At 32.5% G+C, this 72,089-nt stretch overlaps 5 protein-coding genes and 1 pseudogene across 9 annotated transcripts; 4 read left to right on the top strand and 2 right to left on the bottom strand.

The window, feature by feature from the left end:
- Positions 5,745 to 6,960, top strand: LOC18600676. The gene has a single exon (XM_007031270.2). The coding sequence runs from the start codon at positions 6,026 to 6,028 to the stop codon at positions 6,647 to 6,649; it is 624 nt and encodes a 207-aa protein (XP_007031332.2). The 5' UTR covers positions 5,745 to 6,025; the 3' UTR covers positions 6,650 to 6,960.
- Positions 8,814 to 10,662, bottom strand: LOC18600675. 2 transcript variants are annotated; one of them, XM_007031269.2, is made up of 2 exons: positions 10,439 to 10,662; positions 8,814 to 9,938 (listed from the first exon to the last, which is right to left on the bottom strand). In XM_007031269.2, exon 2 carries the CDS (start codon positions 9,906 to 9,908, stop codon positions 9,183 to 9,185), a length of 726 nt encoding a protein of 241 aa, XP_007031331.2. In that variant the 5' UTR covers positions 9,909 to 9,938; positions 10,439 to 10,662; the 3' UTR covers positions 8,814 to 9,182. The 2 variants fall into 2 exon arrangements, with proteins under 2 accessions (XP_007031331.2, XP_007031329.2); XM_007031267.2 differs by having other exon boundaries at positions 8,814 to 10,077; positions 10,439 to 10,556.
- LOC18600674 lies at positions 19,041 to 23,269 on the top strand (annotated as a pseudogene).
- LOC18600672 (uncharacterized aarF domain-containing protein kinase 1) lies at positions 23,690 to 38,004 on the top strand. 3 transcript variants are annotated; one of them, XM_007031262.2, is made up of 16 exons: positions 23,834 to 24,038; positions 24,151 to 24,234; positions 25,255 to 25,395; positions 25,493 to 25,563; positions 27,221 to 27,314; positions 28,062 to 28,139; positions 30,519 to 30,585; positions 31,091 to 31,176; positions 31,313 to 31,363; positions 34,820 to 34,867; positions 35,179 to 35,299; positions 35,396 to 35,576; positions 36,772 to 36,909; positions 36,983 to 37,095; positions 37,355 to 37,426; positions 37,532 to 38,004. In XM_007031262.2, exons 1-16 carry the CDS (start codon positions 23,868 to 23,870, stop codon positions 37,648 to 37,650), a joined length of 1,635 nt encoding a protein of 544 aa, XP_007031324.2. In that variant the 5' UTR covers positions 23,834 to 23,867; the 3' UTR covers positions 37,651 to 38,004. The 3 variants fall into 3 exon arrangements, with proteins under 3 accessions (XP_017975943.1, XP_017975944.1, XP_007031324.2); XM_018120454.1 differs by having other exon boundaries at positions 23,690 to 24,234; positions 31,262 to 31,363; XM_018120455.1 differs by lacking the exon at positions 28,062 to 28,139 and having other exon boundaries at positions 23,692 to 24,234; positions 31,262 to 31,363.
- LOC18600670 (isocitrate dehydrogenase [NADP]) lies at positions 41,636 to 48,628 on the top strand. Its single transcript, XM_018120076.1, has 16 exons — positions 41,636 to 41,797; positions 43,099 to 43,142; positions 43,240 to 43,349; positions 43,525 to 43,562; positions 43,715 to 43,792; positions 43,888 to 43,941; positions 44,037 to 44,138; positions 44,260 to 44,351; positions 44,451 to 44,554; positions 44,635 to 44,703; positions 44,787 to 44,902; positions 45,063 to 45,097; positions 45,568 to 45,710; positions 45,816 to 45,938; positions 46,134 to 46,232; positions 48,350 to 48,628. The coding sequence occupies exons 1-15, from the start codon at positions 41,749 to 41,751 to the stop codon at positions 46,219 to 46,221; spliced, it is 1,245 nt and encodes a 414-aa protein (XP_017975565.1). The 5' UTR covers positions 41,636 to 41,748; the 3' UTR covers positions 46,222 to 46,232; positions 48,350 to 48,628.
- On the bottom strand, positions 61,786 to 69,719 carry LOC18600669 (UTP--glucose-1-phosphate uridylyltransferase). Of its 2 annotated transcripts, XM_007031258.2 has the most exons (22): positions 69,608 to 69,719; positions 69,340 to 69,445; positions 69,196 to 69,243; positions 68,989 to 69,080; positions 68,794 to 68,884; positions 68,604 to 68,664; positions 68,428 to 68,505; positions 68,291 to 68,341; positions 68,112 to 68,185; positions 67,120 to 67,192; positions 66,956 to 67,013; positions 66,798 to 66,844; positions 66,637 to 66,702; positions 65,932 to 65,964; positions 63,783 to 63,835; positions 63,641 to 63,716; positions 63,513 to 63,569; positions 63,340 to 63,423; positions 63,159 to 63,257; positions 62,970 to 63,074; positions 62,189 to 62,260; positions 61,786 to 62,104 (listed from the first exon to the last, which is right to left on the bottom strand). In XM_007031258.2, exons 2-22 carry the CDS (start codon positions 69,390 to 69,392, stop codon positions 62,078 to 62,080), a joined length of 1,398 nt encoding a protein of 465 aa, XP_007031320.2. In that variant the 5' UTR covers positions 69,393 to 69,445; positions 69,608 to 69,719; the 3' UTR covers positions 61,786 to 62,077. The 2 variants fall into 2 exon arrangements, with proteins under 2 accessions (XP_007031320.2, XP_017975453.1); XM_018119964.1 differs by lacking the exon at positions 69,608 to 69,719 and having other exon boundaries at positions 69,340 to 69,600.

The raw sequence follows: 72,089 nt of genomic DNA, 5'->3' as shown, positions 1-72,089 counted from the left end.
TAAAATTTATAAATTTAATTAATTTATGACTTTAAAATAATATAAATTAATTAAAATAATAATGAAGAAAAAATATTTAATTGATTATTAAATATTTCAAAGTAAAATAAAAAGAATTTTAATCAACACACAAAATATTATCCAAATATGAAGATTCAGAAAAGAAAAAGAAATTAGATCTAATATTTACTTAGTATTATATATTGGCTTTTTGTGCTACATGGTGAGTGTTATAATTTTTATTTTAGTTTTGAAAATTATAAATTGTTTGATCAAATGTATGATTTTATCAATTTAATGTATATTACAAACTTTTATAAATGTATTTAAAACGCAAGAAAGAAAGAAAAAACAGAAAAGTACATCAATTAATAACTTTGGTTAAAAATGTATGTCATAGAGGATAAAGATATTTTATAAAAATGTATCTTTCCTTTCCAATTAATAACATTTATTTTTAGATTCATACTTATGATTATGTTTTTGTATCATGATAATTACGATTTTATCTGTTTTACTGTCTACTCCATATATATTATTTTCGAGATAACAATAACATTCACAGCTTTAAGTCTAACTTGTGTATTCAAGTGTTAATTAGAAAATGATTTTTATTGGTGGGAGCATACGGCTCGAATCCATAGTTAGTTTTGTCTTAAACCAATTAGGGTCACATATATTCTCGTTACTAAGTCTATCTATTGGCAGGTTCGTGAAAACGGCAAAGTAATTGCGGAAAGATTGATCTCAGCTGGGTACAACTCCGGCCAATCTAACCCCATAAGTAATGCACCCATATTTGGTAGAGGATAAGGTGATGGAAATATACAAGGAAAGTAAGAATACAGCCACAGTTGGAGGATCCGAAGCGTGCACCATGCACATGACTGGGAGAAAAGCTAACTCGTGATATCAAAGTAAGGTCGATAAAGGCAGGGTAAAACAAACAAATCTAAGGCCATTCTTAAGTTCTGCCAGTTCTGATTATATTTTAGTTACTGATGAGGGGAGCCTGAGGTCTTTTTAGAAATACAATCTTATAAAGACAATAAATGTTAGTTGGAATCAATGCAAGAAGAAATGAATTCTTTGCGGAAAAATTGCACCTATGTCCTATGAGTTGGTTAAGCTTTCAAAAGGTAAGAAACCGTTAAAGAACAAATGGGGCATCAGGCTGAAAAAAGATGATGAAAATACAAAGCTCTTTCATTGGTGAAAGGCTTGGGTCACGAAAAGGGCATTGATTTTGATAAGATCTTTTTTCCAGTTGTGAAGATAAGTTTCACCCGAGTTGTAGCTAGTTTGAACTTTGAGATTAATCAACATGACATAAAGATTGCATTTTTTGCATGATAACTTGCATGTGGAGATTTATATGAAGCAATTAGAGGGTTTTGAAGTGAAAGAGAAAAAACACTTGGTGTGCAAATTGAAAAAGAGCCTGCATGATTTGAAGCAGACCCGAGACAGTGGAACAAGAAGTTTGATTTGTTTCATGATGACTCAAGAGTGCACGATGACATCTTTAGATCCTTGTGTTTACATTAAAATATTCTCTAATGATAAATTCATTATCTTCTTGTTATATGTCAATAATAAGTTAATTGTTGGACAAGATGTGATAATGATTAGTAAGTCGAAAGAGTTTTCGAAGTCATTTGATATGCAAAACTTGAGATTGACTAGACAAATTCTTGAAACGAAGAGCTACGAAGCTGTGGCTATTACGGGTGCTTGAAAAGTTAAACATGAATAATGCTAAATTAGTTAGCAGTCTTTTGCCAACTACTTCAGGTTAAGCAAGAAGTCTTGTCCAAAAGAGATGAAAAAAATTCCTTACTTTTCTGAAGATGGTTGATTAATGAATCTTATGATTTGTACACAACGTGACATTGCTCACGCAATTAGCGTATAGAATAGATTTTTTTCTAATTCGGGAAAGGTTCACTAGAATACTATTAAGTGGATGTGCAACAAGCTTTATAGATGCAGAAATGACATGTGATAATTTTATTTTATAGAATTATTTTAGTCTTGTTTTGTTTTTAAATTTTTACTAGAATTTGGTTATTTTTAATTATTTTTCTAATTAGTTTGTTTTTATTGAGTTATTTTAATTTTATATTTATTAACTTTAATTTGACTATCATTTATTATTTTTTATGCTTTTGTAGGATTTAAAAAAGTAAAGTTTAATTTTGACAAGAAAAGTGTTTGAAAAACTCAGAATTCTACTAATACATGCTTTAGTGTTTTGACCATAACTCTTACTCTAGATATCCAAATAATGTGATTCTTAAATCATAAGAAAACTAAGAAACAGAGATAGGATTACAACCTTCATAAGGATCACTTTTTCCCATTCTATCTCGAAGACAAAGAAAATCTCGTCAGAAGATTGACTTAGTGTTATGCTGTAGAAGTGGCAATTTGAAGAATGATATTTGATGTTTTGGCTTTTGAACACCTCTTAACCTACAAGTTGAGTCATTAGGTTAAATTATGTTTAATTTAAAGAATTTTAGGTCAAAATTATCTATAACATAAGTAAAAAGAAGCCCCAAAAGGGCTTCCACACTTGGCTATGTTTGTGGCTTCTTCTATTGACATGTGGTTAATTTAAAATAGTTGATTTAAAAAGATTTTAGAGATGGTTTTTGTGGAGCCGGTTGCATTAGGATTGTCAACAGGGAATTTTTTCTCTTTAGCTTTAGAAAAGGTTTTTCCACATTGAGTGATGGTGTTTTGGTTCACAGGGAATTGAAGCTAACAATGCTTTCATGTATTAAGAAATATTTTTTAAAAAAATATAATATAAAAATAAAAATTTTTGGTGGATATTTGTGGATTTCATCCAAGTTTGATGTGAAATAAATTTTTAATTTTTAATGAGACATGATAAGAATCACAAGGTGGAGTATTTCTAAATAATTTTAAAGGCATGAGATAAAAAAGAATTAATTAAAATTGAAAATCATTTAGAAAATTTCATCATTAAAACTAAAAAAAATTATAAGTATAATTAATATTCATTTTATTTTGACTTTCAAAAAATATTCATTTGATTTTAATAATTTTATAGTATCAATTATGTAGCTTATCAATAATTACTTTTAAAATATTATATTTTCTCAATATGAATTTGATTTCACTATTAGAATCATGTAATTAACAAAATATGATTATATGAACATTAGCATATATTAAGATCTAAAAATCAAACATTTTCCAAAAAAAATATTTAAATAAAAAATTTTGCTTAATAAGAGAAAAGAAAATATTTTAAAAAAATTAAAATAATTATCTTTAAATTATCATTATAACTATTATTTATAGTATTTTTAAATTTCAAATTATTTCTCTTTAATTATTATTATTTTTATTTATAATATTATGTAATTTTAAATTATTTTTAATAAAAAATTCAACACCCATGCGAAGCGGGGACCACTCTAGTTAGTATTTAAAGAATGTTTTGGGAGAAGTTAAAGACAATCTTGAGATTCAAGAAGGTAGAAGTTGAGGTTGAAACTTGAAAAGTAAAGTTGTAAATATTTGTTTTGTCTTCTTCTTTGGTTTTTATTTTTCTTGTTACTCTTAATGGTTAAACTTCACATGCTTTTATTTATCTTTACAATTATGAGCAACTAATTTTTAAGTTTCTAAGATAGCAATTGAACTTACATTTAATTTGAGTTTTTAATCTTTTTCTTACTTTATTTTCAATGAAATTGAATTGTTTATTTCAATTTATTCTTAATACTTTTAATTGCTTCGCTACCAATTAAATTGATGAAAAAATCTAAATATAAATCGGGAGAAGGAGTTTAATGTAGGTTAAGATTGAAATAGCATATGATCTTATTAATTTATTTGTGTATAGGATAGAGATACACCTATATGTCATGTGTAGCCAAATTTTGAATCTGAATTTAATGAGTTTATTTTAATTTCAATTCACATAACAATATAGTGTTTTAATTAAAATAAATATTTTTGTAAGATTAGTCGGGACACTTTTACAAATAATTAAGGACTTTAGGTAGGTTAGCAATTCCGCTCATTAAAATAAGCTAACAAAGAAAGGTAAAATTTAGATGAAATATGAGAGATATTATAATCCTTTTATCAAATTTTATTTCTGCTTTGATTTTTATTGTTATTAATTAGTTTTATTAATTTTTAGTTTAAATAATTATTTACTTTTTAACTATTTGGATAAAATTAAATTGTGTTAATTTTAATACTTGGTAAAATTTTTAAAACAATTCTCTTTGAGATGGATACTCTATTTGTCATTACATTATCTTCTATTTGCCATTATATTGTTTTTGTGATACATATACGAGCATGAGTAGAATTTTAAACAACAACATATGACAACCTGAATATATTTCTGCAAATGAAGTTGGAAAGAAAATGCTTTGGATGAAAATTTTTTATTAAGAATTGGGATTGAAGCAAGATGCGTATTTGTTGTCTTACGGTGACAGCCAGAATGCTATTGGTTTGAGCAAATAGAGTATGTACCACAGTCGTACAAAGAATATTTGGTATTTGATATTAGTTAGGTTGGTGATTAAGGAACAAATGATACTGTTGAAGGAGATTCACACAGAGAAGAACATTATTACTATATTTCTAGGAATAATCTTGAGTTATGCACCGAGTAAGTTGAGATGGACTTGCAGCGAGGAGTGGAGCAATTATTAGGATTGAAAGGGGAAGTTTGTTATATTTATGAGTCCCAATGGCCAACGATGAGGTATACGCCATTTTGTGTATCTATCAGTCATTAAGATCGATTGATTGATATAGTTTTAAATAGATTTAACAATTCGTGTTTTTGTATCGTAAATGTGTCAGATACGATTAAATACGAAATACGTTAAGGTTAAACACAAACATAACACGTTTAATATTCGTGTCTTAAATTTAAAAAACGTACACATATACGTTTAATAAATGTGTAATATGACATGACACGATTAACACGTTTATTAAATGTGTCAATATACGATACGACACGATTAATAACACGATTAAATAAAAATATTTACAATTAAATATAATTTTATTATTTAAATTTAAAATCAATAATTATAAAAATAATTATAATAAAATAATAATAATAACATCAAATATAATAAAATTTAATATAAATAACATATGTAAAATTCATTATCATATAATATAATAAAATACATCATTAACATCTAACCTTCAAATACAAATAATATCAAAAATCATTGATAATTTTCAATCGTAATATTTATATTATTACCTTTAAAAAATTAAAAAACTTATTAAAATAATTATTTAAAATTATTTATATAAAGTTAAAATAATCTTTAACTATTAATTTTTAATAGGTTAATAAAAGTGTCACGTATACATGTTTAAACACGACAACACGATAACACGTTTAAACATGACAACACGATTAAGTAAACGTGTTTTAAACATGTTTGTCGTGTCTGATACGTTAAGACACGAAACGTGTCATACACGATTAGACAAAAAACACGTTAAGACTAAACTCATAACTTGTTTGACCCATATTTTCTCGTATCGTGTTAACGTGTCGTGTCTAAAGTTACCAGGTGTAGTTTTAAGAAGAGAAAACTACAAACAAGTAGATAAAAGAAAACAAAAAAAAAAAAAAAACCTATGCTAGAAAAGAAAGAAAGAATAACAAGAATTCGTTACTGATTCCAACACGAAATTCTTGGTTGCTAAGATCAATATGCCTATTGGAGCGCATTAAAGCACTCCAACCCCCTGCCGCCTGCCTCCGAAGTCCAAATCCGATGCATTGCATAAGAGAGTCTCCGCTGTCGGTTTCAGGCATTTAAAGCCCCTGCTTCCCAACTGTTAGCTGTTACCCCTCCAACTGCTTGCATTTGCATTGGATCAAATATCAATATCAGCCCCGCTACTTCACCATAATACCCTTTCTTTTTTCGTTTTTTCCACCACAATCAATTAAAACTCCAAGGAGGCTTTTCTGATCAGAATCAGAACAATGACGGAAGATCACGAACAAATCTCCCAGAAAAAACACAGGCAAAATATATGCAAACGCCGGTGTCTCTCAGTCGGTTGTGTGCTCATCATCTGCCTTCTGCTGATATTCATCATATTTCTTGTCCTGGCATTAACCGTATTCAAAGCCAAGCAGCCTAGAATCAAACTCCTCTCAGCAACACTTGATGGGGTCTCTCCTCGTATCACATTCCCAGTTATTAATATTCAACTCAACATCACACTCGACCTCCAACTCCTTGTTGTAAATCGAAACCGTGCCAGCTTCAAGCACGGTTCTGGCAAGAGTTTCCTTTCATATCGAGGCAACCAGATTGGGGAGGCTGACATCCCACCAGGTTTTATACCTGCGATGGGGTCCACAACAATTTCCTCCCGTCTTACACTCGAGGTTGACGAGGTGGTGTCCAATATAACAGCTCTGGTCAGTGATGTATTGGATGGGCAACTTGTCGTGGATTCTCGGACAAGGATTCCAGGCAGGGTCACCTTCCTGAAGCTTTTCAAGAAGCATGCTGTTGCTACATCTGAATGCCACTTTACCATAGCTGTTCTAGCTCTCAAGATCCAAAGCCAGGAGTGCAAGACTAAGACAAAGCTGTGAGTTGGATGCGTTGCGTGTTAACTGCTTAATTTGTGACTGGGAGCATCTTTACTTATTAATCCTCCTCCCCTTTTACTTTGTATATAGAACGCGTACAGTATGCTCTTTCTGTTTGTTTGTGCTGGTCGTCATACTTAATTTAGGGATGATAAAGCACTGGATATAGATCATATTCTTTTTTTTTTTTGTTTTGCTTTTCTTAGACAGCTTCTAAATGCACACGGGTCTCTTTGCACTTCTCTTTGCTTCGACATCTCTTTTCTTTCTCTTCTAAAATGAAAGAAGTAGAATTATCAAAGAAGGTAAGGATATTTCTTGATCTCTTTCTTCAATATTTAACTTTTGTTATTATTGTGTTTTACAAAAGTTTTACCTTTTGTTCAGAAAAAAAGAAATTGAGTCTAACTTTATTTGTTTTTATTTTCATTTTTTTTTGTTAGAAAAGAGCAAAAGAAAAAATAAAATCTAACTTTTTTGTGGGTACTTGTTGTAAATTCATCTTTTTCTGTTTTTTTTCTTCAAATTTGTTACCATTTTTTTTTTTTGTTTTAGAGTCTACTGTTCTACTCTGGTAGAATTGTTAAGGAACTTGTTTTTATTTTTTAATTTTACTCTAACGCTTGGGCAATTTAAAATTTTTTTAGAAACTTGTTAGACATCTCAAACCCCTTCTTGGAGGCACCCTGTTAAGAGTTTTAAAATCTCCTCTTTAAAGCCTTACACGTGGCAAAATGAGCAGCTTCCTTTTAATAATGTTATAGAATATCCTGCAACATAAAATGATCTCAAGCAGTGGACCCTGAACCTCCTCGCCTGAGCCCCAAGTCTAAGATTGATAACTCAAATTGAGAAAATTATATTTATATCAAAGGGTTGTTCTGAAAAAGATTATTGTGATGATTTCTTCACATGAGCAAATATCACTTCCATTCAAATTTTTTAAAATGTCAACATAAATATCTATGGAGTAATTAATAAATGTTGATATATTCATTCAAGAGGGTAAACAAATGTTCTTAAAACGAAAAAGAGGGTAGCTAAATGATAGAGATAACTACTGGCGGTACTAATGTTATTCTTAAAATAGATTAATGTGTCAAAATGGGAATGGTAATAATATTTTCTGGCATTAAATAACCATTTCATATTATTCTCCCTTTATACCTCAAACTACGAATTTTATTTTGAAATGATATATACAATCACACTTAATCTTGTAAACATGCATAACTTGCTTAGCCAATTGAAAGAGTAGTTCTAACTCTCCAATAGAATTAGCCTTCTTGCTTTAAAAAAAATGCTAATATACGTTTCACCAAGCACCTGAAAAGCATCATCAATAAACTCTTCAGTGTAGAAACAAACACAAGGATACGCATCTGCCATCATAAGAGTAGAATTCATATTGATGGCAGCTTTTTTAGATACAAAAATGAACATTTGACATGAGTGTAGGAAGCAATTGTAGATTTTGATATAATTTAACAACCCAAGCTCGGCCTGATGATTGCCACCCCTTTTTAAGATGACCAAAGACTCAAAGCTTAAGATTTGAACCCCCTCTCTCTCTAGACTCTCGTATGTATAAAAGATTAAGATGATCGAAGACTCAAAGTCCAAGGTTTGAATCGTCTCTCTTTCTAGACTCTCATACGTATAAAAAATAAACAGTAGTTTATTGTCTCCATCTAAATATTTTGCAATGCATTAAACCCAACAATCCAGAAAGTATCAATAAACCATTTACTTGAGACAAGCAGAACCATCAGCATCTGCGGTCATAGCATTTCACAGGGAATACCACGCAAATAAGCGCACTAAACAAACAGCTAAGTCGAAAAGCACTTTGTTGACAATAACATCCATGACATAATGAGATGAGTAAAACTATCACCTCCAGCACAGACGGCATTAACATCTCTGACAAGTAAAACTCTATAAATATGAATCCCTGCATTCTAGGGCTCAAGACAAAACTGTATCTTTACATCCAGTATCTCTAAAAGCAAACCAAAGGGACATTGAGCGCCCATAATTTTGCAGTTCAACCGTTCAAACAAAGGCTATCCCTTAAACGTGTTAGGGGAACATAATGTTGACTATGAAGTGCAACCATTTCATTTTGAGGGTTAACAAAGAAAGGAAAAGAAACAGAAGCAGACACTGAAAGAAGAGGGGGGCCACAGATTTGAGTCACCAATGATACAAGAAGTTCCTGAAGCTTGACTACTACAGACGATCATCATCTGACAAATAAAACCAGTTACAAGATGGTTCAATGATGATATGCAGAGAGGATGCTACAAAGAAGGCATAATGCAAGCATTATCCCTTGTCAAAAAGAATAAATAGAGTTTTAAATAAAAAACAACTATACAATTTAATTCTACTCTGTGAACTTCAGTCAGATAGATATCTCTAAGAGCAAAAGCTATAATTAGAGGCATGGCAGTTAGGGTAGAGACACACAAAGCAAAACAGATCCCATTGCCATGTGATTGAGTGTATACAATGCTGAACTTCGTCATTACTGTTAGAATTCAAGCTTTCTGCAAAATCCCAAATCAATATTCCTTGATTTCCCAGAGGGCTTCATAGGAGCACCAGGGCAAGTTTCAGCAACTCCATTTAGGCAAGGAGCTGAAGGGGGCGTCTTACAACCATCAGAATCCCATCCTATATTTAAAAATTCATTAAGAAAACCCTCAGCTTGGTTTGAAACAATAGCTTCCAAGAGATTTTCATAAACAGACTCAAACATTTCTTCATCCGAAATAGATTCTGCACCAGTTCCATGAGTTCCAGAATCCACATTTCTGACAGAACAATCGAAATTTAGGCAGCGTGCAACACTAGTCCTCATTTCGTCAATATATTTCCTACAGAGGGGAGCCAACACCATGTCTTCTGGGCCAGGAGCAAATGGGTCGAAAACACCATCCTTTGGGGTTTTGGGACTACAGTGGTTAGCAGAAGCCAATGAGTCTTGGTTTGTGGTGGCATCAGGATCAAAGTGAGGAATTTTTTGTGGTTTCTTGACTGCCGTGGGCGGAGAGTTACAATTATAGGGGAACTCCCCAATTTCTCTGTTGGCATCAGGAGTGATAGGACCAAGGGAAGTTTCCTCATTACCTTCTCTGCTAGAGGTAGATGGATCAATAACTTCCCTATTAGCTTCCTCTATGCAAACATTATCTGATTTTTTAATTAACTTGGGAGAAAGGTCTTGGCATTTGCTTGCACAAACTCCCGTATCCATAGATCCGACAATGAAACTAAGCCAAGGAAGCTGCAGCAAAGAAAAGAAATGAAAGTAGCCCAAGGTTATAGTGGCTAATATTTATAATGGCAGTTGAGTACCAAACGCTAATATAGCATTTCAAAACTGAGCTTTTGTGTTCTAAAATTAATCCTTCCAAAGAGAAATCCTGAGATGTAAACAAGCTAGATTCAGAAGTAAACCTGGGACAATAGGAAATCTGAGGATAAAATAAGCAAATTGAGCACGGAAGGAGATTCCTTTTTTATTCGAAATCACAAACCCCAACACGAGGAATTTCTGCGCTCTCAAGGATGCTGAAAATTCTAACAACCCTTATACTATAGGATGAAAAGAGCAAAAAACGAAGAAAAGAAACATATTTCAATTAAAAAACAGTCACCGAAGAATGAAGATTCAAGGAAGATGAACAAATCCGTAATAAAAGAAAAAAATACAGGTCATAAATAAATCAACTATTGAATATTTAAAATAGTAAAAAAACACAAACGAAGGTTATAAGTGGTTACCTGAGGATTGAAAACGAGGCAAACACAAATGCGGGAGGCAATGCAGCGGCCGCAGCGCAGCAAGGGGAAGGGAAGGGAAATAAAGTGACTGGTTGCTTTGATTAGTGAAGCGATAAAGTTAAAAGGAGGTTCCCGTCCTTGGGGACCTTTTGACTGCGCTCAATCTCTTCCCTTTTAGATTAATATAAACCGTTCGATCATTTTCTTGTGATGATAATCATAACAGAGGAGTACTAGACTGGTCCGAGTGGAGTACACTTTAAGCTTTCATAGCCATAGCCTCAATCCTCCAGTTGAGACATATAGAGCCAATAAGCTGCTTGCACGTGGGTCGTCATGTGCGGCAGTCAAACGTGAAGCTCCAAGTCGGCTGCTCCACTTCTTGTCCTACTTACCTACACAACCGGCTCATGGTTCGCTATTATCCAAGTGACGTTCACGTGGAAAACTCAGCTTTTGTTCCTCATAAAACAAAACAAATAAAACATACATTTGGGTGTAATGGAATGAAAACAACTTAATGGTCAGTGGTTTATTGAAAAAAAATTATTGAACCTTGTAATCAGACAGATAAATGTAATCCAGTGATTGTTGAGTGTAAATAATTGAAGTGCCAAAAATGCCCTTCAAGAAAAATAGATACAAGAAGTTATAATGTTAGGTACACATTAATAAAATAAAATATACATACTATTACTAGAGAATATATGTGTCATTTGATGTATTTTTTAATATTAGCCATGTCAATCAAAATGGAGATTGACGCAGACGAGTGAAAACCAAAAATGTCAAAATGGTATCGATGCTCACAACTATCGGAGTAGTTCAAGAGCTTGCTTGACAAATGATCAATAACACCCATCTCAATGGAGTTCTTTATTAGAAAATTAAAGAAGAAGAAGAATATTTTGAGAAGAGGAAAAGAGTGTGACTTTGAGAGCTTGAATTGTTACTTTTCTTAAAGTATTTTTTCAATCTCCAGAATATAACAAAATTCTTAACACATTTATCAGAATTGTGAAATTGACAATGTAAAAACGTTATTTATATAATAAACCAACGTATACATCTTTTAATAAAAAGACTTGTTTCCTTTTATAATATAACTCTTCAAATAGTATGAAAAAACTTGTTTCTTTTCATAATATATTTCTTCAACTAATCGTTTCTTTTCATAATACAACTATTCAATAATTATATCTAATAACCTTTCAAAAGTTATATTTTAATAAGGTAATTATTTCTAATTCTTGAGTCACAACTTTTCACTAATAAGTCCAACATTAACAAACCATCTAACAATCCCCCACTAGTTTGAAATGTTAATTTTTTTTATCATATATATTTATTTATTTATTTTTACCTTTCATTCAAACAAATATTACGTAAAGAGATATCTCTCGATTTGAACCATCAATTAGCGAATGCATCTTAGAACCCTAACGAAGTAGATGGTGTCCGTAGATTGAACCTCGACTCTTAGTGTTAGAATTGAAGATACACCACACATAATATTCATTTATATTTCTGCAAATAGTCGTTCAGTTTTAGCACCATATGACCATGTGCTTATCTTGTTCATAATAAACATTTACAAGAGAAACTCCCAAATTCTTTTTCTTGAAGCGGCACCACTCCTTATGTTTATTTAGGTGGAGTTTTCATTAATATCTCCATTGCTCTAGACATTTTTCTTTTCATAATATAATATTCAAATTTTATTGAGAGTATAACTCAACCTCTATATGCAATAGACTACACTATTTTCAAATAAGATTTTAATGAATGGATTCTAATAGTGCATCACAAACACATAACAATAACTTGTTTTTACCCATTAAACTTTGTAATTAAAGGTTATTAATTAAAAATTGGGTTCTCGCTATTGGTGTCTAATAAAAGTCTTAAACCTATTCCTTTTGTAATACTACTTACCAAATCTCTTGGTAAACCTTTTGTCAAAAGATCTACCAAATTACTTACAAATTTAACATATGTTATGATAATTACCCCACTAGAGATTAAGTCTCTAATATAATCATGTCTTAAGCTAATATGTCTAGATTTTTCATTATAGACATCACTATATGCTTTAGACATTGTAATAGCACTATCACAATATAAGGAAATGGCTAGTATTGGTTATGGCCACAACTGTATATCTAATAACAAATTTTTCAACCATTTCGCTTCCTTTCCTGCAATAGCTAAAGCTATAAACTCAGACTCCATTGTTGAATATGAGATGCAAGTTTGTTTCTTAGATATCCAACTAATGGCACCACTTCTTAGGGTAAAAATCTAACCTGAAGTGGACTTATTATCATTTACACTAGTAATCCAATTTGCATTAGAGTATCTTTCTAATACTCTTGGATAGTTTGAATAATGTAAGTCAAAATTTTTAGTTCTTTTAAGATATCCAAGAACTCTCTCAATGGCTTTTCAATGAATTTTATTAAGTCTACTTGTATATCTTGATAATTGGCTGACTGCAAATGCAATATCTAGCATACTGCAATGCATAGCATTCATAATGCTTCCAATAACACTAGCATATTCAAGTTATGCAATTACTTATCACCATTCTCAGGCATTTTCATACCTGAGTTATATGTAATACTAAATTCTTTTATATTGTGATGTTTAAATTTATTGATCAATTTCTCAATATAGTGATTTTGATTGATAACATAACCATTATTATGTTTCCTAACTTCAATACCCAAAATGGTATCAACCTCATTCAAATCCTTCATTTTAAATACAGGGGTTAAGTATTTATTTGTTTCATTTATGCCGATCATGTTATTACTAAATATTAGCATATCATCAACATAAAGACATATAATTACTCCATAATCTTTGGTGAATTTTGAGTAAACACATTTTTCAGTTCCATTATGTTTAAAACCACAAGATAATATGGATGAGTCAAATTTTTCATGCCATTGTTTAGAAGCTTGCTTTAGACTATAAAGTGATTTAACCAATTTACAAACTTTTTTTCTCATTTTCAAGAAGTATAAAACCTTTTAGTTGTTCCATGTATACTTTTTTCTTTAAATCATCATTTAAAAAAGTTATTTTGACATTCATTTGATGTATATGTAACTTACAGATCGAAGCGAATGCTATAAGTGTTCTAATGGATGTTATTCTAGCTACTAGAGTATATGTATCAAATTAATCTATGCCTTCCTTTTGTTTGAAACCTTTAGCAACTAATCTTACTTTAAAGGTTTGTATGAAACCATCGGTATTATATTTTCTTCTAAACATCCATTTACATCCAATCAGTTTAGAACCTGAAAGTAAATCAACTGAGATCCATACATTATTAGACATTATTGAGTCCATTTCATTATTTACAATCTCTTTCCAAAAAGTTACATCTCTCGAAAACTTTACTTTTCTAAAAGTTTTTTAGTCTTCATCTACACTTAGTAGAAGTGGTATTTTATTTATTATTTTGGTTATATCTCCTTCAACTAAAAAAATAATTGAATTTGGAGAAACATAATCATAATCTAAATGTTTCTCTTTTCTCAATCTTTGACTTTTTCTTGGCTTAATAGAGTTATTAATTTTTTTTCACCAATTATTGGAGCCATTTCAACTTGCTTTTCTTTTTCAAAATTAATATAATTGTAAAAAAAATTATTTTCAAAGAAATCAACATGTATAGATTCAACTATAAGATTAGAATTTAAATCAAGTAATCTATATGCTTTTGAATTTTGTGCATAACTAACAAAAATACTTTTAATGCTTCTAGGTCTTAATTTTGTCTTATGAGGATCCGTGACTTTATAATAAGCTATACACCCCCACACTTTAAAATAATTCAAATTTGGTTTTCTGCCATTACTCCATAATTTATATGTTGTCATAAGTAATTTCTTTAAAGGAACTTTATTACTTACATGACATATTGTTAAAAGTGCTTCTCCTCAAAGATTAAAAAAAGTTTTTACATTTAACAACATGCTATTTACCATATCTACTAAGGTTTTATTTTTTCTTTCGACTAATCCATTATGTTGGGGTGCATAAAGAGTTGTTCATTGATGAATTATTCCATTCTCTTTCTAAAATAGAGAAAACGAGTCTGAAAAATATTCTTGTGTTCTATCACTTTGAAGAATTTTTATCTTCTTTTCTTTTTGATTTTCAACAACAGTTTTAAATTATTTAAATTCGTCAAATACTTCATCTTTTGTTTTAGGATTCTAAAATATGAGTGAAGCGAGAATAATCACTAATGAACATTATAAAATACCTTTTCTCTCCCCTTGTTAGTAAACCATTTAGTTCACAAATATCAGAATGTATAAGTTCTAATAATTCTAATTTTTTTTCAACTTTTGGAAAATGTTTCTTAATCATTTTTGCCTCAACACAAATTTCACATTTTCAAAACTATCTTTTTGACATGAAATATAACCATGTTTTGACATAAATTTTAAAAATTAAAAATTTAAATGACCTAGTATAGTATGCCATAAATCAGAAGAATGCTCAACAGTATACGTAAAAGAATTATTCATTTATTGATACTGAGTTTGAACATTTCGTCACAAGAATATCATTTTCCAACAAATACAACAATGTTCGATATTTCAACCTTATTAGATTCTAATACAATTTTAAAACCATTCTTACGCAATAAATGTGCAGATACAAGATTTTTTCTAATTTCAAGAACATAGAATACATTACGTAAAGTTAATTTCTACCCTGAGGTAAATTTTAACTCAACCATTCCTTTGCCAAGCACCTTAGCAAGATTATGGTTCTCCATTAGAATTTCTTCCGGTCTCTTGAGTTCATCATAACTCTTGAATTGTCTTTTGTCATTGCAAACATGAATAGTAGCATCAGAATTTAACCATCATTCTGAATGTTTTGTTACAATAGCCATATTTACTTTGGTAACCATTCCAATATGTATTTCAATCACCATTGCAACAAGCTTTTTAACATCATGATCAACAAGGTTTACCTTGTTTCCAGAATCAGAAGCAGTAATCTTGTTTTCAAGATTTTCAAAATTTTTGAACTTGCACTCATTGATAAAATGTCCTTTCTTTCCATAATGGTAACACATTTTATCACTTTTATGTTCCTTGGATTTCTTGAAGTTTATTTTCTGGAATCTATTTCTTTTTAATTTTCCAAAACCCTTTTCGTTTTCACTGACGAAATTTATATTTGACCCAAGAACGAGTGCATCTCTAGCATGATTTTTTGCCTCAATATGCAAACGAGTTTGAAACTTTTCAATAGTAAAACTTTCTAGAGAGTGCAAAATTTTCTTCCTATATCTATTTCAAGAAGGTGGAAGTTTGGATAGAATTGCTCCTACTTGAAATGAGCTAGGAATTTTGATTTTCAGTTTGCTTAATTTAAAAGCCAGAATTCGTAACTCATGTACTTGATCCATAATTAGTTTGATATCTGTCATGGTAAACTTAAAGTATCTTAATGCAAGAAATTTATCCGTACCTTTTTTCTTCTTTTTATACGTTTCCTCAAGTGCAGTATAGATTTTTGTTGTTGAAGTTTTACATCTGAAAATATCATACAATCGATTAGTGAGAGAATTGAGAATGTATCCACAACATATAAACTCATCATGTTTCCGTTACTCCATGTTAACATTAGTAATGGTTGTGACAGCAGTTGTTATTGCAACGTTATTTTCAGAAGATGTTGCTTCTATTGACATGATTTTCTTTTGAATTAGATGGTTAATTCGTCTCAAGAACATAATAAATATTCATTGTGGTTAATAGGAATACCATTTTATCCCTCCATCTAGTGAAATTCATTTTGTCGAATCTATTGAGTTTGATCACTTATTGATTTTGGAAGTGAACCTTCACACTTGAATCCAACCCAGTCTGCATCATGAAATAATTGAGAAAAAGTTTTTAAAAAATACCTTAAGATTGTTAGAAAATTTGAGAAAAAGAAGAATATTTTGATAAGAAGAAATAGTATGACTTTGAGAGCGTGAATTGTCACTTTCCTTATGGTATCTTTTTAACCTCTAGGATACAATAAATACCTCAACACATTTATTAAAATTGTGAAATTGACAGTGTAAGAACGTTGTTTATATAAAAAATCAACGTATATGTTTTTTAATAAAAAGATTTATTTTCTTTTATAATATGACTCTTCAAATAGTATGAAAAGATTAGTTTCTTTTTATAATATAACTCTTCAAATAGTTGTTTTCTTTCATAATATAACTATTCAATAATTATATCTAATAATCTTTCAAAAGTTATATTTTAATAAGGTTAGTGTTTGTAATTCTTGAGTCACAACTTTTCATTAATAAATCCAACATTAACAAACTATCTAACATTCTCACCACTAGCCTTTGCATAACCCAACTCCTCTAATGCCATCCTCAGAGCTAGCATTTCCTCACCAACATCGTCCTTCACATCCCAAGTATTGGTCTTTGGTTGCATAAACCAGTTTTTAGTCATGGTGAATTATATGTAGCTCTTTCAAGAGCTTTCAGTAAAAATGCATTAAAAATTTTAATTCATGATCTTCAATGCACACCTACTAAAAACATAGTTACAAAGGAACCTTCAAGTGTTAATGCTAATCAATTGTCCTGTTTTTGTTAGTACATATGATATGGTACATATTATACTTTTTATTGTGTTCACTCTCTTTTAATTATATGAAGCTTTTCACTCATGTATAATTATTGCTCTTACCGGGTAAACTATATTCCCAGCTGTTTTGCTTCTTCAAAAATATATGATGCCATTTGACGGATTATAATAGATGAACTTTTACACAACTATTAGTACCAAAGCACCATCCGGCGTGTCTTACTTCCTGCAATCGTTGCTACACAATCTTTTGGCGCCATGTTGTAATGTTTTGCTCTTGCTCTTTGTCTTTATATACCTTGCTGCTACAAATGCTTTCCTTAAGGTATATAGATTACATTTCCACCTATACATCTTCCCTTAGGTCATTATGTCTGTCCTAACAGTAATCATTCTTCACATAGAGAGCCCACCAATCATATGCGCATTTCTTACATATAGTCCTTGCAGATAATTGAGACAAATTATGATTTTACCAGCCACTATGTAGGTTAGAGATAGGAAAACAGCCAAATGACTTTTGAGTTGGCAAACCAAACCAAAGGGCACGTAAACCAGTTGAGCCCAATGCACTCTTATTGTTGAGACAGACAGAAACACCGGCCGCCGTAGACAATCCCTAACCACTATTTTCAGTTTATTGAGTTTTGAGGACCTTCCACCCAGATACAAAGACAACACTATCCTCACAGGCAATCAAACCAACACATTTTTTATTATTATACTTTATTCATACTACTTTTTATTCTTTTCTTTCCTCGTAACAAGTGTTGATCTGATAAGCAAAGTCGGCAAAGTTAAACAGAATGTATGTCAAGACTAATCCAGACCAAGTGCATAATAGCAGGTTTATTTTTCATTAAAACGTCACATAGAAAATGTAATTATATTAACTAAACTTTTTCTTGCCTTACGATTTGTGGGCAATTAAGCGCTTGTATCTTTACCTTTAATGTTTTTCCTTTTAACAAGAAAATTAGGTGAAACCATTAACCAATCTTTGTCGGCGGCCCTTGCACTCTCCTTTGATAAAATATTCATAGTAACAAACCCTATTTTTAATTTGACTATCATGATTATTTCAGTATTTTTAATGAAAATGTTTAAAATGATAATTTAAAAATAAAATAAGTTTTTTATTTAATAATTGTGTTTACTTCTAATTTGCATTTTATTTTTGGCATAATATACAAAAAAGTCTCTAAACTATTTAACAAAATTCAAATAAGTCTTTATACTTTTATTGTATTTAATCAAATCTTTATATTTTTATTTTGAGTTAAATAAATTTTTATATTTTTTATTTTAAGTCAAATAAACTTTTAAGACTAATGATTGATTTAATTAAAAAATTATTTATTATTTTACGTCATATCGCGTTGATGTGACATGTTAAAATATTATAATTGATTATAATGTGACATATTGACGTATCATATTTGATAATGATATAACATATTAATTTGACATGATAATATAATCATGTAGTATTTTTCATTCTCCACATTAATGTTATGTTAATATTATATGAATATAAAATAATAAATAATATTTTTATTAATGATAATTAATTAATTATTAGTTATAAAAATTTATTTATCTCAAAATAAAAACACGAGATCTTGATTAAATGTAATAAAAGAATAAAAATTTATTTAAATATTTTTAAATAATTTAAGGGTTTATTTGAACATTATGTATTTATTTTTTATTTGATGTTATTACACACAATCATAAATATTACTTATACAATAATTAAAAATAATAAATTATAATTTAAAAATATAATAAATAAAAAATGTCCATTTTTATGGATCGAAATTTTTTTCAATATTAATACTATTATATAAAATTATAAATATAGGTTATAATTTAAAAAAAAAAGCTTATAAATGAATAGAATACGATAATATTAATACAATATTCTCCAATATATCCATATATATTGTAGTAATCTATCGGCGTGAAATGAGGTTATGCTACTCTACCATCTCCACTGGCTCTATAGCGTTGGTTCTCTCTCAAAGCTTCAGCTAAATTGATATTATCGCCTGTTGGATAGAGGTTGGAGCAAAGAAAGAAAAATATGGGAAGCTCAGGACAAAATACGTGGAAGTTGGAGGATCACCCGAAGCTGCCAAAGGGAAAGACCATAGCCTTGGTGGTTCTGGACAGTTGGGGTGAGAACAAGCCTGATCAGTACAACTGCATCCATGTTGCCGACACTCCCACCATGGATTCTCTCAAACAGGTTCCGCTCCTGAGCTCAACTCTATCTGCCTTTCCCCTTCCTTGTATTTCTAGTTTCTTTATCTGCTACTTCTTTTTTTTCACCTTTTTCTATTCACCAAAAAATTTACGAGGGTTCAGACTGCAGGTTAAATTAATTAATTGTAAGTTTCTATTCTAGGACTTTGATACATATTTTTCGAGTCGGTCCATAAATAGATTTGTTTAAAATAATTCAATCAATTGAAGAATGAATGAATGAATGGAATCGATACTATTTCTTTTGTCATGAGTTAATAATAATATTAACCTTGACTGTGATCTTGTCATTCCTCTTCAAAGGGTGCCCCTGAGAAATGGAGATTGATTAGAGCTCATGGAACCGCCGTGGGGCTTCCAACAGAAGATGACATGGGCAACAGTGAGGTTGGTCACAATGCTCTTGGTGCGGGACGCATTTTTGCTCAAGGGTCTGATGCTCTCCCCCTGTTTCAGGAAAACTGCGCTCTTTGTAAAATTCCTTCATATTGTTACTTTACATACCCTTCGGTTTGCGGCTTTGCGCATTTCCTTTCCCAGCCTTTTCCATCGACAACTTTTTGGCATCCTAACTGAGCCAGCTTATTCTTTTTTTTTTTTTTCAAATTGCAGGGCTAAGCTAGTTGATCTTGCTCTTTTCTCTGGAAAAATCTATCAGGGAGAAGGATTTAAGTACATAAGTGAATGTTTCAAAAACGGGACATTGCACCTTATTGGATTACTTAGTGACGGTGGTGTACACTCTTGGCTTGATCAATTGCAGGTAACTTAAATTATCTTTTCAAGGTTCAGCTTCCCCTAACGGAAGTTATGATTTGTTTCTTTATTTTTCCTTTTGCAGTTGCTGTTGAAGGGAGCTAGTGAACATGGTGCTAAAAAAATCCGTGTTCACATTCTCACTGATGGGCGTGATGTTTTGGATGGTTCAAGTGTAGGCTTTGTGGAGACTCTTGAGAATGACCTTGCAAAATTACGTGAGAAAGGCATTGATGCCCAGATTGCTTCTGGTGGAGGCCGTATGTATGTCACAATGGACCGTTATGAGGTTAGGAATTTATCAGAATCTTGCTAAATAAATATGTTGATTTAAGTAGGTAATGGATAACTTCTGAACCAAATAAGCATAGACTGATGAATCATAAATGCGATTCTCTTGTTCTTTGTAAAAGTAGGTTATTGTTTATCAAATTATTATTATTATTTTTATGAATTTTCCTCTTTGTTGTTGATTTATTGCCTATCAGTTTTTATCCTTTTGATCACGGTCTGTCATTTTCTTTGTTTGACTCACTGGTGAGACCAAGCATACAAGTACCTGGATCAATCCCTGCTAGGCTAGGCAGTTAAATTTAGAAAACTTGAAGGGATTCTACCCAAAAAAGTGTATTGGGAATGACATTTTGGCTTCTGTGGTTGGATGATCTGCTCAATTAGTTATTTTATGAGTGGATCTTTTGCAGAATGATTGGGATGTTGTGAAACGAGGATGGGATGCCCAAGTTCTTGGTGAAGCTCCACACAAGTTTAGGAATGCTGTTGAAGCTGTGAAGAAATTGAGGGAGCATCCCAATGCAAATGACCAGTATTTGCAGCCTTTTGTTGTTGTTGATGAGAATGGGAAGGCTGTGGGTCCAATAGTGGATGGTGATGCTGTTGTTACTTTTAACTTTCGAGCAGATCGTATGGTCATGCTTGCCAAGGCTCTTGAGTATCATGATTTTTACAAATTTGATTGAGTGCGATTCCTTAAAATCCATTATGCTGGAATGCTACAGTATGATGGAGAGTTGAAGCTTCCAAGCCACTACCTTGTTTCTCCACCAGAGCTAGAAAGGACATCTGGTGAATATTTGGTGCATAATGGTGTTCGTACTTTTGCTTGCAGGTGTGTTAATAGCAGAATTTTCCAAAAAGAAAAATGTCATTTAGTTTTGTAGAGTACTCTCTGAAAATGACAGTAAGTTCTTTGGCTAATTCCAGAATTGGAGTGGGCCAGTGTCCTATAGCCCTACAAATTCCCCATTTCTTGTTCTGAAGTTTGATTTTATTTTTTCATTTTTAATAATAAATTTGGTTAAGATAACTAGACTCTCAATCCTAAAGTTATTTTCGTCCCCAGGTGTGATGACTCACTACTTTGTCGCACACTATATTATTTATATGATATATAAAGAGTTAATGGCCTATTTTATCTGGGGGTTATCATTTTATTATAATTGCTGACTTCTGAGACACATGTTTTATTTGTTTGCTTTGCTGTTCTAATCTTCCCTTCTTGACCAATAGTGAAACTGTCAAATTTGATCATGTCACTTTCTTCTGGAATGGAAATCGCTCTGGCTATTTCAGTCCTGACATGGAAGAATATGTGGAAATTCCGAGTGATGTTGGCGTTACATTTAATGTGCAACCAAATATGAAGGCAGTGGAGATTGCTGAAAAGGCTAGGGATGCCATTCTGAGCTACAAATTTGACCAGGTAACCGATGCCTTATGTATCTGGAAACAGGTGTTCAGGTTGATTATAGATACTTATTAATTTTTTTTTCATGTTGCTTTAGGTTCGTGTTAACCTACCAAATGGAGACATGGTGGGCCATACTGGAGTTATTCAAGCTACAATTGTTGCCTGCAAGGCTGCTGATGAAGCTTTCAAGGTATGATGGCTATAGTTCCTGTATTTGCATTTTGGAATCCTTCATATTTTACAGGTTTTTGACAGACTAATCTTAATTTGCAAGACTCATGGAGTAACCTAGCAAATCATAAATTCAAGATCTAAGGAGAAAGTTTGATGCTTGGGGTAAAAATGAGACTAGATGGGTAATTCTTCATTGGATGTGAAGTTAGTAAGAAATATATAATGAGAATGTTTTATCTTTTTCAATTCTCTGGCTCTTATCCTTCTGGCTAGATCTAAGTGCCGGTGATAAATGTCTGCTTCTCGATATCTTTTTTATTTTTTAAATTTCGTTGTATCCAATTTTGGATTGAAACAGGCAGCCTTGCTTGTAGTCTGCTTCTAGGGTGAATGACCCATTTTACTATGTTGAAAGCCATTTTCAGAGTATTCTTTGAGTTACCTAGTTACATTGTTGGATTGCAGATGATCCTTGATGCTATCGAGCAAGTTGGCGGAATATATGTTGTGACTGCAGATCTTGGCAATGCTGAGGATATGGTGAAAAGGAACAAGTCTGGGCAACCTCTTTATGACAAGAGTGGCAACCTTCAAATACTCACTTCGCATACTTGTCAGCCTGTAAGTTTACAGAACACCTCAAGAATCAGTTGAAAACATTGCAAGATGAGGTTCAACGTGCTGGGTGGCTTGAGGCCAATTTGCATTGTATCTATTAGTACTTTTATTAGTTGGGTGGCTTTATCAGTCTGGAAATCCATATGATGGAATTCATTATGTTGTTGAGTTGGTTTTCGTTTTTCTATTATCTGCCCCCCACTCCCTTTTACTGATGCATATTGTATATTGTTGGATTTTGTTACAGGTGCCTTTTGCGATTGGAGGCTCTGGATTGGCACCTGGTGTTAGATTCCGTAAAGATGTTCCTGATGGTGGGCTTGCCAACGTGGCTGCAACTGTGATGAATCTTCATGGATTTGTGGCTCCAAGTGACTACGAGCCAACACTCGTTGAAGTAGCTGATAACTAGGATATCAAGAAAACATGGCCTAGATTTTGTTTTGTACTATTATTTACTCAAGGCAGATGCTTGGGTGTTATAGCTTGTTATTTGGTTGAATAAGTTAAATTTTGAATCTGTGAGTTGGTAATTTTGGAAATTTTCTTTTTTGTAGCCAATTGCTGTTAAGTATCAGCACGGATAAGATAATCACTGCCTTAAGGTATTCATATTGGAATCTTATTTTCTTTTAAACTACTCATATTGTTTAAATCTTATCGAATCCACTTGTATTATATTAAAATTCGGTTTCCTTTTCAAAGATTGTTTTGTTTTGTGGATAAAGAAAGAAATGATGGATTCTCAGACTCAATGGATCTTTAAGAATTCAAGAGAATTGCAAAAAGTAAAATAAACAGTAATACATCTTTCAAAAGCTGAACAAATCTAGTTAAATCAGATATTGTATTTTCATGAAATTAATATACGTAAAATTTAAGGTGTAGAAAAAAGATTTAAGGTGTAGAGGGACAAAAATAAAAATTATAATTATGAAGAAAATATAATTTTACTAATGTTAACATATATTAAGATATGCAAATATATATAAATATATATAAATGTTTTTAAAATTAAAATTTAATAAATATTATTTTTCCTGCAACAATCTACGAGCAAAATTCTAACAAACTAATAACGCGAATGGTTTTGCAATTGCCTATAAATTTATTTATGTTTTAACTGGATTAGCCGATTGAACTGGAAATAAGCCCGACGGCGCTGTTATTAAAACAATGCTTCAACTTGAAGAACTCCATTATTTGAAGTTGAAACTGAGATACCAAAGCCAAATTGCATACAGTGAGCAGTAGGCAGATGAGAAGACAAACAGTATCAAAATTTCCCGCGAAAGCCAAGGCTGCATTTTACGTACTCACAGGCAGCGGCCTCTGTTATCAAGCTGCTTCCCATTCCAATTTTCTCCCCTTCTCCCCTGACTCTTCTGTTTTCCAAGGCCTTCTTCGCTCTTCTCGTGCAATGTTCACCGTCAGATTTCTCTCTCTCCCTCTCGGAGTCCCTTAATCCCTTGCCTGATTTTTGTTTTCTTTTTCTTTTTTTTTCAAAACCTGTTTTCTGATTTCGACTCCTTGTGGTGCAGATTGCAGTCACCGTCGCTGACTACAAGTATTCTTTATATGGGCTGCCAAAGGACCGTGATGAATATCGTCTTGTATTATCTGAGGTTCCTTTTTATTCCATCTTCCATTTTGTATAACATTATTGTCCTTAAAAAACTTTGTAACTCCCAGAGGAATTCTTAAGCTCCATTAAGTCACTTCCCCTTTTTTTTTTTATATAAACGAAAGTAAATACTAATAGAAAATTAATATACATGGAATCTGTTTGCTGCATGTTCACATTGATTGCTTGCCTTTTGCTTCCAAAACAGAAGGTAAAAGGTGTATTTGGATACCAAAGTAAACAATTTTATTAAATAACCAAAAATTGAAAAATTGATTTTTATGATTACAAAATGTATGATTGTACATTGACCGATAATACTTGAAAAGAAACTATCCTGCAACCATTTGCTCATTATTAATCAAATATGATTTTGCTTTTAACTTTTTTTTTTTTTTTACATTGTAGCAAGTTTTAAGGAAGCAAAATGTGAATAATAGAAGGCAAATGGCAAAAAGAAACACCAAATGGCATGTAAACATATATCTGGAGCTTTAAATGGATGTGTTCTTGATGTTTCTGTGCATCTTGATTTTTCTGGTTGAGTAAGATGCCGTACTTTCTGTTACTGTTAGAGGGTTGAAGTTGCTTTCAACCTAAGCAAATTTAAGAAATGTAGTTCCTTTAATGGAGGCCTTCATTTTCGACTGAGTTACCTGTTCTTGGAAGAATCTCTTAACTGCATTTCTTCCCCCATGACTACATTAAATAAATGAATTATATTAGTAAGAGCTTTATAGTATTAAAACTGCTATAATTAAGAAAAAGAAGAAGAAAACAGAACCTTGTTAACTCTGATATTATCCTATAAAATACTTTACAAAAGAAACTCATTCGAGGAAACATCAGTTGATGTCACCTTCTTATTTGTTCAAAAATCTTGTTGAAGAAACAAAATAAAATTCTTTGAATGAACTTTGTGTAGACTGCAAAAGGCTGTATAGACAAGCTTCAGCTTTGGTGAATGTTTGATCTTACATATGCAGTAGATACTAATATTTGGTTTTGTGGTGCTAATTAGGTTCATTTGCGCTCAGCTAAGAGAATGCTGAAGTTATGTGAAATGAATAAAGGTTTTTATTTGAAAGCTGGTCAATTTGTTGCTTCCCTGCGTCAGGTCCCAAAAGAATACTCGTTTACCCTTTCTTCGTTGCAGGATCAGGTATGGTTGATTTTATTCTCTTCTGTGCATATAATGTTATCCAGGAAGAGATACCTTGTAGGTTCTCATTCTAAATTCTGGTTCTATGACACTGTAGGCAGTTCCTTGTGATTTTAAGGTCATAAAAGAAACAATAATCAGCAATCTTGGTCAGGATCTGTCTAAGATGTAAGTTTCATTGCTTTAATCATAGTTTGGATTCCTTTAACTGTTAACATCTTTCCTCACTTTTTCCATATTCCCTTTGGATGATTTCATCCTGACAACTACTAAGTGTGTATTGGCTAGCTTATAGTCCAGATAGTATACTACCTTCCAGTGCTGTCAAGCTGTATGCTCAGGCACTATGGCATAGTGAAAATCAAGAAAAGCGAGAAAAGCATCTCGCACCTTACCTCACATGCTTTTGGTGGCAAGGTGATTTTTTCTAAATAATTTTTTTAGGTGGAAAGGTGCAGAAGAAGGCCTCTGACTTGAGTGTCCCTTTGGTTTCTTTACATTTTAAGTTTTTAATATGCTATTCTTTTAATAGTTAAAAGAGGACATTAGCTCTCTTTATAAGAATGACAGATTGGGTCATCCAGCGCTCAATTTTTTGTTTAAGATGAAAGTGAAGGAATAATAACCTGAAAATACCAATAAATAATAAATCTAAGCCTACCTGAGACTAAAATAACTTAGGTATTTATAACTAAGCCTAAAACATAAAATACCAAATACAACCCTAAAGCCCTAATACTAGGAAAAGAAGTAAAATACTAATTAATATAAAAGAACCTAAATAATCTAAAATAGCCTAAATAAATGTAAAAATTACAGTAAAAAATATTAAGTATAAAATGAAGTCCTAGATAACTTGATCTCTCAACAAGCTTATTTCCGTCCTCCATTAGAAATGTTGAGCTTTGTTTAGTGATTATTGCTAGTTAAATATGATAAATTTTATCTCAACTAGCTTTGTTTGCGTCTCATGCATTTTAACCTTGATCATGTAAGTAAATGAAAGTCTAACATATGATAGCATTTCAAAAAAAATGCTAAGTAATATATTTTTTGAAAACTCTTAAATGAGGGAAATTTTAAAAATCCATCAAAAGTGTTATGAGGATTTAGAAAAATTTTAATAAGAAGGTTTCATTTGCTATTTAGTATAAATTATGAATATATTATACTATTAATTAATAGTTACTTTCAATATAATTAATTTTTTTAATTTTAGTTTATTTCGTTATTCGAATTATAGTGTTGAATAGTTTATAAATTATTATTACAAACAATTATTTATACTTCAAACTTTATACTTTATAATTATTTGTATTTTATATAAAATTTATTTAAAATAAATGACAAGTATTTACACGCAACGAATGTAAGAGCAAATATTAATATTCTTTAAAAAGCTAAATCAATGTCTTTGACTAAAATAGCCTTATTTCTTCTTCTATTAACCTCACTAATCTCTTTATACCAAAGACAGATGTGATTTGGCTGTTTAGGAATATTTGGCAGCGGGTCCCTCAAGAGTTTAATAGTTGACTAACTTGGTTGACAGTCTAGGGGTGAAAGTGTCTATTTTCAAAATAGAGAGGGCTTTAGGTACTTTGAAGGCAAGATGGTGTAACAATGTAGCACATTATTTTTTGTAGGTACTTTCGATAGAAATAGATTAAATTTTTGAATATGGATCCTAACATCTTGTTTTAGATCCTATAGAACCAACAGAAAAGGGGAAAGCAAAATTCTATTCATTGCTTATGTTGGTAAAATCTTGTCTATGAATAACATAAATTTTCGATTGACTAGAAGATTATTGTGTAAATTTCAGTTTCATTTGGTTTAATGAACAACCAATAGCTGCTGCGTCCATTGCTCAAGTGCATCATGCAATGTTGAAAGACCGTCAAGAAGTAGCAGTTAAGGTTTGTTGGCAGAATATTTGATTTTAGTTAACTCCTTTATTGATTTTCTCTTTGTACTTGAGGTTGATGTCTTTGTCTTATACATAGATGGGTAGAGTTAATGGAGAGATTTCTAACGTCATTCATAGATGCATGCATGGAACCATTCATCTGGAGCTGGCAAAAATCTATCCAAACCTGCAAGCCCAGCTGAACCCACTTGGTACCCTACCTGATCCGACGTGAGTTAATTGAAAAAGTCAATGACCCAAAACTCGAAGATACCGAACCTGAAACTCTTGAACACGAAATGACATTAATCCGAAATGGCTTAAACCCTAAGCAACTCGAACTTGAGACTGATCCAATCATGAAATCCTATATTCATGAAATAAAGGATGTCTTTTCTTTGCATACTATTTGTAGTATCTAACCAATATGCTAAATTCATGAAATCCTAGTTAAAGGAAACTTGCATAGAAGTATGTAAAACATATGTATCACCATTTTTATTCATTATGTCATTTATTACTTTCGTTTTGTTCATGCATAAAAGAGAGAAGGAACGAAACTATTTTTTTCTTTTATTATTATTATTTTTACCTCTTATTCTCTTTGTTTTTACCATGATGCTTGTTGAATACTGTCTGATTCATTAAAGTTTGTTAATACGGTTTGTAAGTATTTGTTTAATTTGTTAAAGTTTGTTCATGTTCATATGGTTGTAAGTATTTGACAACAAAATGCTTTTCCTTTTATGGAGAATAGGTACAATACCCTGGATTAGAGAAGAAAATGAAGTTAGACACAAGAATAATGCATTTCGTTTCAAAATCTGTTGCATGGGTATGCACTGAATTTCTTAATAATTGTTCTTAATATTTGTCAAATGATATCAATTTTGTTTTTCTATGACTTGAGATTGTATTTACCATGTTTAGTCATTTCAAATAGGTTTTCTGAAAACGAAACGAATTCTACCCCTCCTGTAGACTTTCACTAAGCTATTGGATGTAGATCTTGTAGATTTTTGCATGTAGTCATGTCATTCTTTTTCACCTTTATCAATGCTGCTGGGGACCTTTTCAGCAGTTAAAGTACTTAGGAGGTCCCTATACTAGTTCAAAAAGTGTACTTCTCCCTCTACAATGTACTTTGACATTTGTGAACAATCAAGGACAATCGATAACACTGTGACCCGTTATCTATGCGAACTGGGTAATGACTGTTGTTAGCTTCAACCCTTAATTAAAATTCCATGTCAGCATACAGATACTTTTATATTCAACATCATCAACTTGTTACTGAAAGTTACACATCAATGCTATGTCATCACCATGTCAGCTTGGGTAACAATCCTCTTTTGCGGTGTTATCAATTGTCCTTAGTTGTTTACAAATATCAAAGTATAGGGATTAAATTACTCAAAATTTTGATAGAGAGACTAAAATACGTTTTTTGATTAGCATAGGAACCTCCTCGGTACTTTAACCCCTTTTCTGCAGCAACTTTGATAAAATCATGCCTTCACTAGATTTTCTTTTATGTTGCCAAACCGTCTACAATAGTTTTGCTCATTATTTTCATGAAATTGGAAGGACTATGAAGGCTTTACTCCAAATGGTGAAGATGATAGCATTTGCAAAAGGGTCTTATTAGCATGTTAAAGTCGGTTTGTGATTAAGAAAGGATATTGTTTATTGAAGTTATAAGATGAACCAATAGAGGTTGAAAAAGGAAGAATAGGCTATAAGCTCGGAGTTCACTTGGGGCAACTAAGGTAGTGGTGTGATTCAGAGACAAAATGTGCCCTGGGCTTGATCCCTCATACATGTGACCTAGATTTAAGCAGTAGATGTAATCTTAGGTGGTGGCCAGACGTAGAGGTGACAAATTTAACCCGAATTAGAATACCTATCCTGAAGCCGAAACCAACCCAATTCAATTTGACAAAAAATGTCAAAAGCCTGAATCCAAGATGACCTGAACTTATAATGGCCTGAGCTCAATACGAAAATCACTATATTTGAAATTAAATGATGTTGTACAAAATGAAAAATTACCACTAATTAACTTGTTTTTTCTCCTTTAATCAAATGTTAAAAATTTTGGAAAATAATATTCCTTATAATATATTTATATAAAATATTTTCAGCCTTTTGAAGGTTAAGATCTATACTTTTCAATATTTGAATGGTTGTCATGCTTATCTAAAATTTGATTTAAAATATGCTGAATATATAATTATTCGACATGTGCAGTTAATTTTTACCCAATTTTATTGGTGGGATAGCTGGATAGGAAGGATTTTATATTTATATGATATATTAGCAATTTTCAAATTTATTTTTATCGCATTTTATATTAAAATATTATTACATTAATTTGTAATAGTAACTTAACATCAATCATATTATAAGTCAAACCATTGTTTTGTCCTAATTTGTGAAAATGGCTACATGAAACCCAAAAATGACCCGAAACTACTTAAATCTGAACTCGAATGACCCGGACCTACCCATGTTGCCAGCTCTACCATACCATGATTTTCTTGCTTGCCAGGGGTTCATTATTGAAGCTATGGAGGTACATGCATGAAGTGTAAATCGTGGATAAGTGTGGAATGTGGTTGGAAAGTGATGGTGGATGAAAATAGGAATTTCTAGCAGTAGCAAGAGAAAGTCAAGAAAGAAGTAAAAAAACAACTGAGAGTTTTAAATTTCTTAAATGAATAATATTGAGGTGGAAAGGGGTGATCTTCAACCAACTAAAGGTTTGCCTGACATGTTCTGAACAATTAAACAGGCTGTTTGGGTTTTTGAGCATCCATGTGAAATGTAAGGAAGATATTGGACTCTTCTTTGGGTCCTAGCCAAGCTGACCAGACTTAATGTTCTATAAATATTCCCATAGTCAGAATTTTTTTTTAAAAAAAAGGTAGGGTCTGACAAGTAATCCATGAATTAATCTTATCAATAGCTTTGCTCTCAAAATTAATAATCCTTAAAGTGGAGCTAGATGTCTAGTTATCTCAAAATTAATAAGCAACAGCAGTGTGTACCACTTAGGAGTTGCGGTCCCTTTTTATTCCAAATGTGGTTTCTGCTACATTAAGCTGGATCTGGAAATGAGAAAATAAATAATGTTGGCACGGAGATGTCTTTACTTTTTTCCCTTTATATTATACTTATGTTAGATCTCCTAATCTTCTCTCTCTCTGTTCAGTTTTTCCCTGAATATAGGTTTGGGTGGCTGGTCTCAGAATTCACTAAGGCAGTTTCTATGGAGCTTGGTGAGTTATAGAGTTGTCTTTGACAGTCATGTCTGCTATTGATACAAGCTGCGAATTATTTCTTCGGTTTTATATTTCATAGTCAGTTATGATCGTCAATCAAGTTGGGAATGTATTGTGTGCCCATAGTTTCATGTTAGTTTGGTATTGTTTGGTGAGTATTCACACGTTCATAAAATTCCTGATTCTCATATTATATTCTTGTCACTAGCATATTTGTGTTTATGCCCCTTCCATTATCTGAATAAGAGTTTGAATATGATTGAAAGGTTTAATAAAATGAAAAAATATATTTCTAGGGATTTTGTTATTTCCTAAACAGTGTCTCAATGCTGAATTATGGTTAAACTTCAAGGACTTCTGTGTAATTTACTCAAAGATATATGTTTGAATTGAGAGACCAGGATATCAGCTGATATCCTACTTACGTTTTATTTTCAACTTTAAGTTGCTTACTTTGATGGCTGCAATATTTTTATTGGTTTTTCCCCCTATGTCTCCACAGATTTTATTCAAGAGGCAAGAAACTCTGAGACAATTGCCAACAGCTTTAAAAAGAACAAGATTGTTAGGGTACCTCATGTATTTTGGGTATTACATAGTTGTTCTACTCTTAATTTTCTACTTCACCATTTATTGAATAAATTCCATTTGAGTATTTCATGTTTCTAACAAGGTGGGAACATATAAAAAGCCTGGTTATATAAGATTTACATCCACTCTTCAGGAATTTACGACAAAACAAGTTCTCACAATGCAGTTTTGTAGTGGCCACAAGGTAAGGGCAAATGGCTCAGTAATCTGTTTGATATTTTTTATGTAATGTATGGTGCTGTCGAATTTGAGGTTTCTTATAACTCCTTACCGTTGCAATGTCTCTAACTCTTGAAGTTAGATGGCTGGTAACTGGTGCTATATATTCTATATTATATATATATTTTTAGCAAAATATTCTACAATGATTGTTTTCTTTCATTTATAGTAATAATATGAAATTGTTCTGAATTTATGAAGTTTAAATATATCGTGTAAAATAGTATATGATCCCCCTCTTGGGTTGATTGTTTTTCTGTAAGCCAATCTGAGTTGTAACCAAACTTCATCAATTCTTTCTTGGAGCGAACTGAAAAAATCTAAAATCCTGAAATAAAAGTTTCTATTTATTTTTCTTTTTGAGTATCCCTAATATCCATGTGTCTTTATATTACTTTTCCGGGGTTTACCTGCATAGTGTGTGACTGGTTTACATATCTCTTATGCAAGGTAAGCTACAGATTGTAGCTTTATGGGATGAGACGAAGAGAGTAATAATTAGTGGTTGGCTTAGAAAAGAAGCTTAGATTGCTTTGCTAAGGAAAGATTAAGCTATGATCAACTTGGGAAAGAACTGCTGCTGGATGATAAATCAAACTAAATCAAATGAACTAGAAATTACTAGCGTCAATGTAGAGTTACTAAGTATTAGACCTCTGAGGTATGTGTCATATATTGAAGGATTATATTACACTACGCAAGCACCATGATGCCTGAGATACCCTCATTATTTAATTACTTCAAAAAGTTTTGCCAAGTTTTTGCATTGTGGTATGCAGCATGCACCCAGGTAAAAAGGCAATTCCTTGACTTTCATGCAGAATTATGGGGTCATTGAATCACAGTTCAACCTAAAGGCTACATGAGTAACAACTGGAGGAGTTAAGTAAGCTTTACACCACTTAGATATAGATTTTTTTTTCTGAAAATTAACCATTTCTTTCATCAACAAGGGAAGAGCAATTCCCTGTAAGAAAAACAGTTCAGTTCCAGATTTTAAGTTGCTATCATATCAACTTAAAATCCAGGCATTACAAAAGGATCACACAGCAGAGGTGTCCCATCCATTCCCAATACAAAATAACCTTTTCCAACAGAAAACACAAGATGGATGGCAGATCCTAAACATCAATTCAGCCTACATATCAAAGATCCTGACGCTACCAACCCAAATCCGATTAATCATTATCAGCAGAGCACCACTCAACTCGTTTCAGCATCAACCATGAAGCTTAAGCCTCAACACACAAATCAGCCAAATCAAATATCCAATTCCCCGTAGGTCTCACACAAGACCATAAACAACCATATCTGTAGTGGAGGACGAGCACCTTGCAAAACTTACCAGGTCACCAGCGCACAGGTACATCTGGATGGAATCCCTTGACAGTTCCCATGACCAAAGAGCCTCCTGGATGATCTCCCCCTGCATGCCTCAGAACATGATCAGAACTCTGTTTGAGGCAAGAAATCATAACCCTCAGCTCCCCAGGATGCATTGCCTCCCGCATTTGACACCACCACAGCCTCCTCGACACTCCTAAGACCCTGACCCCCCATGTTGCAGAGCCCACCCATCTAATCCTCATAGATGTTCAGAACATCACCATGGCGCAGCACCCCCTCTTTGGCTAAACTGTCGGCCAACTGGTTATTCTCTCGAAATATATGATTGACTTCCCACTTCCTAATTCCCTTCTTTAGCTTTTCGATGTGTAAGATCCACTTCTTGAATCTCCATGGTGCTTCCCCTGGTGCATTAATCCATTTCACTGCATTTTGTGAGTCTCTCTCAATCACAAGTGAGTGGGACATAGCCCACTTAGAAGCTGAGAAAATCAGAAAAGCTTCCCTAATGGCTCTAACTTCCACAAGGTTAGAATCATCTATCCCGATAGATTTGGAAAAAAGCACTTTAATCTGCCCCTTATTGTTGCGCATTACCCCTCCTATCCCGGCTTTGCCGGGGCATCCTTGAGCTGCTCCATCAACATTGAACTTCATTTCTGATATGAGATTCTTGGTCCGTCACATCCTTCACACTATATAATTATGGCATTTTATCACATTGGATTTCAAGTCCAATAAAAAGCTATAGTCAACAAGTGGAAGCTTGGGTTAGGTTCTTACACAATGTAGGTTTCAGATATTCAAGCATGTGAGCTTATTGATCAACTTGTGCCGGGTATTGGATGCTGTGTTACACTTGAGAGTCTTTACTTTGTTTAGTAAGATGCACACTCAGTTAAATGTGCAAGCGCCAATATATGTAGTATTTCTTTGAAAAAGGAAGAGCAATAAAATAAAATGGTTTTAAATGCATTATAAACTTTTAGTTGACCAAACAGTTACTGATGTTGGATTTTGGAAAATCCATTTTTAGGCTTGAAGACTTGCATATCTTTTCACTTAACAACTCTACAACTCTGTTTGTTGAAAATAAACTCTCTTGTTCTATATTCCTCATCTTCAAACCTTTTCTCTACTTAGTAGGGTTCGATTTGTGAACTTCTTGTCATTGGAATCACTTGCTTTGGAACATGATGTGGGCTAGGGGGTTGGATCATTTGTATCGGGTGACAGTACTTTTAGATGTGGTAGTGTACTCCATATACATGGTCTGGATAGACTTGGTAGTTGAAAATCAGGCTACCTAGTAAGCTTGCTAATTAAGAGTATCAATTTTGGCTTTGCTATAGCCTGATCACTAGCCTTAACTTTCTTCTGAAGGGCAGATTGTTAGTTATAACCGCTACTCTGATCTAAGGAGGATTCTATTCTGTCCGAAACACTGGCATCAGCATGCTGATGTGGCCAAAGCAAAACAACCATGATCCCTTGACTAAAAATCATATGATATTTCTGCAGCATCTTTAGAACTCAAGTGAGTGGCTCTAAGAAAGAGGAGCAATTTTACTATACTTTTCGCTTGGTGTTTTCAAGATAGCATCACTACTTTAATAGTGAAAGCAAGATGGATAGACCTGTTCTAATTACTTTGCTGGAAGAAAGATATTTGTTGGAATTGAATACCTGAGCATGGCATATCAACTGGGATATTGATTTTGGCTTGTTTCCATTAATTAGCAATATTATAATTGGTTTGATTGGAATTTAATAATATTTACTTTTGATCCTTGACAAGGAGAGGATAAAGGTAGAGTTGACACTGGGTGCAAATTTTGTTCCCTTCACTAAATAAGCCTCTAAACTATTGGGAAAACCTTTAAATGGTAACAATTATCGAATGTGAGGTTACTAATTTTAGAAGATTACTTCTGGCATTGATTGCTGAATATATTTTCATCATGCATACAGCTAACTATTGTACAGTTGCTTATGTTGCACTTGAGATCATGTGTATATTATGCTTTTGGCTTGACTGTAATGTACCGTTAACAGGAAGTTCCCTATCTTTCAGGTTGATGATGTCGAATTTCTGAAGGGAATGAAAATAGATCCAGTGAAGGTTTTCTTTTTTTGCGAGAAATATTTTTTTAAAATTTTGTCATGACGGGTGATAAGTTTACTGCAATTGCAATTATTTATGCATATTGTTTTAAATTCTGGATAATACTGTCTTATGGGTAGGTGAGTAAATCCTGTGTGTCAAGTTTCTTTGTTGATGGTGAAACATCTCTAAATTGGGTACCTTAATTTCTGTATGTATGGTCGTTGAATTAGCTACCATAGTGATTTTGATAGGCTTTCAGTAGTTCATTCTATTGCACTGAAGGAAATTCACTTACTCAGGTTGGCTTCACTCGGTTTGTTTTGAAGGTTGCTAAGGCATTGGTGGAAGTGTTTGCAGAAATGATATTCATTCATGGTTTCTTGCATGGAGATCCACACCCCGGTAACATATTGGTATCTCCAGAAGGTCGGGATGGCTTTTCTCTGGGTATGTCCTGAATCTATTAATTTCTCTCTAAGATAAGGTTTACTAATCATGCTAATATGCATATGTACCTTTATGCTGAGATGGTGAAACATGCAGTTCTTCTGGACCATGGAATCTGCAAAAAATTTGATGAAGAGTTCAGGCTGGAATATTGTCAGCTTTGGAAGGCTTTGATTCTTTTGGACTCAAAAATGATACAGCATTTAGGTGAATGTTTTGGTGTTGGGAAGTACTCCAGATACTTCCCCGTTATTTTCACTGGAAGAACAATTGATAGGTGATCTACCTTTTTTTTGCTCTATCCTTTTCTAATTTCTGTTCTCGAATCTTGCTATTTGTCAAGGATTTTTAGTTATGGAGACATTAAGTAGAATGCTGATGGAGTGTTTCCTTTCAGAATTTGAAGTAAAATCAGTAGTGGAAGAAGTTTATATTTTTGCATCAACTTTGTAAGGATAGTATTCTCATTTCTGATGGCAACACTTAGCAAATGTAACCGTCAAGATTACTATACTTCATCTTAAGGTGATGCTAGATATCATACATTTTGTCACAGTGGCCTTGGTTCTAAGATATAGAGATCGGCCATCCTTTGGGAGGTCATAAGTTCAAATTCCCCAACCCTTATGCATGACAGTGTAATAATAAAGATTATTGGTTTATTGCAGCACAAGCTAGGCTGTTCTAGAAAACACAATTAATTTTTGTTTCCTACTTTTGATCCCTCATAAAACTTCACAATAAGATAATACTCCACTTGTCAAAACTTGAGATGAAGAAAAATTTGTCGTTATGTGGTTTTAAATTTAAGGATAATGGAATTATAGATCAACTTTACGTCATTTTATTCTCAAGAAAATTGGAACCAAACTTACTCCCCTTATCAACTCTTTACCATAGGAATTGAAACCCAAGGGCACTATTTATGTTGCATCTACAAATTAAGCCATCGTCTGATTTTGATTAATTTTTCTTGCTTTGATTCATGTTGTCTTTCTTTCTAACTTTTGTTTTTCATTCTGCTTGTTAAGGTAAAAACAAGGTACCACTTTCTGGTGCAATTTTTATTCTGACATGATAAGCACAATCTTGAAAGTGTCCTTCTAGGTTAGATGAAGTGCAGCTTCAGTGACATGCCTCTTGTAATTCCTATCAGCACTAGTTCTCATTTGTGTACACAATATTAAGTGATTTTCCCTTTAAGAAAGACAGTGGTTTGTGAGTGTTCAACAACATGCCATAATTAATTTCTATTCACTTTCTAGTTCTTGTTTGTAGGTTCCTATGTTATAATACCTGAAGCATTTCCGCTGATATGTTAATTCATCTTTTCATCCTTCTTTTTCTGTGTTATTGTTTTGGGAGAGGAATGGGCTGAAGAGAGACTGAGAGGTTCAATTTAGTGATACATTTATGATATCTTAACAGCTGTGATACCAACCTAATTGACAATTTTATTTTCTGATTGGCAGTAAATCTGGTCTTGGGAAGGAAATGTTGGTTGAAGAGAAAAAGAAACTGAAACAAGATTTGAAGTCTCTAAAGATGGAGGACTTATCTTCATTCATGGAATCTCTGCCTTCGGACTTTCTCATGATCTTGCGAACAGAGTAAGATAGATAAATTCAGTAGCTTATTTGGAGTTTAGTAACTCCTAATCTTGCTTCATCATTTCTTTTTTAGTGAATTATTGAGATCTATAATTAGCAAGCTGGGTGCTTCAAAACGGGTGAGGTTGCAAACCTATGGCAAATATGCCTCACATGGTCTCTCTCGGAAGTTGAATCCTTGCTCTGGTAAATATTTCTTCCAATTTTTAAATCAGTCTTAATCTTGCTAAGCAGGAGAGAGCTTTCTAATGCATGTGTCTCCATGTGCCCGTGCCTGTGCCTGTCCTTGTGCGTATGTGCATTTTTGAGTATATGGTGAGAGAGGGATTTATATTCCTGACCTGTTAATATTGCTAAGTTGGAAGACTTTGATTATATGGGCACGATGTATTGTTGTAATAAGAAATTTAACTAATATTATTATTTTTCTTGTTCTTTTTGTCAGATTTGACGTTAGTGGTCTTATTTGCCAGATTGATAGGAAATATACAATACATTCATCTAAAGCTTGCTCTGGGTAAGGGCTTTTTTCTTCTAATATGTTTTGATCCTTCTTTGTATATGGTTAATAAACCATGTGAGGAAGGGAAGCAGAATGATTGAAATGTTTCAATATTTTCAGGGGTAATGGAATTGGTTTTTTGGATGGGGAAGTTGAAGCAATCTTTCAATAACTTCTATAAAAAGATGAGTGGTTCTGGAAAAAGCCTTTTGACATTGTTCTTCAACATTAGAGTGTAGATTTTTTATTTATTTATTTATTTTGTATTAGGAGAAAGTTGAAGGTGCAAAAAGAGATTCCGACTTTAGACCTCAATTTGCTCAAGGAGGGGTAACAACCGCAGTTTGAAGATGGGTCGGATGGAATATTGAGTGTTGCACGATAGTTGTGTATATGAAAGGGAAGAATGGAGGTCATGGCCAATGCTATATGATACAGTCTTGTACCTGTTGTGAATTTCCTAAGAGTTCATTTGTTTGCAAGCATGCATGTTTCTCCCTGACAAAGTTCACTGCAAATGAAGAAATTATAATTGATGATAAATTTGATCTTTGAAGAAATTATATAGAAAATAGATCACGAGATTCAAATCACAGGTTGGCAGTTGGCGGTGCTGTTGTTTCTGCCTCTGCTTTAGTTTTTATTTTTATTTTTTTATGACATCATCGCTTCTTTTTTTAATTTTATTTCATTTTGGTGAAAAAGGGCTGTGGAACTAGACATTTTCGTTGTATATTTCTATGGTAGGACAAACATTTTCAGGAGGTAGTATCATTTTCACTTGTTAAGTTATCAAAAATGTGGTGTTGAATTCTGATACCAACCATTTCTTCTTCTTTTTTTTTTTTTTAATTTCACACATTAAAATGAGAAAAAAATAAGGGATATGTCATCATTTTTTACGATATAAACCCGCCATTATCAGCTCGCCTCATTTTGTTACAAAAACCTAATCAAATTCCAAGTTTAGTTTTCAATAAAATAGAAGTAAATTGATTTTCAGTCGACATGTAATTTGTAATTTACTAATACAAAATTGTTCAAAAATAGGAAGAATCCTTGGCAATTAAATCAAATCAAAATAAAGGATTATGGATCAGATTCCTGGCTTGGATTCTCCTGAAAGATGAGAATCTAATCGCACAGTATGTTCAGCTTCGATCATCTGGGGAAGTAATCATCACTTCCATAATAATTAAATTCAACAAAAACTAAAAATGAAACACAATTAAAGTTCATTTGAAATTTGGATGGAGATGCATTTAAGTTGTGGCTTGCAATCTCTTAACGAATTAGAGAGTAGAGAAAAAAATGGCACAATCGGTGCAGAATCAATCATCTAACTGAAATGCTCATAACTTCCCTCTGATTCTAAAAAAAAAGAACATAGAAAACAAAGAAATATATATAAATTTAAAAATGTTGGCGCATCTGTATGCATAAAACTTGAAGGGAAACAAGCAAAATGCCAAAATCTCAGCCCCAAAATTGATATAGGCAACGTACAGCGCTGAAGTCGCTATTTTAATACAAGCGCAGCAGTGACTCTAATTTATTGCCTTCTTTTACGAAAATCCCCAGCTGACAAAAACACAGAAAGAGGGGAAAATTTTAAAGAGAGGATGAAAAGAGTTAGCCCGAGGAAGAAAGAGGAGGAGGAGGAGGAGGCGGATTATAAGTCTGGAAGAGATGACAAAACCCTAATTCGCTTGAAATTACAAGAGTAACCTTGTCTCCCCAACTGGGTTTAGTCAGTTAATTTTGGGCAAAAGATTGGGGTTGGGCGGTGGAAAGTTTGGGCTGCCGACAAACAAAAATCATATTATTCAACATAACTCATATTACTCTTAAAACCCAAAATAAGAGAGTGAAGAGTCCACCAGTACCACCATTATGACCAACAATGACCAAAAAAAAAAAATTGAATACAAGGAAAGTGCATTAACTATTACAAATCTATTTACCATAAAAATAGAGCATTTAAGATGACAACCAAGAATTTCCTTGTTTCATTCATAAAAATCAAACACAAATACTCAGAAAAGAGAAATAGTAAGAGTGGGCTGTCAACAAATATGAAAAAAAGAAGAAGTAAATATCATGGTAATGGTATTGTTGTTTTACAAAAGTAAGAAAAAGTTAATTAAGAAGCTTCTTGGGTATCCACATACAAATGCAAAGATAAGAAGCTATATTCAAGTTGAAGAGTTCAACTCACAAATGCAACATCTACATTTTTATCTTCCTATTTTATCATCAGCAGCTTGATCACTCAAGGTTCCAGTACCAAAAAAATCATCCTCACTCCCCATCTCTATAAAGGATACATCATATGACAATATGAAGATCAATTTAAGCAGATAAAACAACATGCATTAACACAAGACACATGATACATCCATAACTTTGTTACATAATCACAAGAGTTTTCTTTGTTGCATTTGAGCTTCATCGATAATGAGAAAAATTGAGGTAAAGTTTGATGGATAACTGTGTAGTGTATAGCAGCATCCCATGGTTACCAAATGATTCAATTGGTTAGATGAAATGATATTAGAACTTGACAGAGTTTGATTGGTCGGCCATGAAGAAAGATAAAAGAAATATAGGTTAACAAAACGCCCATTTGGGTGTAAAGGCAGGGAGTCATCTTCTATTCATTCCACTATGTACAAACTTAAGAATTTACAATATAAATAAAACCTATGTAAACTAGTGATAAGATATATCAAAGTAATAAGATTACAATACCAAGGTAAGCTAAGATAAGGCTAGCTCCATCTATCTCTATGATTTGAATTTAATTATTGAAGCTGAATTCTCTCTAATAATATAAATGTATTGGTTGGTTATATGATTGACATTAAATTGTGGTATGTAAAATAAAAATTAATATAGTAATAAAAAAAGAGAAAATCAATGAAAGGACTTGTCGATTTTAAAATTTTGAGATTTCAAGTTTAATTTTTCATTATAAGTGGATTTAGTTTAATTTTACGTTAAATTTATCTATGTCTAATTATATTCTAACTTCTTAACTAATTTTTTTGTTCAACTTATTTCATTAATTTTTTTCATGTGAGATCTTTTATTGTATTTGTAATTTGTGACTTTATTAGAAAAGCAAAGAATAAAAATTATGAGGAATGACATTTCTTGATAAAGATATTTTAAAAATAACCATTAAAATAAATTTAATTATTTTTAGTCATATTTAGTCATGATTTGATAAAAAATTACCTTTAAACTATTTCAAATAAATTAAACCATTCATCACAATTTCTCTCAATTTGTCTTTTCGGCATCCCACTTTCTCAAATTTTATCGATTTCTCTCTTCGGCATTCGTCTGCTATACTTCCGATTTCTCTCTCGCATTTTCAGATTTATCTTTCTTGTGTTTTCAAGACACTAAGCAATAGTTTTAACCTGCATGGGTGGGTAGCTATTTGAAAAATTCGATTTTTAGGTATTTTACATAAAACTAAAACGGTAGAAATAATCACATGTATGAAATAACTTTTAATTGAATCAATTTGGTACCTAGATACTAATAAACTCAAATTTTTGAAATTTATAAACTTAGGTTTTTAAAGAAATTTTTTTTAGAGGATTTAAAATTTTGGTTTGTAAGTAACAACAATATTTTAAATATTAAAGAGTAACAAAATATTTTTAAATATATCATGCAACAACAATATTTTTTCAATACAGCGTGCAATAATAATATTTTTTTTTCAACATGACGTATAACAACCATTTTTAACCTTGACGTGTAATATATTTTTGTACATGGCATGTAACAACAATATTTTTTTTCAACATGGCGTGTAACAACCTAACCATGACGTGTAACAACCTAACCATAACTCGTCACATGTTTTTGTATATGGCGTGTAACAACCTAACAATAACTTGTCATATATTTTTGTATATAGTGTGTAATAATCTAACAATGACTTGTTACATATTTTGTACATGACGGATAACAACCTAATCATGATATGTAACATATTTTTGTACATGACATATAACATCATAACGTATAATTTTATCTAATTTAACTAAAAATAATTAAAATTATGAAAATAACTATTTTTAAAAATATCTTATTTTTAAGAGTTATTTTTTAAAATACCTCTAAAAAATATATTTGTAAATGAGTCGTTATGGTTGGTGGGGGAAGATAGGTTGATAATATAAATAGTGGGTTTGGTGAGGTAAAAAAGTCAGCAATTCGGATGTCATCTTCTTCTAACAAAGCTGCCCAGTTTTGATTTTTCATCTAAAAACCACATACATTTGAGCAGAAATCAGTTAGGCTTAACACTAAAAGCAATGGCTTTTGAGAAGATCAAGGTCGTCAATCCCATCGTTGAGATGGATGGTATGTCTCTTTCTTTCAGCTTTTCTTTTCCCCCTATCCGCAGATCTCCCTCTCTCTGCTGCTGCTTTCTCTTTCAGATCCAAATGGTTTACTTTGCTTAGAATCAATATTAGCTTTTGCATTGAGATCCGGACTTGTTCTTTGCTTTAACTGTGGTTGATTTTCGATTGGATGCAAAGGTGTTTATCTGATCATTATATTAACATTTCTTTCTTAACTTGATACACTTGGGAAAAAGAAATAAAAACCAAAACTTAAACTGTTTGTGGATGCCAATCTGGACTTGTTTGGAGTCCATAACCTATGGAGATGCTGCTAGTCACTATTACCAATCAAATTAACATCTCATATCTGTTTACAAATTTACAATAATAATAGATCCTGCAACTTAATTTATTTTGAGAAACTTAGGTCATTTCATTTTCTGTAAACCATTTTTCAGTTGAGTTCTAGAATGTGTGTTTAGTAAATGCGAAAAAAAACTTTTTTTTAAATATATATTGAAACAGTTAAAACATGTTTTATTATTTTCATTTTTCTGCTATTGTGAATTTCTATTTTCTCAGAAACCATTTTCATTTGGATCAACCTAAGCTTTGCTTGGTTGGAAGATGGAAATGAGGAATGAAGGACAAAGTTATAATCCAATGGTTAAGCTACAAAGCAGGAAGCTGAAAATGGTTTCCATTCCCATAAAAAGCAAAGCCTTTCCAAATCTAAAAGGCCAAAAATGGAAAAGAGGACTGTTTTCAAATCAAAGCCAAGAACATCCTTTTCACTATGTGTGTGCTAGGCAGTCCTTTCTTAATAAGCTGTTTATTCGATTATGTTGATTGTTTTGTGATGTTTTTAATGAGCTCTTATGCAGTAGGCAGGGCTCAGGAGATCTTTCATTAATATATAACTAACAAATTGGCTAAAGCATGCTATTGTACTGGCACTGCATGGCTTGTCATGAAAAGTTTAATCTAGGGAAAAGAATAATTTCTTGACATTGGATTGAGCATGTTGTAGAAAACCTGTTAGCAAACTACATATATGCATATATATGGCGAGGTATAATGATTGAGTTTTTGTTGAAGAGGGAAGATATCTTTGAGTTTTATAAATTTTATGAGAAGAATACCACAAGGCATACCTTAAGCGTTTTAAGGCTTTGACAATGTTGTACATTATACCTTGCAGTTACTTTGTGTTGGTTCTGTTGAATTGGCATAATCACTATTAGAAATTCTTTGGTCACTGAACGTTCTTATATTTCTCCTCCTGATCCCATGTGCTTGTTCATTTCTGTCCCACAGGAGATGAAATGACCAGAGTTATTTGGAAATCTATCAAGGATAAGGTGATTCATTGATCTGTGTGTGATGCTGTGTATATAATATTTGTCAAAAGATTTAAAGATAGTTTTTGTGAACTTAACATCCTTTGATTTTCTGCAGCTCATTTTTCCCTTTCTGGAGTTGGACATTAAGTACTTTGACCTTGGCCTTCCATATCGTGATGCTACTGATGACAAAGTTACAGTTGAAAGTGCAGAAGCTACTCTTAAGTATGTTTTTGTTATTTCTTTCTAAAATTCCTACATAATGATAATATCTCTTTGGACTAATATTTAGTCAATGCTGTTGTTCCTACTGGTAACTTAATTGGGTCCATGTACTTGCATTTTGTTATCAGAGTTTTGTTCTCCTGCTGATCCCTAGTACTTTTGGTTCTTATTTTAGGTACAATGTAGCCATCAAGTGTGCTACTATTACTCCAGGTATACATCGTTGAACTATTCTGAATTTCTTACTGGAAAGAAGCAAGCATTCACTTGTTGAATTAGTGAAATTTGGATTCTTACTGGATGGTGATATTCATTAAAGCTTGAAATTGGGCAAGTTCTTACAATATGGTGTTGGTGATTGCCAGATGAAGCTCGTGTTAAGGAGTTTAACTTAAAGCAAATGTGGAAGAGTCCCAATGGGACGATTAGGAACATTTTGAACGGTTAGCGTTAATGCATTCATATCTTCACTGAAAAATTTTCCTATTATTTTGTGTTGGTTCAATAACTAGCTATTTTGGTTGGCATAAACTTTCAGGTACTGTCTTTAGAGAACCAATTATTTGCAAAAATGTCCCGCGATTGGTCCCAGGTCTCTAATTTTTTTTGATGTTGAAGTTCTATATGTTTTATTATTATTATTTTTTTACATTTATATGAAGTGACACTGACTTCTTGTCTCATCAGGTTGGACGAAGCCTATATGCATTGGAAGGCATGCTTTTGGTGATCAATATCGAGCAACTGATGCTGTCATTAAAGGACCTGGGAAACTAAAACTTGTTTTTGGTAAATCTTTTCTTTGCTTGATGATTCCTAAGATTCCGTTGCCATTTTACAATTTGTATTTTCTAATTTTCAGCACAACTTCGTTCATAAATAACTGGCTTATTGATTCTGTTGTTTGCAGTGCCAGAGGGACAAGATGAGAAGACAGAGTGGGAAGTTTTCAACTTCACTGGTGATGGAGGAGTTTCATTGGCCATGTATAACACAGATGAGGTCTGAATCTATAAATCTTTTGACGGTCTTGTTGAAGCCAAATTTGCTTGTTCTAGTTGTGGCTGATTTGTTTTGTTTTACATTTGACTGGGGATGCAGTCCATACGTGCTTTTGCTGAGGCTTCTATGAACACTGCTTATCAGAAAAAGTGGCCCCTTTATCTTAGTACCAAAAATACTATTCTTAAGAAGTATGATGGAAGGTATGCAGATTGCTTAATTAGTCTTATTCACTTCTTTTTCAATTTTGACTCCTATAAACATGTTTGTTTATTCAATGAAGATTTAAGGACATATTTCAAGAGGTTTATGAGGCTAAGTGGAAATCAAAATATGAGGCTGCTGGGATATGGTGAGTAGGGATCTATTTTATTTAAATGACCTTATTATTGCTTATATTTATGTTAAATATTGATTTAGATGATTTAATTGAAGGTATGAACACCGTCTCATTGATGATATGGTGGCATATGCTGTCAAGAGTGAAGGAGGTTATGTGTGGGCATGCAAGAACTATGATGGTGATGTCCAAAGTGATTTCTTAGCCCAAGGTTTGTGCTACAAACTAGTAGTAGGCAAAGAAATGTTCCCCCTTTCAACCCCAGTTTGATGAAGTTTGCAGCCATAAAGGCTCTGAGATTTGTTATGCATTATTCTTATTGCATGTAATCCATATTGGCCTGGTAACTAAACCTAAATTGCTTTTTGTAGGGTTTGGATCTCTTGGATTGATGACATCTGTGCTGGTATATCTCATGTCTACAGTTTCTTTTCTCAACTTTTATCTTCTTATCTGCTGGTGGAAATAATAAGTTTATATTTAAGAAGTTATGGGTGCATTTTATGCAGAGGATAATGAAGAGGATAAGATAAAATAATATAAGGAAGGGAATTGGATTAGATAATATCTCGTATCTTATGTTTTGTGTGTGCAAAGATTGCCAGTAGGTTTGGATAATTTTTATCCTATTCTATATTTGGTGTGTGCAAGATTAAGAGTTTGGTATGATAATTTTTGTTATTGGTCAAAATTACCCCTCATATCTATCATCCTATCCCATACGATTAAAAATATTCGTCCCCTCCACTGTATTGAGTCATCCTCTCCTCTTAAGATAAATACTGAACCTGGGATGACATGCTTTCTGTTTTATCGTAACTGACATCCTATGCACCAAATCTGCCCTACTTAAAAATGAATTGGTTTACATGTCAGGTGTGCCCAGATGGGAAGACAATAGAAGCAGAGGCTGCTCATGGTACGGTTACGCGACATTACAGAGTTCACCAAAAGGGTGGTGAAACCAGCACAAACAGCATAGCATCCATCTTTGCTTGGACACGTGGGCTTGCACACAGGTAGTAATAACACTTGTTTAATTCCTTTTTATGTTGGTATTGAATGAGATTATTTAAATGTTTACCAAAACTACTAAGTGAGAATATTAATTTTGTTGTTTACAGGGCAAAATTGGATGACAATATCAGACTCTTGGAGTTCACTGAGAAACTTGAGGCAGCTTGTATTGGAGCTGTGGAATCTGGGAAGATGACCAAAGATCTTGCACTGATCATTCACGGGTCTAAGTAATTATTTATCAAGCACATTTTATACAGTTTAAATAACAAGAGCTTACAGCATATGGTCAATGAATTTGCAAATGAGTATATACATACATTTGATATGTTTTTGGGCACTCATGTTTGTTGTATGTTCACTTGCATGCATGCATATATGCAATTATACATAATATCATTGTAACATTCATATGAATGATGCAGGCTTGCTAGGGACCAACACCTGAACACTGAGGAGTTCATTGATGCTGTGGCAGAAGAGCTCAGAGCAAGACTTTCTGTTAAAGCATGATTTTAAACATGGTAACTACGTCTAACTCGTCTTGCTACCAAATGACATTTATTTTGCAGTTTCAAAATGTTTCTGTGTATTAAGTCCTGACCAAGTCCTTTGTGCTTGTTTGTTCTTACACCTGAAAGAGATCATTTTATTGTGAAGATAGTCATATTAAATAAACTTATTTATGCTGTGAAATTTAGTTGCAATGAACTCCTTGGCAAGTGTATATTTCCAATAGATGCTGTAACTTTGGTAAATATGGGAACATAGTATCTCTACAGCATGTTTCTTTCTTGTTATATCAGAGGAGAAAAGTGTAGTTCTGGTAGAGCAAGGTGTTGTTGAAATTTCTTCATGCAAGTGTACGTATCATAACAAGTAATATAGAAGTAGAGTGTCGAATACCACAGGAAATTGCACCAATTACTAAAATTGTGACAAACTAATTTTATCCAAGTAATCAAAATTAAAAGATTAATTAAAAGCAAAATTGAACTAACAAACTTAAACTAATAATTAAATGAAAAAATTTACTAGAAAAACAATTGATTAAAAACCTAGATTTATGATATCCCTCAACACTTCATCTGAATCATCTCTCCTTCTAGACTTATTTCAATGGATTGAGTTGCTAACCTAAAATCTAAGCTATTTATAAGTCTTTGTTGAGGTGTCAATAAAAATCTCTTTCAATTAATTTACTATATGCTTATGTAAATTCAATTGAAAATAGATTCATTAAGTTTGTGCTCTAATTTTGGTTACGTACAATATAGAGGAATATGTCTAGCTTATATGCAAATCAAATTGCTTAATCAATTAAGTGAACTTAAACACATGTTATTCCATTCATGACCTAATCTAAACTCTTTTTGTCAAGTTATATTTAGATATCTAAATCAATTTAATTGGTGATCAAGCAATTAGAAACATGAAACATAGAATTGGAATAAACAATTCATATCTACAGAAAATAGATAAAAGAGAAATAAAGTATTCAAATTATATGTTGAGTTCAATTATAATCCTAGAAAAAGTAAATTAGTTCATAATATTAACTAAAAACATTATTCAAAGAAAATTAACTATTAATCTAAGTTAAAGAAAATAAGAGAAATTAAAGTAGAGAGAGAAACTAATAGTTTGAAGCTTTTTAATCTCAATTTTCTCTCGAATTCTCTTACTTTCTTTCTTTGTTTTTGGCTTTTTTTTTTTCCTAAAATAGTTGCTTGTTTTCTCCCTTTCAAAACCTCTGAAAAGGCCCTTTTATACTCTTCAAAAACCCTAGTTTTAAAAATCCTGTAAGTTGTAGTAATTTGGAAACACGATGGGCACCGCAGCACCCTGCTCTCGGGTGAGAGTATGGGAATTTCAACTTACTAGGGCACCTTGGCCTTGCTTTACCAGCGCCACAGCGCTGTGCTCTCTTTCTCATGTATGGGAGTTTGGACATTAAGGGTGCCACAACCTTGACTCTCCAAAGCTGCAGCCTTCATTTTATCTTGCTGCCTTATGCAGAAAACTGCAGTGCTCCGACTTCAACAAGGTGTTTGACCACGATTTGATCAGAATTGGGCAAAGTGATAAACATGAAAGTTGTAGCCCTTCCTTTTAACTTTCCAATTGTTCAAGAACTTCATCAATCAGACTTCTGTAGTGCAAGTTATGTCTAAAATACTGCAGCATGTTCAGTAAAAATCTGTACATAGCCATCTTTGCGCGGTTCACACTCATGACGCTTTATACACTTGAGAACCTTCAAAGCAATGACTAAACCAGAAATGACTCAAATTAGGACTTTTAGCATGAAAATGAGTTAGAATTACTCAATCTAAAGTAGTTCAACATGCATTAAACTTATCAACTAAAAGCATAATAGCTGCTTAAATGTAACTTAAAAGCACAAGGATTTAACTATTTTAACATTTAAAATGTGACAAAATAACTCTATATAAGAGATTTATCACAAGGTGGACTATGACTTTTGTTCATTATTGAAATGTAATTGTTATAGACTGTGACTTTGCTCAGGAGATTAGCTATAAGTTTTAAAGGGGCTTCTTGTCAAAAAGATTTATATATGATTTCAATCCTTGAATTTACTCAGTGCGGTTAATGTTTGCATCACAATCTGTTGCAGGTTCAGATATGCAAGGGTTGAGAGCTCTTGTTGATGCTTTGGGGCTTTTGCAGGGAAATAATAAAAGCGTGAATGTGAGGTGAGAAGGCTGGGGATGGCATTTGATGGACATTATTTGTAAGGCTCTGATTATGCGCTATTTACTGTATGTGGATTTTGTTCAATCTCCCTGGTTGTATCCTTCACTCTGGCTGTGACCAAATGATGAAAGAATTGAGATAATGATCTCACATCATTGAAACTTATCTATTTTCTATCCTTTTGGTAGCAATTATTGAAGTTTGTGTAATGTATGATTAATGGTTTGCATTGCAAAGATAAATAGTTATTTATGAATTAGGTTAAAACAAAATTGGAACTAGCACAAGTGGAAAGACGTTCAGGAGAGGAGAGGACCGAAAAAACAGGGCTTTGTATACGGAACAGAATGAAGAAAGAAGTCAAGGAGAAAAAGGAAAAGGAGACATCAAATTTAAGTAGAGCTTTAAAACTTAACAGATTAATATAGGTAAAGTATCCTAACCGGATTCAAGATGATCAAAAAGTGAAAGATCCAAGTTTCAAGAAGCTCAAATCAAATATAACTCCAATTTGAGATGCTCAAATTGAAATGACTCATGCATTTAAAATGATTTGAAATCGAAATATCTGTGTGATATATCATTTCAAATCAATTAATTTTAAGATTATTTTTAATTTAATATATTGATAATGAAAATTTTTTAACTTCTTGGCAAGTATTAAACTTGCTTTTATTGTTTATACAGTTTAAAAAATGTAACCATTAAGACATAAAATAATAATACTTGATTCTATACGTCTTATATAAATTTTAAAATGAAATGAGACAATTTTATTCAAGCAAACCAAAATCGAATTTGAGATAACTCAATCTCAAAAGGACCTAAATCCACCCATTTGCCTCAAAACCTGCGATGAAAACAAGACCCCACGTATTGATGGCTATAACATGAGCTTTCTTCAAAATCAGTGGAATAGAATCAAGTCTGATGTTATGATCTTTTTTCGGAGTTCTTTGATTTAGGTAAGTTTGATGCTAGAATTATTTCTTCTTTTATTTCTCTTATTCCAAAATAGGCCGACCCTTCAAGTCTTAGTGATTATGGTTTGATGAGCTTGGTTGGAACTTGAAAGGATATATAAGTTGACAGCGAAAGTCCTCACCAATAGGCTTCGTCATGTTGTGGACTCCATCCTTAGTCATAACTAGTTTGCCTTTACTAAAGGTAGGCAAATTCTTGATTGTGCTTTGGTTGCTAATAAAGTTTTGGGTAAGCTTAAAAAAGATGGACATGATGGTGTTTTCTTGAAAGTGGACTTCAATAAGGCATTTGATAGAGTTGATTGAGAATTCTTAGACTTAAGCATGGTTAAAATGGGGTTTGGTCTTCGATGGAGGAATTGGCTCAGTTCTTGCATCTCTTCAACATCAATTTCCTTTCTTGTTAATGGAACCCTAACCCTGCAGTTTAAAATCAGCAGGGGGCTTTGGCAAGGATGTCTTCTTTCTCCATTCTTATTCAACATAGTAGTGGAATCTTTTGGAGCTATGATTAGCAAGGTTGTTTCTCTTGGTTATTGTAATGGAATTTGAATAGGGAGCAATGGTTTTATGGTGTCTCATCTCCAATTTGCAGATGACACCATGTTATTTTACAAGCCTGACATAGATAGCTTACTTTGTTTCAAGAGAATTTTACTAGCTTCTAGTTACTATCTGGTCTTAAAACAAATTTTAATAATAGCTCCCTTTATGGAATCGGCATCCAAGATCATGTGCTTCAAGATTGGGCTCGTGAAATTTCATGTAAATTGGGCTCACCCTTTCACTTAATTTAGGGTTGCCCTTTAGTGTTAATCTTGGCTTAAGAGTTATTTGGATACCCATAGTGGATAAATTTGAGAATAAACTAGCTAATTGGAAAGGTAAATTTCTCTCAATTGGTAGGAGATTGATTCCTATTAAATATGTTCTTTCTAGTCTCTTAGTCTATCATATGTCCTTGTTTCGATTACCTCATAATGTTAAGGAGGCACTAGATAGAATGCAAAGAAGATTTCTCTAGTCTGGAGATAATTCGAACTGTAAAATTCATTATGTTGATTGAGATTCTCTTTATGCTCTTAAGGAGAATGGAGGTTCAAGATTTGTGGATCTTCATGTCAAGAATGGTTCTTTCCTTAATAAATAAGTTTGGTGTTTCGATGAAGAGAGGGATTCTTTTTGGAGATATGTTATTGCTAAAAAGAATGGTATGAATGCTAATTGTCTGCTACCTTCCTGTCGTAGTTATCAAAGAATGTCATATGTATGGAGGAATATCATTAGCCCGTCACTAGATAATGGTCACTTTTCAGATTTGGTGAACGCAAGTATTGGTTTTCTTCTAGGTAAAGGTGATTGTATTAAATTTTGGCAAGATATTTGGATTGATAATCTCTTTTTTTGTGTTGCTTTTCCACTAATTTTTGCACTTGTTTCTAACAAAATTTTATCCTTACTTGGTTTTGACTCGTGGATTGACGATTTTTGGCGTTAGGATATTCCTTTAAGAAAAGACCTTTTTGATTGGGAGAGAGATCATTGGAAGCAATTAATGGAGATTTTAAGCAATGTTTTTCTTGATAAAGAGATGTTGGATAAGGTCATATGGAAAGAGAGTTCAAATGGTCTCTACTTTGCCAAATCTTTTTGTAGATTGGTTGCTAGTAATGTTGCTAATAATCGGCATACGGCATATGTGGAAAGAGGTTTGGGTTAACCTTGCCTGTCACGACCCGAAACTTCCCTCGAGCCCGTGACAACAGTCGCGGTGTCCCGATGGGCACTCATCTCCCGGAATGTCAATCGGAACCCCACAAGGCTTAATATCAGTTTTTCATTTCCCCCGGTGAGTAACCGTTGCCAAATATTATGTTCTAAAGGATTTTCAGCTATTTTCAACTTAAAACTGATAAAATAAAAAGTTTTATCTCACAGGGACATTTTGGTTATTTTTCACTGAAAATTTCGAAACTAGTTAAAAATGTAGTAAACAAGTACCAATCGCATAATTCACAATTAAAAATAAGTTTAAGCATCTAAAATCTTTATTTAAAATGAAATTATAATTATTTGAATACAATAAGAAGATAAAACAAAATATTCAATAAAATATTTTGTTCTCTTATAAACAGAAATTTTGGAGTTATGCGTAAATACTTTTTGTAACGTAAAAACAAAATAAATTCATTCATACTGTAACGCAATAAACTAGAGTATTTAAATTAATTTAAATTTACAATATCAAGTGGTCCCACAAATAACTAGAAATAAAAAAAATTGTGAACCTACAGTGTGGAGGACGCTAATCCACTAGAAGCCCTCGATAGATTCAGCTATCTACAGCCTACTCGGAGCCTGAAATTGGTGAAAAGGAGGGTGGTGAGATTATAAAATCCCTGTGAGTAAACAAACATCATTTAAATCAACTAAAACCGAGTAAAAGGTGACAATTAAAATGTCTCATCATTTTTAAGTATTTCACAATTTGAAAATTTATCCCAACCCATGCAAACGGTTGTATTTCATTCAATTTCTCATTAGGGCTTATGACTTTCATAAACAGTTGGCTCATGCCATCAAATATACTCGATAACACCTTGATCAGAGGCGTACACTCGAGCCCGCCAAGGCTGTTAAAAATTTCGTATACACGTAAAACATATTTTTAGTTTGAGAAAACATAGTCGTTCCTTGACGTTGGCTGAGTTTCCCTTCATGTGGTGGTTTGGCGTGAAATGAACCCTAAGCTTTACCCCAGGAGATACCCTACGCGCCTCTCCGTTCGAGGTAAGAATATAATGGGGTTTATCGTGTCCCTCTAAAAGGCTGATCCACAGAAATCCCCTACTGTAGTGATTAATTAATATATATAATCCACCAATCAATAAAATTCATTCTAGCGTGACATGACAATTATTATAATTCACAGTCTTTCAAGGTTAAATACACATTTCATACATTTCAACACCAATACCAATTCAGCCATTCATGCAAATACTGTCATAAGCCATTAAATTCATAAATTTAATTCATAACAAGTGGTCTCTAATTACTCTATTTTTCAAAATCATCATTCAATTTTAAAACAATTTATAAAATCTTTTCATGTAGACACATTTTGTTTGTAAAACTCAAGATTTACCTTTTAATTTCATTTTCATAAAATTTCATCAAAATCGATTAAAAACATACTTTAGATAATTAAAATGATGGTAAGGTTACTCACCTCACAATAGCAGGATTTCTACGTCGCTATTACTTTATATACGCGTACAATTACTCCTAATTGCCAATCATATACTTTGCTCGACACGCTTCCACATCAACTTTCCTAGCACAATTTAAATCCACTACATTTAGTGCATTAATTCCACTTCCCTTCCTCTCATTCTATTATAAAATCCACTCACCTAATTCATATCTTAATATATTTTTACTATAATTAATTGCATCCTTCGTTCACATAATTCTTTAGATTATTAACACTGGTAACTTATTTACGGTATTAAGTGCCTATTTCAACCTTCTAAGCAACTTAAATTTACTTCATATCACTAACTAACTAATGCATAATTAAATAAAATAAACTAGCCTTCATATAGTCCAATTTCAAAATAAATCATGGTGAAGAGTAAAGAAATTTTACCCAATTAAACTAGGTTGGCCCAAATCTCCACCTTCTTTTTCTTTTGAATTTTTCTTCCTTTGGTGTTTTTGGACTCTTATTCATGGACTTCTCTCATTTCTTTTTAATTGGACCATGTTCATTTTTCCTTTATTGAACCATGTCCATTTTTCTTACTTATTGGGCCATGCCCATTTTCCTTGTTATTTTCTTTTCCTTTCTTTTCTTTTCTTTTCTTTCTTTCTTTCTCTCCCACCGTCCAGCAGCCTTGTTGTCTTCCTTTTTCTTCTCTTCACATGCACAAATCGTCCCACTCTCTTCCTCTCTCTCCCTTTCACCACCGGTCACCCTTTCTTGTCTTTCAACTTTTAATTTTTCAGCAGCTAAGGTTGCTTATTTTTGCTTCAAAATCAGCAGCTATGCTACTCTGTTTTTCCTTAAAATTTCAACAGCTAAGTTGCACCTTTCCCTCAAAAAAATTTGCAACCAAAACAGTCACAATTAACCATCAAAACAACACCTCAAAACTTAAATTTTCTACTGCAAAATTCTGCACTTTTGACCTCCAAAACCAGCAGAAAAATGGCACTTTTCAGCCTCCAAAACTAGTAGAAAAATGGCACTATTCAGCCTCCAAAACCAGCCCTTAAATGGCTCTCTTTTCCTTCTTGAATGGTAGCAAAAACAGCTCCTCAACTCAGCTATCTTTTCCTTTTGTTTTCCTTTCTCATGCACGGTTTTCTTTTTGTTTTTCTTTTTCTCGGTTCTTTCTTCTTCCTTTGCTCTTTTATTTCTCCTTTACTCTCCCTTAACCGACCTCTCTTTTCTTCTTGGTCTTCTTCACTTAGTTTGGTCAATTACACATATATATATATATATATTTTATTTCTCTCTTGAATGTTCCACAACATTCCAACCGGCCACATCAAAATTTTTCTGCCTTCATTTTTTGCTCCACATGCCCCCCCCCCCCCTCCAATTCACCAAGAGTCTTTGACTCTTTTATTGACCACATGGGCGGTTGCCCATGTTGGTCCTCAAATATTTTTTTATATTATTATTATTTTACTTTATATTCATTTTATTTCTCTCATTAATTTCACTACATATCCTTTAACTTTTATATGTTAAATTCGATCTTTTTAATACTTCTAAAAATTTCAATTTTCATCTAACTTCCTTTCTCGATGCGTGTACCACTGAAATATAAAAATTACACCTAAACGTGATATTACCACAATATTTAAATATTTACTTATCCGCGTTGATTCGACTTAACCAAACACGCGTATTTCACTTTTGTCGCTCATTTCTCCAAAAATTCACTTGTATTTTTTTTCCCCCACTTGGATCAACCATATGATCCTTCTTCATGACTAATTTCGACATCCGATTAAATATTAATATTTTAATATTATTTAATTAATAAAATATTATTTTATTCTAAAAATTTTATTTTGTCTCCTTGGTACCTAAAATACATTAGTATGCATCACTTGACTTTCAAATCACCTTTTATCTCACAAATTCTCCTCCGATAAAATTATTATTATTTTATTATTATTTTCTCGCGTGCGAATCATTTTATCCGAAACTATTCCTTTAATCTTCCATCACGTTTAAACATTATAATTGGTCTCAATTAGCATCCGACACGCTTTATTTATCACCATATCAAAGTATGGGGTATTTCATTGCCCTTCCTAAAATGGAAGTTCTTTGTTGGCATGTTCTTAAAGGTTAAAGACTGTTAAAGGAGAGCTTTTAAGGAAGGGAGTCATTAGACATTCTTAAGGAAAATTGATTCTTTACTTCTCGTTTGAGGTCGACCCAAGTGTTGATGAGGCATTCACCATTGACAAATTTTGAATACCACCATAATGTGGCATCCCCAGCAAGATACATCGTGGCCATTGCCACCTTTTCTTTTGACTCAATGTGGACATGTCACGACCCATTTTTGGGAGTCGGTGACTGACGCATGGACCTAGACAAATATAGCCTGCTAGACTTACGTAAGCCTTTTACATCCATACATAAACTAAAAAAATCATATTGTACACATAAATTTTGTGTCGAATGTTTTAGACTTGAAAAATTAGGAGACAAATATCAAATATTTATTTATATATCAAACGTGAATTTACAATATCTAGGATTCTTTTCCAATAAAGAATATCTTCTAATTAGTTTCTTCAATCCTTGTTTTAGGGGTTATGATGACTTGATCTTGAACGAATATGTTTTCTAAGGGTTTTATGCCTCGATCTTGAATTTGCTTCAAGGGTCTACGACTTGATCTTGAATGAATATGTGTTTAAAAGGTTTATGACTTGATCTTGAATTAGTTTTAATGGTTTACAACTTGATCTTGAAAGAATATTTTCTACAAGGATCTACGACTTGATCTTTAATGAATATTTTCTTCTAGGGTTTTATGAGTCTTATGACTTGATCTCAACCTCAGGGGTTTACAACTTGATCTTGAATGAATATTTTCTACAAAGGTCTACGACTTGATCTTGAATGAATATTTTTTTCAAGGGTCTTATGAGTCTTATGACTTGATCTCGACCTCAAGGGTCTTATGAACAAATTAGAGGCTTTGCTTCAAGGGTCTTATAACTTGGTCTCGACCTCAAGGGTCTTATGACTTGATCTCGACCTCAAGGGTCTTATGAACAAATTGAAGGCTTTGCTTCAAGGGTACTCTGACTTGATCTTGAAACAAACAATTTGGATCACTTGGACTTGTAGATTGGAAATCTAGAGAGGTTTTGGTCTTTAGATATTCCTTTTTAGATATGTGGAACTCTGAAGGCTTTGGTCTTCAGAATCTTCCTTTTTTCTTGGATATGTGGAACTTTGGAGGCTTTGGTTCTTCAGAATTTTCTTCTTTCTCCCTTGATCTTTTTTCTTAGTGGTTCGTCAATTGGCTTGAAGGAGTATTGTATTTATAGTGCTAGATGAGAGATTTTCATGAAAATTTAGTCTCCTTGAATTTATCTTTAAATTATTTTAATTTAATTAGAGATAAATCATGATGACTCATAAATGATCTTTTGATTGGTCAAACTCTAAGTCTTTGAGTTTTGATTGGTCGAATTTGAGTATTATCTCTAAATTATCTTAATTTATTTAAAGATAAATTGGATGATCAAATTTAGAATTTATCTCTAAATTATCTTTTTTTTTTAAAAATAAATTGGATGACTATTAAGTAAATTTTGCTCGGTCAAATTTAAATATTATCTCTGAATTATCTTGATTTATTTAGAGATACTTAGATGACCAATAAGCAAATTTTAATTAGTCCAAATTAAATATTATCTCAAGAAACAAATATATATGACTCATAGGTGAATTTTAATTAGTCCAACTACGTGTTTTTGAGATAATTCAACCATTAAATTAATTATTTTATGATTAATTATAAGGCTATCTTAAATGCTATCTTCAAGTCCATACGGCGGTAAGTAATTCGTATTTAAAAAATATCTTCAATTCACTAATTTCAAACATATGGCATTTTGTAATTGGATAACAAATTTTCTCCTTTTACACATATAAACCATTAAACATTCATTCATATATCATATAAATTGTAGAAAAGCACCATCACATCAATCATTACGAAATGTTGGCTTATAACATGTGGAAAAGCTCACATGCTCATATCATGTCATTTCAAATGTAGCTTAAAATCATCTCAGTAAACATGTACTTGCACCTTGATGCTTAACTGGGCCCTTAGCCATGAAAATATAAATCAGTAAAATATGCACAATGCCATGAAAAGCTACAACTCCATAATATATTCAACATTCATAACATAAACGTACATAAAGACCAACTCATCAACGAAACATAACACGACCTCTAAGCTGAAAGCAGCTGTTAGATCACCTACCGAAAGAAGAGGAACAGATCACGTCTCCATGACACTGATTGCTAGTAAAAAAACTATCATTAATCTACCAAAAAAAATGGGAAACTAATGTGTGAGTCATAAAGACTCCGTAAATGGATATGATAAGTGAATAAGTCAAGAAGTTAGAGCTTTTAAACAAATATAACCTCTAAATAACCATGCATGTAATCTTTCAAATGCACATTTATCAACTTTGCTAAAAATATATTTCAAGCCTTTGAACTCATAATTAAACCTTTGGAATAAAATATTTGAATAACAAAATATTGAAAATAGATTTACATCAAATCTTTGAGTGTCTTTCAAAGCATTTAAAAGCCATATAAACCTTTCGAATAAAGCCTAAGTGTAAAACCATTTATAATACATCAAAAAAGGGCTAACATTTTCATTCTATGCTTGATGTCTAAATACCTTCAAGGGAGGTGTCGAGAATCTTGGGTGCGGTCTCGATATCTCCTTTAAAGGTATCGAGACTTCTTTCATAGAATGCTTTCTTAGCATTTCGTTTCATAGGTATCGAGACTTCCTCTTCCTAGACTTAATATAAGTTTTACATCTTAACTTTCATCCATAATTGGCTAAGAAACCTCTTTCTAAGCATCTCTAACATAACATGTATTAGAATAACTTAGCAACTTACATTTGATCAAGTCAATGATCAAGCTAAGGTCTAGCTAGTGACTATGAAAATGTCCATCTCCTATAAGACATAATGGTAATGGTATGGCCCTTTATTACCCATGGGATTGATAATGGTATAACCCCCATTAACCTGGACAAATGTGGCGCACGTAGGAATGGAATCAGCGCTTCACTCCCGTTCTCATAAAAAGATCGCAATGGTATAGCTTCCATTACCCATAGAGCTCATAGTTGTCAATGGTATAACTGTCATTAACGTGGACACCTTATCATTTTATTCTGATCTATCAATCATTACATACTCATCATATAGTTCATCATTCTCATTCAACGTTGTCATGTATATGGCATTTTAAACATGTACTCATACTTATCTCATATAGCATATGGAATCATCATCACATACATTGCAACATAGCATACATCATGTGCTCATTCTTATCTCATATAATGCGTGGAATCATCAACACATATAATGGTAACTTAGCATACATTATGTGTTTGTTCTTAACTCGTGTGGTATGTGGAATCATCAATACATCCAATTTCAACTTAACATACATGCATTTTATACATTATGTGTTTGTTCTTAACTCGTGTGGTATGTGGAATCATCAATACATCCAATTTCAACTTAACATACATGCATTTTATACATATCTTATTGAAATGGTGGTTTGGTCTAAATCGATTGAAAGGACTTATCCCCATTGTTGAAAACTAATATATATATATATATATAAGTTTGAAAACTCTTTCAAAACATGGGTTCAATCACAAATATATTTTCACCTTTAAAATGGGAATAGAAATCATGTCACCCAAGTAACTCATCAATTCATGCTTTTAGCTTTACATACTAAAATAATTTAAAAACGATATATCTACTCACTTTCTTGGAGTGTATTGAACCTTTTCTTGACTTTCGATGAGTACTGGGCTTCTCCAAAAATACCAACGTTTTCTACATTGCCTAGCAACATTTAAACAAGTATCAATAACATCCTTAGCATCATAAATAGCATATTAAGTATAACCTTGAGTATAAATCTCCAACTAACTTAGTCCAAATCTCTATTTATTTTTCTATTCATACTTTCAACCATAGTCTAGTCTCCAAAACTAATTTTAATTAGTGATAGCTTTCCCTTGATGAGCTTATTATGCTAGAAAATGTTTGAAACCTAGCATTTGAGATAAAAAATCACCATTTTAGGACTTAACAGAAGTTTTAGAGAAAAACTCGTAAACATAATTGCTGAAAAATCATTCGCTTACCTCCAAAATAATGGAAAACGAGTTAATGATTTGAAACCACTTGTTCTTTTAAGGAAAACAAATTTGAAGCTTGGAAAAGAGTTAAAAGAGTGAAAAACAAAAGCTTTGGCAGCAGGAATAGTGAGGGGAATGTTAGGTCTCGAAATTTGAGCTCTATTTAAAGGTGTGAAAACACAAGTTTATCCTTTATTTTTCGAAGTCTGACGTTGAAGTATTGATAGTTTGAGCTTAAGTGTCAATATTTTTGAAACAAAATGGTTTTGTTTAGGGTATTTCAACCAAAGTCTCGATACTTTGTTTGAAAGTGTCAATACTTTCTTTTGAAGTAGTCATGTCTCAATACCTTATGTGAAGTCTCGAGACATTCTTCATCCCATGAATCAAGTCTCAATACTTTCAGCTAAGTCTCGATATTTTGGCTTCAGAATATTATTTTCTAGAGGAAAATCAAGTCTTTTTAACCCCATTTGAATCTTAACTTTCCCAAAACTTCTTTGATATCATTTGATGGGTATTCTTAAGCTAAAAAGTGTTCAAAATCATTTATAGAACTTCAAATCCCTAGCTCAACAAGTTAAGTTATACTTTCCATTCTTTAACTAAAAGGTGGGATTTCACATGACAGCTCGGAAGTAATGTTCTATATCAAAGAGGAAATTCTCTAGCTTTTTCACATCTCTAGCCCTTTTGTATATAGTACTTAGGCTCTAGCACTTTGGCTCTTTTTCCCCTATCTCCTAAGCTAGCATTGGAGATACTTGCAACAATCACCAAAAGATTTACTTGAGTTTTTAATTGTCCAAACTTACATTGGACAGTGCTCCTGAGCCTTTAACATGGCCATCACGGTATCAAGCTCCTTATTCTCTGATAGTCCTCAGGTGCGCTTCGCGTTATCACCATGCTTGCTATTTTGCTTCGCACGTCTCGCATGCTATGACTCTTGGAGAACATGAAACCTGTGGCTTGAATCTTGAGACTTAAACATGGTTCTTCCTAGCAACATGACAGATCTTTTTCTTCTCTGGAATGGCATTATTTTAAAGCAAAGGTGACATCCTATCTGGCACATGGCTTTTTATTCTATAATATAGACTATTTGGTTCTCTAGAAATGATCTTATTTTCAATGGGAAGCTCTTTGATATTTTCCAAATTTTTGATGTCATTAAACTAAAAGTGCGTTGGTGGGCTAAGGCCAGGTGGCCTCCTAAGAATTCATCTGTTATGGATGTTGTTAGTGACCCCTCTTATGCTAAAGCTTCTAATGGATTGGATCAAGCCTCCTAATGGATGCATGAAATTTAATGTGGATGAAACTAATGACTGATTGGATCAAGCCTCCTAATGGATGCATGAAATTTAATGTGGATGAAACTGCTAGAGGCTATCCCAGGGATGCTGGGATTAGTGGAGTTTTGTGTGATAATAACGGTAGCATTAAGATTCTTTTCTCCAAATCTGTGGGTATTGTTGATTCTAATTTTGCTGAGATTTTTACTATTAAGGAAACCTTCCTTGGGCTAACACTCATGAACTTATTGTGGAGTCTGATTCTTCTAATGTTGTTCAATGGGCTGACGATCCTTCTCTTACTCCTTGGAGAATGAGAAATATTATGTGTTTGATGAATAATTTTAAACGTAAGCTGCTCAAATGGTTGTTGTTGTACATTCCGTCATCTGCTAATCAGCTTGCAGAATGTTAAGCCAAGGATGGTGTTGATCGTACAGATGATTTGGTTCAGTTTATCTGTTGATCTTCGTTTTGTCTTATGCCCTGACTTTATTTCTTTTTGCTTTTGATGATGCTAGGCATTTTACTTTGGCTTGTGTTGCCCCTTTTTATTTTTTTTTCCTTTCTTGTTGACGGTTGTTTTTTGAAAGCAATTTGATTTGTCTTTGTTGTACTTGGACTGTTATTTTTGTGGAGTCTGCACTTCATTTGGTGTGATTCCTAATTAATAAAATTTTGCATTCTAAACAAAATAAAAAAAAAATCCACCCATTTGCCACCTCTACCTAAGCACTTGATTTTTATAGGTTAAATTATACAATTAATCCTTATACTCTAATAAAGTGGTGGATTTAATCTTTATATAATAATTTATAAAAATTAAATTTTTATACTTTTTAAAATTGGCAATATTAATCCAATTACTAAAAGTTTTTAAAATTTTTTGTTATTTATGTCAACATGACTTTTTTTATTGATGTGACATTAAATATGATAGTCTATTAATGATAATATGGTATTTTTTTATCTATTTCATAACACTTTTTTCACTACTTTAAATCAAGAAAAATAAAAATTCAATTTTTCTTTATCTTACAACACTCTTTCCCTAAATCTTAAAACCCTATTTATATTTTTTATTTGTTTCTTTTCCAATCCTGTTTAAAACCTTTACCTCATATTAAATAATTTTACACTCGCATTTGTAAAATTTATATCAATGCTTGGTTCATCATGTCAGTATTATTATTACATCATTTGTAAAATATTATATTATCATTGTTATACCATTAGATTCAATGCTACATCAACAAAAAAAATACCACACTTACACAACTAAAAATCATATCATGTAAGTAATAGAAAATATTTAACACATTGAACCAACATTATCAACATTTAAATTGTATAGAGACTTAATGTTAACAAATTATTGTACAAAGTCTAAATTCACAATTTTTATAAAATACAAGAACTAATTTTATAATTTGACCAATTTTATTCTTATTTTATAATTCTTTCGATTGACCATTTAAGAACGAAGATTTATCCTCCTCCTTTGGAAGATTTTATTTGAGACGATGTTTTCATAACAGAATTCCTTGGTTGATAGCTGGGAAAACCTAATCATCTCTCAAAATTGGAAATGCCTTTGAATGATAGAGAAATGATGTCCCTACTCCAAGTAGGAAGGGTGAAATTGCTAATAAGAAAAAGTACATAGAAGACAACAAAGTCATAGAACATTAGCAGAATACTGGTTTCACTCACATACAGCTCAAATAGTAAAGTTCTCGGTGGAACTCCCGCAAGATACAAACCAGATACTTCCAAGTACATGTATTTTATTTCCTATCAACAAGCATAACCATTGCAAGACCAAAACCAGACGTCAAATCTTCAAGACTCAACATGGGTAAGCCCTACCAGAAACTTTGGCAGGCAACTCTTAGATGTCTTCGGGGCCATTAATTTCCTACGGACAAAATGGCAACCAATTAGCAAAACAAAACCAATAGCGTAATAGCAATAAGGAAGAGTCCTGCATGCCAGTGTTTACCTTGTTTTCAATTACAGCTCCGTCAGGAATCTCCAACTTCACCCCAGGTTTTGCAGCAATGCTCACTTTCCCCTGAAAAGATTCGGTTATAAATAGTTTAAATCAACAAGCTGATCAAATCAAATACTAATTCCGGTTTATTTGAACCTTGCTGACCTATCCTGATAAGTGCCAGAGGTAAAACTAGAAGCATTATGTTTAAACCTTTTGACAGAGGCTATATCTACAGCAAAATTTCCCATGATACTCTGGACCATCAAAGCAAAGAGCATCCAGCAACTGGATTTCGTTGCAGATGAAGTATCAAATGAATTATTTAAAAAAATAAGCATCAATACAGTTGTACACATTTTCTTCAATGTTGTTGCAAACATCGGCAATAATCAGGTTTTAATCTATTACATCATATTAGACACCATTACAGCCAAATCCATTAAAGTTACAAAATTGGTGAACCACAATACTTTAGAGCAATAATTTATAACCATTTACAGCATTATTTACTTTCACAAAATTACCACCAGTAACTAAATAAGAGACCTAGGCTACAAGAACTATTTAAAAACTAACAGATATTTTGACCTATATTTCATCAAAAGGATCCAAATAATGGGAAATTCCACTAAACTTAATTTCAAGGACACCACATACAATCATGATAATATTTAATTTCAGCAAAAGCGCCAACTGATTGCTTCCTATATATTAGCCCATATGGCAGTAGAGGCAAAACTTCAAAACATACATCTAGGTAAACAACACCTGAAGCGTGTAAAAATACCTTGAGAACAACACCAGTACCAAACCATACGTCACCAGTCACCTTAAGGCTATCAAGATCAATGACACTTGGGATTGACTTGAATCGACTCAAGAAGTTGCCAACCTGTTAAGCAAATTATAAACTATCAAGGCCTTTATGCGAATAGCATCCATAAGAAAGTGAAAGATAAACACGACAAGTATTTACCTTCTTGAATTCAGGCCCCAATTCAATGGATGGGTTCACAGGATTCGTTCTATCTTTATTCCGGATAACAAAGCCATCGATTAAGGTGTAAAGATCAGACTGCAAAACAGAAAATGAGGACCTGTTAGGGAGCTTCATATCGTCATCCAGGGTTGCAGTGTCAGTGGAAGAAGAAAATAACCTGAACAAGTAGCAAATCTGAAGTTGCCTTCACCGGAAGGAATCGTGATCGAGGTACATTGACACCAATAGCACGATCAAAGAACTTGTTCACACATGGAAATAACAGTTAGAAAAGTTTCAAAAAAATTTCAACATTTAATAAATCATAACCATAATTGGCACAATTTATACCCTAATTGCTGCACCAGCTGCAGTTTCCAGTTGAAGAACTTTGACTCCATCGACCTCCTACAGGTAATTTTATTATTTGAAAATCAGAACTCTAACAGAGGCAACATCATAAAGCAAAAGAAACAAACCTTTGGGTTTGGAATGATCTCCATCTTCAGTGCATCAGCTTCCACAAGCCTCTTAATTGCTTTCAGGTTCACCCACCTGAAACATAAATCATTAGTGCTAAACCAATAAGCAGTTACGCCATATTAAGGCAGCGTGACTTACAAATTATTTGTATTGAAAATTTTAAATTTCTCTATTGACTTGAATTCATTGACCTGTAATAGAAAGAATCATGTCAACTATAAACCTGATAAAAGTTTTCTTTATCAGTGCAAACAGTGACGTAGAACAAACTATCTAAAATGAACACTTGACAAATAATCTGAAAATCTCAATAAAATTCTCCAAAATAAAAATGGAAACACCCAAAATCTCAAATATTCAGATATAAAATATTAAAAATATCAAAATCTTAATTTCTCATAATCAAAAGCTTCAATATTTCATAGTTCAACCTACCAGGAAATGACAAAGGTATTTATAGGTAAACCCTAAACTATAGAAGAAACATCTTTTTATGGTCAAAACCATAGAAGAAACTCAAAATACTAATGTAAACTTAAAGCCTTAATACTTGGAAAATAAGTAAAATACAAATCCATATTAAATAACCAAAATATATATAAAAATTACAATTGAATTCATAGTATGTAATAAAGTAGCACAATTACAATTATAAATAATTAAATTCTTCAAAGATTCTTTCCACCCTCCCGATAGCCTCAACATTGTTTAGAGAGAGAGAGAGAGAGAGAGAGAGAGAATTGAAGGCACTTTGCTAGCATAGGCAATTTAGGTGCCTGCCGCCATGTAGAGGGGATGAAGGAATTTGTATGCGTCCAACACTAGACAGAGGTGTTGGATTCATTAGTCCTACCAAACAAAAACACGGGGGTTCATTGGGGTTTAGACTTTAGCAAGAGATCAAAATTCACATAAAGTTAGCACACTTGTAAGGCTATCATGTTGCCCCACTAACTTTAACACTTCCAAAACCAGTTGTCATATTTAGACCTAACAGTTGCAAATCCTGTTAAATATTTACAAAAATTAGGCCCAAATCTAAAGACATGTTACACCTAATATTAAATCTTGTAAATTATCCAAAAAAAAATATTAAATCTAGTTATGTTCTTAGCCTCTGGCTCAGCCTTTCATCTCTCATGTTTTAGAAGTAATAGTTGCAAATAGCAAGGTAAATCTTGTTAAATTCTTAGTAAAAAAGGCCCCCAGCCCAATTTCTCCCTATATCTACCATGATCACTGCTACCTCTTGGAACTGCTATGCAGTTTGTACACAGTTCTTTTGCATCCTAGATCACTTGGGTACACAACCTGAATAGCCAAAATCATGGACCCAAATTGGTGGGTGAAATAGAAAGAAAGGGAGGTTGAAATCAGTAAAAGAAAGAAGAAAGGGGCGCAAAAAAGAACAATGAGAAAGAAAGGGAAAGTGAGGGTAGTAATGGCCAATTTTGTGAGATCCAAAGTTTTAAATAGTAAATAGTAAAGGGAAACAATAGTTTTAAAGTTTTGGAGTTGGTCAATCTTGGCAGTTTCATGATATCAACCTCAGGTCCTTGTAGGAATAGGATAGTAAAGGCCACTTTTGTGTTAGGATGGGGAAAAGGGTCGCCTGAAATTAAGAAAAATATAGTAAAATGGTTGGCAATAACTTGTAATTTTAGCGCTTAACCGGATGAAAGAAGATAATAGGGGTTTGGTGATTGGTTTACAATGCAAATACTCAGTTTCAAGGATTGGAAACAAATAAAAGGGAAATAAACTTGCCTGTTGGTCTGAGCAGTGACTACTACTTCACTGCTTAAACTATTGTTCATAGTTACAGAAAAGCATCTGAACAACTTTCTAAACATTGATTTCTTCATTCAATCTTAGCCTATAGGATATTCCTTTACAAATCCTAACTGCCCCCAAAATTTTTATCTTCGCAACCTAGTTAACCTAAACTTCAGCGAAATGTCCAACTTTCTAGCTGTTCAATATTTGTTAATATAGTAGATATTGTCTCATAAAAACTGAAGTCAACAACCACCCCAAAAAACTTTAGCTTTCTTACAAACATCTAATAAGAATAGCTCACATAGTAATCATCCCCACTATAATTAAACGTATTTTATTAAAGGTGGCAAATCCAAGCACTGCCTAGCATCACTTGCCATCCAAAATTGTGATGATTCTAATATTAAAACCATGTGATCTCTATTAGAGATTAGAAAAGAAGAGTTAAAACCAATTGACGTAAAAGAAAAAATAGACAAGCAAAAGATGGGAGATCTGGATAACTTACATGTTCATCAGGGACTTGGGCGATTTCAAGAAGCTGAATCACATAAATAAAATCAAAATAAATAAAAGGTTGTTAGCCAATGTCTAAATTCATTCTGTTATCTTCCTTTCAAATGCAGAAGACGAAAAATGTGTTGTATACTAGTGCACAGTGGAGGGGAAAATATTTGTTTTCTTTCTCAGCAATGATTCACCATTAAGCATTAGAAAAAGATAACATTGCACAAAACAGAATGTATCATGATCCCAAAAGGAAAAAACTCTGAGACAATTAACTACAAACAAAAGCTTAAGCAGGAAATTATTCAAAATTAACTTCAGTAAGCTTTTTGCTGCAGAAATCATTTCTCATTTTTCAATATCTAGAACGAGATTACAATAAACTCAGACTGTTTTTAGTTTTGTGGTAAAAGACAACAATAATTATTTAGTTTTCTAGGATTGGAAAATCTATTAACAAAATTTTAACAAGACAGTATGACATTGTTTATGCATTTGGTTTTTTTTTTAAAGGTTTTATGCATTTGGTTTATCAAGTCATTATCACAAAACATGCGAAATAGTAATTATATTCCAAAATCCTATTTATGCTGATTAAAAAGAAAGATAACGAAGCTTATCTTTGCAACCGCAGATACTCTTCTTTTGAAAAAATAAGGGAGGATTGATAAATAAATCCTAAAGAAAATAAGAGTTCATTTCATACCTGAACTTTTCCTTCATAAGAAATAAGAGTACCACCCTTCACATCAGCTAAGGTTTTGGGTGTAACCTACATAAACAAAGGTAATGAAGCTATAATCATGGAGCTAGGAAAACCAAATAACATTGCTTACAATGAGGAATTTTTTAAATAGCTTCCTGTACCTCCATACAGTATTCGTTCTTGTTTTTGATCAAATGATTTAAGATTTCTATAGCATCCTGTCAAGGACTAAAATAGCCAGAAACAACTTGAGATTCGTGTGTGTGTGTGTGACTACTAACTAGAAAGCAGAGTTCATTAGAAACCAGAATGAGGATACTCAAGTCAACAATAGCACCCAGGTTGTCTGAGTTGGCAATAAACACATACTCCTTGCCCTACAATTAAAAATGAAATATAAATAAATTACCAAAATGAAATTTCCAATTCAATACATGAAATTTTTTCCAAAAAACAGAAATCACACTGCATTGCAGCCACAACCTGTGATAGGAAAGCATCAAGCTTGCCACTGTTCATTAAAGATGGAAACACATCACCATGGCCAGGAGGATACCTTCATCCAGAAAAAATTGATATTGTAAAGAGAAAAACACGAAATAAGCAATTAAAACAAGTAATCAAAAGCTCCATCATTATTCTCAACCCTAATCACTGCAGAACACTAATAAAACTAAAAAGCTGGAATAAATAATTTTCACATTGTGAACTATCCAACTGCAGGCAAAAGATAGCATATATAGAAACTATAGATACATATTTGAAATCAATCAATCTGATGACTATATTACCCATAACTCAAACCATTCAACAGTGCAGAGTCCAGTGAAAACCTTAAAATAGAAGAGAAACATTCATCATTTAACATAAAATTCTATAAAATTCTTATACTTCATTTACAAAAACTTTGATCCTCTTCAACCATGTTGAATCCTGTGAAAACCTTAAACTAGAATAAAAACATTCATCATTTAACATAAAATTCTTATGAACTTATGGGCCACATTTCAAAACAACAAAAACAACTACTACTTTTCGTAGGAATGGCTTATGGCTTAGATTCAAAAGGAAAAGAAAAATGATTTTGAAAAGACTCTAAACATTAATGACCCGTGAATTCCCCATGCTTTCCTGAATTACAACTAACCACTTAATCTTTATAATAAATCCATCTGTTTCTGAACCACTTCAAAGCTTCAAAATATGCCAAAGTTCATAAAATGCTAAGAGGCAAATGACCAGTTCAAGTTTAACTACAAAGCTCAAAAATAATGAATACCATCTTCAGTGATTCACAGCTATTATTGAAGGCACATGAAACGAGACCAGCAGATGAAACTGCAAAATTTCAGGTCTTAAAAAATATGATCCATCTTTAGCTACAAGTATACCAATTAACCTTGCCAGGCTGGCCTTTGCATGGTAATAAAGTGACTAAATTAAGCGGAAAAGAAATAAATTAAGTAATAGGTTACCATCCATCTTTGCCAGGCTGGCCTTTGCATGGTAATGGAGTAAAATCTTCAACAACCAAACGAGGATATTGGCTCTATGATTATCCAAGAGATGAAGGGAAAAATCAGGGAAAGAAAATACAAGAAAACGATCTCAGTTTTAAGTTGTTGGATGCAAATTTGAAATCAATATCACCAACCTGATTAAAAGTATGAATCTCAATGTTTGAATTGGAATACTTCTCTACAATCTGCATTGAGCAAGAGTTATAAGAATATTAGATCCAATCTCTAATAAATATGAAAATAACAAGTCAAGTTACATAAAAGTAGGAACCTTCAGTGTGTCATCATGGGTGTTGAATGAGTTCATCAGAACCAACGGAACACTGCATCCGTATTTCGAATTAAGATGCTGGACAAAAGGAAAAATTGTCAGCTGAAGCTCCTAACATAAAACAAAAAGGAAAAAGGAGAGCAATTCAACAATTTATGAGGGGGAAAAGTTGATACCTCGATCTGTATAACAATCAGGTCAAGAAATGTCAAGCCATTACGAACTTCAATCACAGATCTGTGTTTTTTTTTTTAAAGGAACAACAATAATTAGATATTCAGTAGTTTATAATTTTCTCTAGTAAGCAAAATATAGGAGTATATGATTATTTATTTAGAGTAGATGGAATAGGATGAAAAGACATACTTGGGACCAGTACACCCCATTGTTGTCCCAAGACCTCCATTAAGCTTTAAGACAACAAGTTTGTCCAAAAGCTTCTTAGTTTCAGCTGGATCTGCATCAGTTTGTTTGCTTGTTTAGTCAAAGATCAAATCAAATGCGATCCGATTTTCCTTTCTTCTTAAACAAAAATGGATATATATTGATTAATGTTATTACCATCAGGAATGGGAACCAAGGTATCATAAGGAACCACCACCTCATCAGTTGGTGTTTGGATCTTACTCCATTCTATGTGCTGCGCTTCTCCACTTCGATGTTTATCATTTATGACATTTTCAATATCAGAATTGGAAGCTAAATATAAAAATTTAGAAAAAGAAAAAAAAAAACAGATCCAAAAGGGCTATTTTATTTTAATTTTACCTGAGATAGCGAGAGACGAGGTTGATGAATCCATTTTTCTCATTCTCACTGAAAAATCAAAGATTGCTATTATTGTCAATACTTGACTGATGAGTTATGAATGACTGCTGATATCAAAGATGAGAGCAGAAGAAATTTGGAAACCTGATTTGAGAAAGAGAAGCAACGGCAGATTTGAGGTGCGTGAGCTTTTCCATTGAATTGGTGATGAGTGATGGCGGAAGCAACAAGGCTATCTATCTTTCTATCACTACGCAAAACCAAAACACAAAGGAAAGGAAACGAGAAATAAATTAGAAATGCCCAAATCAAATCGCACGCACGTATATATCTACACATAACATATGGAGAGAGAGAGAGAAAGAGATGTAGGAATAGGAGGAGAATGTTGCGTTGCGTACTATTGTCTCACCTTGGAAATGATCTCAAGCTCGTAAAATACGCATCGACACCAAATTTCGTTTTTTTTTTCTTTTTTCTTTTATCAAGTATATATATTCCAGAAGCATGAGTACAGACAACACCTAATCGCAGGGATGGGTGACGGATGTGGCCCTTGACGCCATTCATACCACTACAAAATAATAAATAAAAATTAAAGGAAGATAAAAGGATTCCTTGAACTCTTTACTCTTTAGTGTGAGATAAATAATCCATTAAAAATGTATTTGATAATTTATTTTTAGAATCTACTTCATAGAAAATTATTGATGAAAAAACGATGAAAATCTTAAATAACTAAATGCTACGTTTTGAGTCAATTCCATTTAAGGAAGAACACATTATTCAATTACACTAATTTTATAGTCTTTTTTATTTTTTTAAACTTTTACCTAGGTAAAATATATCTAAAATCAATTCCCTCTATATCTATCAAGTTTTACGAAATTTTAAAATAAAACTTTGATTTGATTGTATTTTTTAAAAAATTTAAAAATTTCTATTTTTTAAATAAATTGATATTCCATAATTTTAATATCAAATGAGTAGGGAAACAGAAAATTAAAATTAAATATAAAAATATTAGATGTCCAAAAAGGGGAGAAAAGTATAATTTTGAATATCTAAAAAATGAAAAATGATCAGAGAATATGGAATGTAGAAGTATATACTTTACGTAACCCTTAATCGATTAAATTTTTTTAAACTGATAAAGTAAATTATTCATGTTCTAGAAGAAAATCTTTTTATTTGCTTTTTCTTTTAGGAAGTTATACGTTTTTAAATTTTTATCTCTATTTTTTTGTTATTCATGACATGATTTTTCTTTCCTTTGAAAATAAATAGACCATTAATATTCCAACTTCTAGAGAAAAACAAAATATTACTAGTACTCTTTCTTGTTACGTTTCTCTCGATAAGGAAAAGAATCTTGATACTTCAATAAAAAGGAAAAGCGTAATGAGAAGTCTGGCATTCTTGTAAGAAAATCTCTAATTCATGATCCTCCTTTAGGAAATATAGATTTTGTTAATAAAAGTCTTAAGAATATTTTGTAATATGAATGAAAAAGTCCCAAAACAAATAAAAATAATAGACTAATACGACGGCCAGAGCACATTGGAAACGGGAACGAGTGGCGCCATCTTCACGCAAGGAAGACACCTCACCCGCAGCATCTTGCTTTACCTTCTGGTCTCATGCCTAGAATATTTCCCTTTCAAGTTTCCTTCCTGTTACATTCCATACCACGGTGGCCAAAAACCGTAGGTGGAAATATAAACTGGGATAACGCTGAACAAAGGTTTTCAACTTTTTATATTTTACGAGAAGGTATGTAAATGAATACAGATATTCTAAACTATCTTTAACTTTTAAATGCGTTGAACATAGTTTATGTATGGATATCTAGATTATTTTAACATAATCAAATTCACTAATAAACTAAGACACATCTAATATATATCTTTTTCACTTTTTGAATAATTTTTTATTACATGATACGCGGTTAAACATCAACAAGCAAGAAGAAAAAACAAATTATGTAGTGCTTCGTGTAAATATATTATTTGAAATTTGTGTTGCTGTGTTAGAAAAGGGATAGTTTCTTCTTGTGGATCAAATCAATGTTATTACCATTTTTCGCATCATTTACTAAAACAATAATCTGGATATTGTCTATTCTAGTAAAACCATCCATCAATAGCTTGTAAATTAATTCCATGTTTTGAAATAATAAAGATAAATTTATAAAAATTGCTTATAAGTATTTTGAACAAAGTATACAATTTTCTTGATATATTTAAGCAAATGATAAAAACATTTTGAAAAGGAAAACAGCTCACAAAAACTTTAAAAAGGGCATTTTATACTAAATGTATCGTTATATTGTCAAAATGTATTCGATAGATTTTTAACATAATGCTCAGAGTTCTAAATTAGTCTGCATGCATCGATATATTGTCAAAATATATTGATAAATTTTCAACAGAATATTCAGAATTCCAAATTGAGTTGCATGTATCGATACATTGTCAAAATGTATCTATAGATTTTTCACAAAATGGTTCTATCCAAAATTTATCGATATATCTCAAAATGTATCAATAGATTATCATGGGTTTTTAAATTCAATGCAATTAATATATTGAATACATTCCCAAATACATCGTTGGAGCATAAATCTAACAACAGAACGATTGTTTTTGCATTTAATACACCTCCAACCACATTCAAAGGCTTCAGCACTATAAATATAAGCTTCCACCTCATTTATGAACATAGAAAGAATCTAAAACACAACTTAAAGTTTCAATCATTTATTTCTCATTTACTCCTCTAGCTTTTCAAGTCTTAAGTGTAACATTTCTTTAAGCTAAATATTCTTCTTTCTACACTCATTTAATACTTGTATCGGCTTACACGTACTGTCATACCCCAAATTCCCAGGCCAT

Source organism: Theobroma cacao, chromosome 4, assembly GCF_000208745.1.
Source record: "Theobroma cacao cultivar B97-61/B2 chromosome 4, Criollo_cocoa_genome_V2, whole genome shotgun sequence".
In the NCBI taxonomy this organism is placed as follows: Eukaryota; Viridiplantae; Streptophyta; class Magnoliopsida; order Malvales; family Malvaceae; genus Theobroma; species Theobroma cacao.
This window is presented reverse-complemented; position numbering and strand designations above follow the sequence as displayed.

Coding starts and splice junctions, on each gene's coding strand:
- LOC18600676 (XM_007031270.2), top strand. CDS start 6,026: ATGACGGAAGATCACGAACAAATCTCCCAGAAAAAACACAGGCAAAAT.
- LOC18600675 (XM_007031269.2), bottom strand. CDS start 9,908: ATGGATACGGGAGTTTGTGCAAGCAAATGCCAAGACCTTTCTCCCAAG.
- LOC18600672 (XM_007031262.2), top strand. CDS start 23,868: ATGAGAAGACAAACAGTATCAAAATTTCCCGCGAAAGCCAAGGCTGCA. Junction 28,140..30,518: donor TTTCAAAATCTGTTGCATGG/GTATGCACTGAA, acceptor CTCTCTGTTCAG/TTTTTCCCTGAATATAGGTT. Junction 37,427..37,531: donor TCATCTAAAGCTTGCTCTGG/GTAAGGGCTTTT, acceptor CAATATTTTCAG/GGGTAATGGAATTGGTTTTT.
- LOC18600670 (XM_018120076.1), top strand. CDS start 41,749: ATGGCTTTTGAGAAGATCAAGGTCGTCAATCCCATCGTTGAGATGGAT. Junction 43,942..44,036: donor TGTCCCGCGATTGGTCCCAG/GTCTCTAATTTT, acceptor TTGTCTCATCAG/GTTGGACGAAGCCTATATGC. Junction 44,352..44,450: donor CCATGTATAACACAGATGAG/GTCTGAATCTAT, acceptor CTGGGGATGCAG/TCCATACGTGCTTTTGCTGA.
- LOC18600669 (XM_007031258.2), bottom strand. CDS start 69,392: ATGGAAAAGCTCACGCACCTCAAATCTGCCGTTGCTTCTCTTTCTCAA. Junction 69,081..69,195: donor CTCGTCTCTCGCTATCTCAG/GTAAAATTAAAA, acceptor TAAACATCGAAG/TGGAGAAGCGCAGCACATAG. Junction 62,105..62,188: donor GAGCTGTAATTGAAAACAAG/GTAAACACTGGC, acceptor TTTTGTCCGTAG/GAAATTAATGGCCCCGAAGA.